This window comes from Cetorhinus maximus, chromosome 4, assembly GCF_964194155.1.
Source record: "Cetorhinus maximus chromosome 4, sCetMax3.hap1.1, whole genome shotgun sequence".
NCBI lineage: Eukaryota > Metazoa > Chordata > Chondrichthyes > Lamniformes > Cetorhinidae > Cetorhinus > Cetorhinus maximus.
This window is the reverse complement of record NC_135882.1, coordinates 17,242,059-17,314,147: the sequence shown is the minus strand read 5'-3', so window position 1 is coordinate 17,314,147 and position 72,089 is coordinate 17,242,059. Positions and strand designations below refer to the sequence as shown.

The following is a 72,089-nucleotide window of genomic DNA, read 5'->3' as shown; positions in this document are numbered from 1 at the left end:
CTACTTACAATGGCAATTAGGTTTCTATTTGCTTCCTTTGACACCAATTTCAATATTAAAGAGGGACAATTGCCCAGATCAGGTGGGTGTTTTGGACACTGGGCAGTAGGTCTCTTTTTAAAACAATTTAACTCTCAGGATATGGCCATTGTTAGCAAGGTCAACATTTCCTGCACATCCCTGGTTGCCTTGAGAAGGTGGTGAACTTTCTGCCTGCACCTTTGCAGCCCATGCAGTGAGGGTACTCCCAACAATGCGTTCACATGCAGAGTTCTAGGATTTTAACCCAGCAATGAAGGAACAGTGACATATATCTAAGTTGGGATGGCGTGTGTGTCTTGGAAGGGAGCGTGGATGTGTACTGTTCCCAAGCGTTTGCCGCCCTTGACTTTGAGGTGGGATGGCTGGAAGTTTGGTTGAAGAAGCCTTGGCAAGTTGATGCAGTGCATCCTGCAGATAGTACCCACGGTAGCCATGATGAACAGGTAGCGGAGAGAGTGGATGTTTAATGTGGCGGATAGGGTGTCGGTCAAGTGGGCTGCATTGACCTAGATAGTGCTGAGTTTCTTGAGTGTTGTTGCATCTAATCAAGTGGAAATTATCCCACCATGTCCTGACTTAGATCTTGTATGTGGTAAGGTAGCTTTGGGGAGCCTGGGGGGTGAGTCACTCACTGCAGAATGCCCAACTTCTAACCAATAGTAGTATCCATGGCATTTAGGTGGTTGGTCCAATTGAATCTCTGGCCAATGGCAGCCCCCAGGATATTGATGGTGGGGGATTTGGCAATGGTAATGCCATTGAATGTTCTGGAGCAGTGGTCTTTCTCTTGCTGGAGATTGTTATGCCCTGCCACTTGTGTAGAGAGAATGCAGAACCAAGGTCTGGAAGTTGTGCTGGCTTTACTGCATGCAGACAAGGATTGATCAGCTGATGAATCATGAATGGATCTGAACATTGTACAATAATCTTTTAAAATGAAGCCGGCCATATTGCCAGTTTTAGTAGACTGATAAGGCCCCTTAATAAGGCCATTGCCATAAATGCCATGTTTGGGCACAAAATCAACCCTATTGTGCAATAGATCTTTTTGAACTTGTTTTTAACATGCATTCTAGTTACTTTTACTTTCCCTCTCTACAATGTTGCGGTACCAGCAGTAGGTCAAACAGGGGTTCCTATATTTTTAATCAGGAAGGTCAGCACAGTCACAATTCTCAGAGGAACAGAAACTGTTAGCGATGAGGGATTGCACCAAGAAAGGAACAGAAAAGGAGTGTCACGAAACTGGAGACCAAAGGAGTTTGATGAAACGCTCAGATAGTGACAGAGAGAAAAGAGCAAGGCTTGTTAGGAGAAGAGTGAGGGAGATGCACAAAAGACATAACTCAGTTGGGGAAAAGCAGAGAATAATGGATTCAGTGAACAGTGAGAATCAATGCCAATTTCTGTTTCTCACTGAATCTTTTATATCCATAAGTTTCTATGAAATCAACAAAAGGAATATTGTAATATCAACGCAAATCAAAAAATAAGATTGGAATATTTAATTAAACTGATCTGCTAAAAGAGTCAATCTCATTGAATTTTTCACTGGATAAACTTTTATTGCAAAATAGGTAGTGAATATTTCTAGCCTTAACAATGTGTGGATAAGGTGAATAAAACCATCCGGTTGTGCTGAATTCCATCATTAAAATACATGTTAGACAGCGACAAGCTTGGGGCAGTGATGCGCTACCCTTTTCGATTCATGTAGACTCCCAGTTGCCCAAGTTACTACTAGAGGTAACATGTTATGTTTATGACATGTTGGGCTAAGCATTTTGGAATTCCCACTTCATTTCATTGGGAAAGGAAGGAGAATTTTAGCCAGTTTTCAGTTGAAAACAAATCCAATTTCCACGTGCTTTCCATGGTCTAAGCTCTTCAAAACTGAATCTTGCACGATTAGAGACACCTTCTTCAGTTTGGACTTGCAAAATCAAAGCCAAAGGTTTTGAGCACTCATCCCTAATGCCAGGAACAAAATCACGGAAATATTGCAGAGGACAAATATAGCATCATTTACTAGAAAATGTCATAAACTGGACCAATTCCTGTTTCCAGATTAGTAGAAACCTCAGTGACCAGTATTATGTGGAAGTGATTGCAGAGCAACCGGACTGATAACAACCGTTAGCCATTATCACTGAAAAAATGACAAGCAGGGCCTCTGATCTACGCAACCACCTCTACCACCAATCAATCAATTTTGACAGCATTCTAGGAGCCCCAACAGTTACTTTCTACTGAATGAAGTCAAAACTCTAAGTGGTTATGAAACATTTTGGCCAGCAACCCTTGATTGTCACTATCAAGAGCTTTTACTGCTGAAGTAATTTCCTCACTTGCACTAAGTAAAGCAGAGTGCAAGCAGATTGAGGACATCTTAAAGCCAAATTTGTTAAGCTTTTAGGAAGTTGTGAAATTGTGCAGCGGAAGATCAGCAAGGAACCTTTATTAGGAACACTGCACTGCAAAACAAAATAATAAACTGACACAAACGGTTTTCATCAAAATTTCATGCTTTAAGCTGGAATGAATAGAGCAAAATATTAACTGGAAACGCATCCAGCCTAGATAAGTTCATGATCGCTGAAGTGTTGAGCTCATCACAATATTAATAATTGTAATTAAAAGTTGAGTCGTTGATTACATTCAAGGCTGAGATAGACAGGTTTTTGAACCGTAGGCGAGTCAAGAGTGGGGAACAGGCAGGAAAATGGAACTGAGGCCAACTTCAGATCACCCATGACCTTATTGAATGGCAGAACAGGCTTGAGGGGCTGCATAACCTACACCTGCTCCTATTTCCTAAGTTCATAAGCTCTGTACAAGAGATGTGCCATTTACGAATACAACATACTTCATGGGTACATTAATGTGAGAGAAATTCTAGTTGGATTCACAAGTCGCTGACAAATGTTAACATGTGTAAAAGTGATTACTGTAAACATCTAAAAACCATTTGAAAAGACTGGTAGTCAATGGTCACCCAATTGACTAGATAATGCAACCTTATACGTAAGTTTCCTGAATCCCTTGCAAACTAGCTCCTGATGGCGGCAGAAAACATGGATTATAAAGAAACCTGTAGCCAATTTCAATAAAAAATTCCTCCCCGAGAAGTCAATCGAGCAAGTTCCTGGTGGCTATAGTTACCCCTGACACATCAGAGCTGAACTTTGTTAACTCCTACTCCCCTAATTCATTACTCTGTCTTCCTTCTTATGCAGCTTAGCAATTCCATTCGTGAAAGATGTAGTCTCACCTATATTTCCTACCTCCACCAGGGAGTGGTAATTCTCTTAGAAAATAAATCTTCTCTTTTAACATGACTCTTTGCCAATGTACATATGTTCTCTCTATTATCAGGTCAAGTGTTCATTATATCTAAATCGAACACACTCACTTCTTCATAATTTAAAAAATATTGATCACATCATCATGAGCCTGTTTTGTGTAGGTTGAATAGTCCCATCTCACTATGCCTATTCTCATGGCATGGGTTACATCCTTATAGTCCTTCAGTGCACCCCTCTCTAGATCCTTAACTTCCACCACCCTACACGGTGACAAAAACTGGACACAGTATTCAAAAGGCCAAATTTTCTCAACTTGTGCTGCTGGTGTAATTTTTGTCATTTAATGCTCCTACGGAGCAATTTGGGATGTTTTCCTATGTTACAGATGTTAAGAAAATACAGGTTGCTGTTATGAGTGAGGACCTTAACCCCTGGGAGCATAAATTGGTAAAGTGTGAGTGTGATCATCCTGATTACTTGGGTATCATGCCTGTGATTGCTAGCCGGCATGCTGGCAGTGTGCAAGGAACTTGTCAAGTTGGTCTTAAAACTTTGATTGCATCAACGGCTTATCTAATCTTGCTTAGTGCCCTTATTCTTTCTTTTTGGACTTAATACTTTTAAGAACATTATTTGTTTTTCCTACCTCACAGTGAGAGTGTCAACAAAATGGTCCACTGCTGCCCTGCGCTCTAACCATGATTGCCCCTACTCCCTGGACCTGATTGGCATAGATTAAGAACAAATCTAACAGCTCAAGCCTGGGCATCCATGAAGCGATCGGGCCATCACAGTATCAGAATTATATTCCACCGCAATCTGTTACATCATTGTCTGGCACATCCCTCACCCTGCCATGACTATCAAGCTAGATGAGCAACACTCGTTCAATCAGGAGTGTAGAAGGGCAAGTCGGCGCAGCACCAGGCATAGCTGAAAATGAGGTTCCAACCCGGTGAAGCTACAGCACAGGACTACATGCATGCTAAATGGTGGAAGCAGCATGCTATAGAGCTAAATGATCAGGTTAAAGCAGTTCTCTTCCATATCGAGTCACAAATGGTAGAGGACAATTCAGCCAATAATAGGAGGAGGAGGCTCCATGAATTAATAATGAGAAACAATGAAATGGCAGAAGCGTTGAACAGATATTCGTGTCTGTCTTCACTGTAGAAGACACAAATAACATCCCAGAATTACCTGTAAATCAAGAGGTGACAGGGAGGGAGGAACTTAAAACAATTACAATCACCAGAGAAAAGGTATTGGGAAAACTACTAGAACTAAAGGCTGACATGTCCCCAGGAATTGATGGCCTGCATCCTAGGGTCTTAAAAGAAGTGGCTGCTGAGATAGTAGATGTATTGGTAGTAATTTTCCAAAATTCCCTAAATCCTGGAAAGATCCCATCAGATTGGAAAATAGTGAATGTAACACCTGTAGATAGGAGGGAGACAGAAAAATGGAAACTACAGGCCAGTTAGCCTAACATTTATCATAAGGAAAATACTTGAAGCTATTATTATGGCGGTTATAGCAGGGCAATTAGAAAATCTTAATGCAGTCAGGCAGAATCAACATGGTTTTGTGAAAGGGAAATTGTGTTTATTTAATTTCACAGCATCACAGAATCACACAGTACAGAAGAGGCCCTTCAGCCCAACGAGTCTGCACCGATACATGAGAAACACCTAATCCCATTTACCAGCACTTGGCCCATAGCCCATAGCGTTCTTTGAGGAAATAAGAACCAATATGGGTAAAGGAGAAACTGTAGATGTGGTCTACTTGGATTTGCAAAAGGCATTTGATAAGGCATCACATTAAAGGTTACTATGCAAAATAAGAGCTTATGGTTTAAGGATATCATATCAGCATTGTTAGAGGATTGCTTGACTACCAGGAAGCAGAGAGTAGGGATAAATGGGTCACTTTCAGGTTGGCAGGATGTGACTAGTGGAGTCCACAGGGATCACTTCTGGGGTCTCAACTATTTACAATCCAGATCAATGACTTAGTTGAAGGGACTGAGTGCATGGTTGCTAAATTTGTTGCTGGCACAAAGATAGATAGGAGAGTAAGTTGTGAAGAGCACATAAATAGTCTGCAAAGGGTTATAGATAGATAGTCATCTGGTAGTATAGAATTTGAGTATTGCTGAAAAATGTGTGTACATGTTCTTTCTGTCTGCAAAGAACAGGGCCCTGTGTATTAATATATGTAGCTTCCAGTACACGCAAATGCGCCACACTGCAAGCCCAACTGACAATCTTAAATTGGTTTTCAATGTAATTCTTAGCACATTGAGAATTAGAGTTATTTGGCAAATGTTGTCCAGTCATGGAATCACATCTAATGTTGGACACTGTGTTTTGAGTTTTGCAAGCTCGGACTGGTTGGGTACGTTCTATACCCTGCCCATTGCAACAGTGGATGGGACATGCTGTTTGATACGATCTGCCAGTCTTTGGGACATACGGCCTACATACCTAGCATCACACTGGCATTGAAATTCATGTACCACATTACTCATTTGTGTGATAGGCAGAACATCTTTTTGGCTTGACAGCAGCATCCTGTTAATGGGGAATACCATTTGTTTTGCTACTGTATAGTAGCAGCGGGAAACAGCTAGCTTCACCTGTCGCTCAAATTTTTGAGATACCTTGCCCTTCCAGGGTAATCTGAGGTAAACTGGGCACTTTTCAGTATGCTAAGAATTACGCTGACAACCAATTTAAGATTGTCAGACGGGCTCAGTGTGGAGCATTTGCGTGTATGGGAAGCTACATATATTAATACACAGGGCCCTGGTCTTTGCAGGCAGAAAGAACATGTACACACATTGCGACTGTTTCAGCTAAACAAAATAAGTGACAGCCATTCGCTGACTTATTCCTCAGGACAATGCCTTGACTAATCAGGTTCAAGCTCCCTGGTTTAAATTTCAAACAATGCTTGACAGCGAACTGTCAGTCACCATCAGTGGTGCACTCTTCTTGGCAATGCCTCCTGCCAGCCAATCAGCACTCTCTTCACATACGGTATAAATTGTTGTCTTCTCCTTATATTGGTATTCTTGCGAAATGTCCTGATGAGTGCAAGATAAAAAGCTTGAATAGAAATGGGGAAAGTGAGTGAGCAAAAATGTGGAAGATGGGGCATAATGTCGGAAAATGTGAGGTTGTCCACTTTGGCAGGAAGAATAAAAAAGCAGTACCTTATTTAAAAGGAGAGAGATTGCAGAATTATGTGGTACAGAGGGATCTGAGTGCCGTGGTACATGAACCACATAAGGTTGTTATCCATGTACAACAAGTGATTAGGAGGGCAAATGAAATGTTGCCATTTATTATAAGAGGAATGGAAAATAAAAATAGGGCAGGATTGCTGCAGTTGGTGAGGCCACATCTGGAGGACTGTGCACAGTTTTTGTCTCCTTACTTAAGAAAGTATATAATTGAATTAGAAGCAGTTTAGAGAATGCTCACTCAATTGATTCCTGGGATAAAGGCATTATCTTATGAGGAAAGGTTGGACAGGTTGGGCCTATATCCTTTGGCGTTTAGAAGAATAAGAGGTAATCTTACCAAAAAATATTAGTTCCTGAGGGGAATTGACAGGGTGGATGCTGAGAGGACAACTACCTTTATGGGGGAGACTAGAATTAGAGGGGCACAGTTTAAAAAAAAAGGGGCCTTCTATTAAGACAGAGATAAGGGAGCGACATTTGTCTCTCGGAGGGTTGTTTGCCTGTGGAATGCTCTTTCCCAGAGATTAGTGGAGACTGGGTCATTGAATATCCTTAAGACTGAGTTGGATAGATTCTTGACTGACAATTGGCAGAAAAAGGGTATAGGATGTAGCCAGGGAAGTGGAGCTGAGGCCACAATCAGATTGGCCATGATCTTATCAAATGGCAGAGCAGGCTTGAGGGGCCGAATGGCCTACTCCCGCTCCTAATTCGTATGAACATCCCCAGAGCCTGGCACATTAGAGTGAAAGGCAAGGCTGAAGTGCCAACAACCACCTTCAATCATGGGGTCTTGTACTCAAGAGAGAAGGCAGGGTGATAGAGGTAATTGAGGTCTACAGCACAGAAAAAGGCCCTTCGGCCCACTGAGTCTGTGCCAGTCAAACAAGTACCTAACTATTCTAATCCCATTCTCCAGCACTAGGCCCATAGCTTTGTATGCCATGGCATCGCAAATGCGCATCCAAACGCTTCTTAGATGTTATGAGGGTATTTGCCTCTACCACCCTTTCAGGGTCTTGATTTGGCATGCATCTCCGACTCTCCAACAGTGCAGCACTTCCTCAGTACTGCAGTTAAGGGTCAGTCTAGATTATGTGTTCTGGAGTGCGACTTGAGCCACAACCTTCTGACTTAGAGACAAGTGTGCTATCTGCTGACCCAAGTCTAACACCATGCAGATATGGATTGTGTAAACTTCTGTGAAAACGGCTGGGGGGCCTAAACAACTTGTTGTCATGGCATAATGCGAAACTGGTGCGGCGGTTGAATTTGTTGTACAAAGGGACTGCAAATAGTGCAGGTCCTCAGCTGCCTGCAGGTGGAGAAAATGTTATGCGCTTTAAAAAAAAAGTAACTCATTGTGTGAAGCATGTTGGGGTGTTTTGACATGAAAGCTGCAATGTAAATGCAAGTATTGCTGAATAACAGTTAATGTGGCCTCTACTGCAAATTCATATTGGCTGGGAAAGCACGCATTGTCCAGTGAAGCCAAGTGGGTCTCTGAAAATGGAAACATCGTATGGGGAAGAAATATGTGCAACCATTGTCATTCATGTCTTGTGTTTGAAATGCTGCGGATGAATTAATATGTCTCATGCATGATTTAGCACAGGACTGCGACAAACAAGTTATTTTGTCCCTGGTTTCTTGTATTTTTCTTTTCTTGCTTCTTAGATTAAACTAGATTTATAAAATGTTTCACTCAAAGTGCGATATTAAAAATAATTTTAAAAGCCTTCAAATCAGCTGAAAATTTTAGCAACCCTTTCAAGGCATAACATGTCCTTAAACATGCTAATATTTTAATTTCAAAGCTTTAAGTGTCAATGTTCCACAATAACTTCTACCTGATAATTATTCAAATAATTAGTATGTGCAATTCAAATCACTCCATGTGATATCAAAAAATGGCTCAAGGCACTAGATACTGCAAAGGCCATGGGCCCTGACAATATTCCGACAGTAGTACTGAATGCTTGCGCTCCAGGACTAGCCACATCCCTAGCCAAGCTGTTTCAGTGCAGCTCCAACATTGGCATCCACCCGGCAATGTGGGAAATTGCCCAGGTCCACAAAAAGCAGGGCAAATCCAACCAGGTCAATTACCATCCCATTAGTCTACTCTCAATGATCGGCAAAGTGATGGAAGGTATTGTTGACAGTGCTATCAAGCGGCACTTACTCAGCCATAACCTGCTCACTGGTGCTCAGTTTGGGTTCTGCCAGGGCTTCTCAGCTCCTGACCTCATTACAGCCTTGAACCAAAGAGCTGAACTCAAAAGTTGAGGTGAGAGTGACTGCCCTTGTATCAAGGCAGCATTTGACTGAGTGTGGCATCAAGTAGCCCTAGCAAAGCTGGAGTCAATGGGGATCAAGGGAAAACTGTCCACTGGTTGGAGCCATGCCTAGCACAAAGGATGATGGTTGTGATTGTTGGAGGTCAATTCTCTCAGTCAAAAGTCATCGCCGCAGGAGTTCTGCAGGATAGTGTCCTAGGCCCATCCATCTTCAGCTAATTCATCAATGTTTGGCATCCCATCCACCACCTTCAACACCCACTCCCTCCACCACCAAAGCACAGTGGCAACAGTGTGTACCATCTACAATATGCACTGCAGCAATTCAAGCTTCCTTCAACAGCACCATCCAAACCCGCAACCTAAAAGGACAAGGGCAGCAAATGCATGGGAACAGTGCCACCTGAAAAGTTACCCTCCAAGCCACACACTATCCTGATTTGGAATTATATTGGTGTTTCTTCACTGTTGCTGGGTTAAAATCCTGGAAAGCCCTCCCTAACAGCACTGAGAGTATACTTACACCACATGGACTGCAGCAGTTCAAGAAGGCAGCTCACCAACACCTTTTCAAGGGCAATTAGGGTTGGGCAATAAAAATGCTGGCCTAGCCAATGATGACCACATCCTGTGAAAGAATAAAAAAAACTCATGGTTTATTATGTGGTTTTTTACACTGTTGTGTAATTCAAGTAATTGTTTTTTTACAAATTAATATGCCAAGGGCATAGCTTTGTATGATAGGAGCTTGTATCAGGATTCGGGTGCAGAGATGAGTGCCCACATACCAGTTCAGTTTCACCCTGCTCACAGCACACAGATTTACCCTACACAAAAGCACCTACGCCATCTTTTATGGCTGTGACTGAACCACCTGCTCCTGCCGAGACCTCTTTGAATTATTATGGTGTGCAATGTGGGTGCCCATTCCATTTTTCCTATGGTCCTTCTCAAAGGAAATGCCCTGGCCTAGTTCCAGTCCTATATATTAGCCTATTCCAACATCCCTTCCTGCCTTTGCGTAGGTCACCTCTTAAGGTGCCATCATTCCCTCCTTTTCCACTGTTACAGAATCAACTTCCACATGAATGCTGATGACATCCATGTCTTCCTCTCCACCACTGGCCTTGCCTCCACGACTGCCTGTATGCTGTGATTGTTTTGATTATGCTCTTGTGAAGCACATAATTGGGACATGTTACTCTGTTAAAGGCACTATATAAAAAATGAGTTGTCCTTGTTGACAGTCATTGGTTTTATCTACTTATTTCATTGGATGCATTTTCAATTTCTGTTAAGGAGCAAAAGCAATTATTTTAAAATGGTTAACGCTTTGATTGTCTGTCTATTAATAAATAATTTGCTCTCCAGATAAAAAGATGCGGATTACCACAATTCCTTTTTTCTTCTAAGAGTCATTTCACATGAAAATGTATCTGACCAACCAATTTTAGTCTGCATACACAGGATGGGAGGTCCTGTGGTGCAATAGTAGCATCTCTACCTTTGGGCTAGAAATTCTGGGCTCAAGTCCCACTTCAGGATTTGATGGTGTGTTCATAATGTGGCCGAGCAGGTTGATTATCAGTCTGTAAATCCTTCTGATATGCCATACTGCAGAAGGCAATGGCAAACCACTGCAGTACTTTGCCAAACATAATCATGGGCTGAGAGCCAATGTAGATTTGTGAGCACAGGTTGTGATAGGTGAATAGGACTCAGTGCATGTCAGGATATGGGCAGGTGTTCTACATAATCTTTATTTTGCAAAATTTGGAACTGGATGCATTACCCGCAGCAGCTCTTACTGTTTTCCAAGGAAGTGTGTGGTATTATCTCAAGCCAACTCAACACTAAAATGCTGGTCCTGATTTTGATAGGGGCAGGTTTTCCGACTGGAGTTTTGGTCGGGAAACCTGGAAGTCCCACTGAACAAGGTAAGCTTGGAGGGCTGGAGGAAAACATTTCCTGCTCGTTCTGCTCCACAAGCAATGCTGTAACTGTTCCCCGAGGCTGTCCTTGCCTCCCTTCAGCTGCCAGGTTTCGCATAGCCTGGAAAGCCCAGCCAGCCAGGGTGGGACCTGTAAAGCAGGTTAAAAGTGAGGCTCCCAGTCTCATTATCATATTCAAATGGCCAACCTTCCCCCTGGAAGTGGTTGACCGCCCAGCACGCCCAGCCTCATCTCTGCGAAATGAGGAATTGGTTTTGGAAGTGGGTTGAGGTGAGGTTCAAGGTTTAAACGTTTTAATATCTCACCTGCTTTTGGAGGTTAAAATTATCCTTGATAAATCTAAAATGAATTAAATATCTTACGTATAGCGCAGCAATTTTTATAAGCATCACTTTTATACCCGGTCACTCTATTGAATGTGCCCTGACTCACCAAGAGCAACACCAATAATAAATTTTATATCTACACACAGGCACACAAACTGTAGTTCATTGGACCCCTCACTTTCTCCTTTGTAGTCCCCACCCCTTCAACCAGTCATCTGGAAGGACAATCTATTGCCATTGCACTATCATAGTCTCTTCAAATGTCCTTCTGCCTAATAATGTCATAAGATTATAAGAAATAGGAGAAGGAGTAGGCCATTCGGCCCATTGAGCCTGCTCCGCCATTCAATACGATCATGACTGCTCTTATTGTGGCCTTAACTACACTCTCTTGCCTGTTCCCCATAACCCTTGACACCCTTGTCGATCAAAAATCTTGTCTAACTCAGCCTTGAGTATATTCAGTAACCTAGCCTCCATTGCTCTCTGTGGAAGAGAATTCCAAAGGTAACAACCCTCTGAGAGAAGAAATTCTTCCTCATCTCCATCTTGAATGCGAAACCACTTATTTTTAAATGGTGTCCCCTTAGTTCTAGATTTCCCCACGAGGGGAAACATCTCTCATCATCTATCCTGTCAAGCCCCCTCAGAATCTTACATGTTTCACTAATTCTTCTAATCTCCAATGGATATAGGCACAGCTTTTCCAGCTAAGACAAACTTTCATTCTAGGAATCAGCCTGGTGAACCTTCACTGAACTGCTTCCATTGAAAGTATATCCCTCCTTAAATAAGGAGACCAAAACTATACGAAGTATTCTAGGTCATTTTTGAATATCTCAATGAAGTGCCATACTAATAAATTCTGGTGTCAGCTGTGGCTCACTGTCATCTCTGAGTCAGAGCATATCGGGAAGTCCTCAGGTCATGATAGGTGTTATAAAAATACAATTCTTTTCCTTCTTTAAAATGTATCAGCCTAGAAGAATGGGTGCTGCTAAGGCTCCAAAAGATCAGGCACAAAGTACGCACACATTTTCAGCCAAAAGTGCACGGCTTGCTATATTGGGTAAGTGCAAACTAGAGGTGTCCTTTATCCATGTGCAAAGTCCCTAACATCTGCTTGAATGCCCCAACTGCCAGGCTGGTTTTCCCTGAAGCAGCCAGCGCCATCATCAACTGCATTTTGGGAAACTGGGCCTAGGGGTCGCCTGCCAACAAAGAATTGCAAGTAATTTGAAGACATTGTACACTGATGACTGTATTAGTGCCACTTCCAGCTCTCATCCTGAATTGGAAACCTTCATCAATTTTTCTTCCAATTTCCATCTTTCTCTCAGCTTTCCGTGGTCCATCTCCAACTCGTTCCTTCCCAAGTTCTCTGTCTCCAATTCTGGGGATCTGCAATCAACAAGTATTCATTATAAGCCCAGTGACTCCCACAGCTACCTTGACTACACTTCCTCATACACTGCACCCTGTAAGGATTCCATTCAATTCTCCCAGTTCCTGCATCTGTCACATCTGTTCGGATGATGCAAAGTTCCACAACAGCACTTCTGAAATGCCTTCCTTTTTCCTCAGCCAAGGATGCCCCCTCACTGTGGTTGACAGGGCCCTTGCCCGTGTCTGCCTCATTTCCCATACTTCTGCCCTCACTCCTTTCCATCCCTCCCAGGACCGCGATAGATTTTACTTTTCACCCCGCCAGCCTCCATACTCAACAGCTCATCCTCTGCCATTTCTGCCACCTCTATTCTGATGCTACCACCAAACACATCTTCCCCTCCTCTCCCCTTTCAGCATTCCAAAGGGACTGTTCCCTTTCTGGCACCCTAGTCCACTCCTCAATCACCCCCAACGCCCCATCCCCTTCCCTCAGCATCTTTCCATGCAAGAGCTGCAAGTGTAATACCTGCCCTTTTACCTCCTCTCTCCTCACCATCCAAACCTTCAAACCTCCTCTCAAGTGAAGCAGCAATTTATGTGTACTTCTTTCAATCTAATCTATTGTATTTGCTGCTCACAATGTGGTCTCCCCTGCACTGGGGGGAATCAAATGCAGATTGGACGACCGCTTTGCGGAACACCTCTGTTCGGTCTACAGGCATGTCCTTGAGCTTCTGGTGGCCTGTACTTCTTCACCTTGTCCTCATGCTGATATTTCTGTCCTCAACTGATTGCATTGTTCCAATGAAGCTCAATGCAAGCTCGAGGAACAGCACCTCCCTTTTCGATTAGGCACCCTACAGACTTTTGAGCTCACCGCTGAGTTCCACAATTTCAGACAGTAATATCGGCTCCCCCATTTTGCTGCATTTTCTTTGTATGTTTTGGTCTTAATCTTGTTTTTCGCATTGTTGCTTTTGCAGGACAGCTGTCTGCCATTTGCACCTCCTCTGGACACAGCTTTTATTTCTTTGCTTGTGCCATTACCACTCCCTTTGGCTCTGCCCACCAACTCTTGTCATTTAATGTCTCCTGTCTTTGTCCCATTATAGTCCTTCCCTTTGTGCTTTTTCCATTTTGCCCACATAAAAGCTACTACATTTCTAACTTTTCCCAGTTCTGATGAAGGGTCATGACCTGAAACATTGGCCAGGATTTTCCGGTCCCGCCTGCAGTGGGACTAGAAATTCCCAGCCGAAGTCCACTGGCCTTTGGCTGGTCCATCCAATTCTCTGTCCCACCCGCGATGATTCCCGCCATGGGCAGGATTGGAAAATCCCGGCCATTAACTTTGTTTCTCTCTCCACAGCTGCGGCCTGACCTGCTGAGCATGCCCAGCATTTTTTGTTTTTATTAACACAAGTAACTTACCTGAATGTGGAGCTGGGGGAAGCAGGAGTACTCCTGACCTCACATTAAAGAAACCAATTGCCTCCTGGTCACGGTCCCTGTTCCTAGCACTGACCCCCCAGTCTCCCCCTCCCCCTGTCCTTATGTCCAGCCTTCACTGCTCCCGGCCCTGGCTCCGACCTCCGATTGATCCCTGGCCTGGACCCCTGATACTCACTAATCCTGGCATTGACCATCCTCACCAACCCCAGCCTGATCTCTAACCTTGCACTTCCTTACACTGCACACTCCATCCTGCCCACTGAACCCCAGCCCCATGTCCCTCCCCGGCGTTTTACCTTAGCCCCTGGCCCAGCAACCCCTTCCCCCACTATTTGGGAAGCCTTTGGGCCACACCATGCAGGCGTTGGCAATGTTTCCCAGTTATCCAAAAATAGCTGCACCCAACTTTCTGGGCTATCATGTCCACCAAACATACAAACCTGTTTAACTTTCAGGAGCCCCATTATTTCAAAATAGACCATCACATTGTGACATTCTTTTACAAGTTGCAACATTAAACCTCCAACTTTCCATTTCCATTGACCTACCTGTCATCATTAAGTTAGTTTAATGAATTTAACTCCTTCCAACCAGTCATCTTGCATAATTATTCTGTCAATCTTGTTAATTCATTAGTGTAATAGCGGGGATATGATTAAGATGAAATGTGTAATTAGCGAAATGGAAATGGAATATACTTTTAAAAGAACTTTTCTCATAAATATTGATCCAGACCACATAGACCAATGAAAGGCCCAGGAAAGAGATATTAGGGCCTTTATGATAGAGGAGAAATTACTGTTGGTATTATTGTCTGAGTACTTAGTGTGCTTGCGTCAAGTTTCTCTCTCTGCTGGATAAAGCTGCCATTAATATAGTGGAAAGAGGGGTTTGGAATGAATGCATTCATGCATTGACCATAATTTCTTCCCCATGTGATCAATATTTAGCATTTACTTTACTAAGGCAGAGCCTTGTGCATTAGAGCACAGGTTTATAAAGCTGAATAGAGTTAGATGAGGAAAGATGGGAGGAGGCTTGAGTGGAGCATAAATGCCGGTGTGGACTCATTGGGCTGAAGGCCTGTTTCTAAGCTGTACATCCCATTGGGCATGGATGTCATGTTCCCTAATGGTCAAATAGTGGCAGTGTTGAAGATGAGTATTTCCCTCTAAATGTCTGGGATCACTACTAAGCAGCTCAAAAACTTCAGATACATCAGAAGGAAATGAATACTAGTGTGGCCTATTATCAGGTCAATATTGGCTTCCAATCTATTGTAATGGCATTTTGGACTTATCAACATGGGCACACACTATAAATGCTTACCACAGAATTGCCATAGGTATTGACCTGCTTAACACACGGCTACTAGTGCCACCAAAAACATCAAAGCATTCAGGAAGTGTCATCACACTTAACCAGACAATTAAATCACGGATCAAACAGCATTGTATCACCAGTGACAGCCTATCCCTTTTGTTACACGAGAAGTATTTTGCAAAAGTATGTGAAGCATTCTCAATTGTCAGCTACACATTGCCTGTCTGAATACATGGTGACTGACAGAGGAAAGTCTGGTCGGCACTTTGTGCACCCATTTTGCCCACCTGGACAATTTTTAGGCTGACCCTTGATCGGAAAAAGCAGCACTCCGGCCCACAAGCAGGTGGGAAGCTGTTTAATTTGCCATTCAGGGTCCCACAAGAGTTGTAAGATCCTGATTGCAATTTGCATGGAAAAATGGGCAGAGCATGTGTGCCACATGTCAGTCCAAATTTCTCCAAGGGCGGAATTTTTCCGTTGGCGTGCAGGGGTGGGCCTCGCACAAGGGGTGCAGGGCCAAGTGGTAGACCAAGGCGGAAGGGGCCGCAGAAGACGCCACTGTCCTGCTGCCAGGGTGTACAGGCGGCGAAGCAGCTACTTTAATATGTCTGAGGTGCAGTGCCGAAGGAGACTCCGTCTCTCAAGGAAGACAGTCAACTCTATCCGTCAGATGATTGGGCCTGAGATCTCCCCTAACTGTGTGGGTGGACACCCCATGCCAGTGGCCGTAAAGGTCACAGTTGCCCTCCATTTCTATGACTCTGGCTTCTTCCAGGGGTTGGTGGGTGATCTTTGTGGTGTCTCCCAAACAGCTGTCCACACTTGTGTCAAGCAGGTTACAGACACTCTGTTCAGACGTGCATTAACCTTCATCCACTTCCATTGGGACCAGGCAAGCCAGACACAGCGATCCAGAGGCTTCGCGGCCATTGCTGGCTTCCCCCGTGTCCAGGGTGCTATAGACTGTGCACATGTGGCCATCAAGGCGCCAGCAGGTGAGCCCGGTGCCTTCGTCAACAGGAAGGGCTTCCACTCCATGAACGTGCAGATAGTGTGTGACCACAGGATGCTGATTCTACAAGTCTGTGCAAGGTACCCAGGCAGCTCCCACAACGCCTACATCCTCAGACGCTCCCAGGTGCTGGGGCTCTTCAGTGCTCCGGCTCGGCTGGATGGATGGCTGCTGGGTGACAAGGGCTATCACCTCAGAAGGTGGCTCATGATGCCCCTCTGCCATCCAAGAACAGAAGCTGAGCAGTGGTACAATAGCAGCCACGGCTCCACAAGGGCTGTGGTGGAGAGAGCCATCGGTCTTCTCAAGATGCGCTTCTGATGCCTGGGCCGCTCGGGGGTGCACTCCAGTACCCCCCAAATCGTGTGTCGCTGATAGTGGTTGCATGCTGCGCTCTCCACGGTCTTGCGCTGGAAAGAGGGGACGCTGTGGACAATGAAGGTGTCGACGCAGTGGCTGCGGCTGCACACGATGAGTCCAGCAGTGGATCCGAGGATGAGCACGCACAGGGAAATGCTGAGGGGGTAGACCCTGACCCGGGCATATTACAGGGAGGCATGGATGCCCAGGAGGCTTTAATCCAATGAACCTTCAGCTAGCACACCACAGATGGAGCTCCAGGATAAGCCTGGGCTGCAGGCTCCATATTCAATACCTAAATGCAAAATCTGCCTGGATAGGACCATTAACTAATGGCTTTGTTAATAAAGCTGAATGTCCCACAAAGCCCTCATTACAGTTTTGGAAACCATACACATGCAGAAGAAAGGAGGCACCCTCAGCCATGGTCACATGTCTGAATTTAATATCACAAGCAAAGAAACTTAATGGGAAAAATTTTCCCCCTGTTGGCGGGGGAAGTGCAGGAGCGGGCGCAGGCGGGCACACCTCTGATCGGCGCCCCCGATTGGGGGCACACCGCCATTATACGTGGGCAGACCAATTAAGGCCCGCCCAGCATGACATCCGCCAGGAAGCTCTATGCACTGTCTGTGCGGGCGGGGGTGGGGGGGATTCGCTCAGTGTGAAAGGGCGGACAGATCTCCCTGAGGCTAAGTGTTGCCTATGGGAGAGCAGCTCCGATTTAAAACTTTTAATAAACATGTTTAAAAATTTTCCCTGCCATGTCCCCTCATGCGACACTGTCACATGAGCTGGGACATGTCCATAAGTTTTATTGAAATCTTTCTTAAAAATTTAAATACCCTCATGAAACCTCATCCCGCCCGTGGATGAAGTTTCACGTTTTTTCTGATGCCCGCCAGGGCTCCCGGCCTGCCCGCCAACCTTAAGGTTGGACGGGCAGGTCCATTAACAACCTTAATTACTTTTTCAATGGCTTGAATTGGCCATTGACAGGTTGGCGGGCGCACAACTGACTCCGCTGCGCTCCCGCTGACCTGAAAATTGAAATGACGTGGGGTGACATTGGGAGTTCTGCCCGACGTTATCTCGCGTCATTTTACACGTCGACGAGCGGGCTCTGCTCCCTCCTGCTTGCCAACCGGAGGATCCTGCCCAATGAAACAACATGACAAGTGTCAAAATCAAAGGAAATGTTAAAGACCTCATCTCGGGCCAACACAAAAGCACCAGTGATAAACCCGTGATGTGCCTAAGGTGCCTTATGTTTACGCTTCTGGGTGCTACGTCTTGGTGATCCCCCATTGCTTGGAGTGGCATCTGAGACAGCCTGCTGACTCTGCTGTCCTGTTGGCCTCGATAACCTGGGCAGTCGTCCTCTGGCCCGTGGAGCCTGTGCTGGCCCCGCCTGGGAGGGAGCTGCCAGTTCCACAGCTGGCATCTCCCCAATCGTCGCAGCCTCATCGGATACAACGGTCACTGGGAGAGGGGCAGAGGAGCTGCTGCCCTCATCCGGAGCGCCCTGAGAGGAGCTCGCAGAGACGCCAAGCAGCTGCTGCACTGACGTGAGGTCGCTTTGGACCTCCCTGCTCACTGTGGATTGATGGATACTGAGCTGGGAAACTTGATGCCCACAGCATCTCCCAAACTAGCGCTGACCAGCTGAGGTCAATGCCAATATGAGGGTTTGCTGGTCAGAGCACATCCCCAGGAAGCCCTGATGGGTCTCCCAGAGGATGCTCTCCAAGGGAGCCGCCACTCTCTCCATGGAGGACACATGGCGCTCGGACATGTGGCTCATTGCTTCGGCGAGCATCCGCATAGACTCCTCCACCACAGACACCAGCCAAGCATAGCCTCATGTATCTCCCCCAGATGCTCCCGCACACTCGGCCGCATTTCCTGCCCCTGCTGCATCGCGGACAACTCCAGAGGCACATCATCAGGCACCGACTGAGCATGTGCCTGGTCCCCTGCAGTCCTCCAACTGCTGGCGCCATGGCCACTCTCTGTCTCTACCAGCTCCTCCAGTGACTGTGAAGTACCCTCACCCCTGTGCCCCAGGACACAAGCTGATGTTCGAGTTCCCACCGAGGTGCTAGTATCTGCGCTGGTGCCTGCCTCATAGAAATGGTGTGATGCTGGTGAGACTTCAGGCCCCTCAGGTGTGAGAGGGGGCCCCTCTGCCTCCTCCTCCCGGCCCTGCTCCGATGATGCTGAAAGGAAGAACAGGGACAGTGGATCACTTAGCAGAGACAATGACAAAGTGTATCCCTGTCCCCCGGATCATTGTGCGCTCGTCCTCCTATAACCAATGGTCAAGCCATGTTGCAAAATTAAATCAATGAACATTCAGCATTGCCATGGCTGTTGGGAGAACAATGGTGACCTCACTGTTGGGCATAAATACCTGGCCGTGGCACCCCAGCCTCACCGACACCAGTGGACCTGGGCGCATGGCAGTTCTCCAGATCCAGGGCCTTCTGCTCGAAGCGGTTAAGATTGGTGATCTGCGCCTGGCCGCCGCCAGTCCTCGCACGCTCTGCCGCGTTATGAACATTCTTCTCCTGAAAATGAGAGAAGAGCATTGATTAGTGCAAATTGCACATGGACCCTCATCGCGCCCGGCCCACCCCAACCAGAGTGGGACATATCAGGGCTCCTGTGCCTTCTCACCCCGCTGCTGCCAAACCCTCACACAAAGATGCTGGGCCTGCTCCCCACCCCAGCACCCCCACCTTGGACACATGCTGCCTACATCACATTAGGCACCACACGGTATATCCTTCCATAGCAAGGAGGCACAAGCATGTGGAGCGCAGCAGATGGTTCATTGCCACGCCACCTTGAAGCTCCCCTCCCAGCATCTCATCACCCTGACTTGGACATGTCCTGCAGTTCAAAAACAGCGCCGAGGTGCAGCTCCTCCAGGTTGCCCCCAAACCAGACATGTGGGACTCAGCGTAACACATGCTGTGGGGGCAAAACATGTCATTTCATCACCCTCTCAGGCTGCCCTCAGCATGGGCAATACCTGCTGGCCCACCCAGCAAAGGACAAATGCAGTCAATGATTAAATGCAGTCACTGCACTCAGACTTGTTAGGGGGGAGCAGGGGGTTGGGGGTGGGGCAGCAGCAGGGGGCAAAGCCGACCTGCTGGGTTAAATGCCCAATGCCAACATGGTCCTCACTCAACAGGTTGATGAAGTGCTTGCGACACTGGATCCAGGTGCGTCACACCAGGTCGCGGGAGCTCACCACCTCCGCCACCTCCGCCACCTCCTCCCAGGCACGTTTCGTCATGTGGGGGGGCCTCCCCCTTCCATCCTGGGGAACCAGCACCTCCCGCCGTGTTGCCACCTCCTCGAGGAGGGCAGCAAGGCAGTCATCCGCAAAACAAGGGGCACACTGGCCCCTCCCGCCCTACCCTCCGGCCTGGCCTGCCCAGGTACCCTACCCTCCGGCCTGGCCTGCCCAGGTACCCTACCCTCCGGCCTGGCCTGCCCCGGTGCCCTACCCTCCGGCCTGGCCTGCCCAGGTACCCTACCCTCCGGCCTGGCCTGCCCCGGTGCCCTACCCTCCGGCCTGGCCTGCCCCGATGGCCTACCCCCCACATTCCGGACTTGCAGTAACTTCACTGCCCCTCTGCGCAGCCCTTCGCCCAGCCATTGCGAGCAGCCTTTCCGAGGCTACCAGGGCCTTCCCCTATACAGGCCGCCGGGTCGCCAATGGACCCGGCAGCCTGAACGCGCCCACCGCTACCCGCCCACTCCCACTGTGCACGGGAGTCGTGAAGTATGCTGGGCGGGCCTTAATTGGCCCGCCCGTGTAAAATGGTGGCGCGGACCCAATTGTGAATGGCGACCGGGTTTGCGCCCGCCTGCACCCGCTCCCGCTCCTGCTGGAGGATCTCCATATATTTGTTGCTTTATTTTGTTCAGATTTTACTGGGGCCATGAGCAGCTTCTCTATGTTCTACAAAAAATCTTCTGCAGCCGGTCTGCCATGTCCCTCCACTGGGTTTGCTCCTGCTCCCCGCTATATCGCCAATAGGAGGCCCTCCCCCTCAGAAGGCAGTGAAGATCCGCTGTTTCAGTTAAGAGAAAGGGAGCAACTTTCACATTAAAAAATGGCCGCAGCTGCTGGGCACCAAGATGGAAGGGGGACCTTTCCACAGGGCGGTCTGTGGCCACAGCTCTGGTCATGTAGGCCGGGAGGGCCTCAGCCTACCTGGAGCACTGGTGCCATGGCCTGCCTCCAGGAGGCTGCCTCTAGGCCACTAGCCTGTATCCAGTACTGCGGGGGGCCTGAAGGCGAACAGGAACGTTCCAGTCTTTTTTTGTTCTCACTTTTTATTAGTGTCTACCTAACACTTAGAGCGGTAGCAATCTTCGTTAGTGCTGTGCTGGTGAATTGGGATGGTAATCGGACTGCCCCTGTAGGGGACCATAAAGAAAGTCCAGCTAAGACTTTTAAAAGCTATTACTATTATTACTATTATCATTATTATTGTTATTTTAAAAGCTATTTATTAGCTAAAGGTTTATGGGAATGAGAACTGATAAAGAAGGTTCACACAACTGACTTGTATTGTTTTGTTAATGACTCCTGCCGGAACATCTGAATCCTTGAACCAATAAATTGGTCTTTCAATTCTAATTGTGGGTGGATCTGGAATGTGTCAGCTAGCAAGTGAAAATATTTATATTCACTATTGAAGGAGCTATTCAATGTTATTGCTGCTACAGCCCTTGATAAACAAAAATTTGGACTTATTTAGCACCTTTAAAACATGTGAGAGAGTAACATGAGGGGACTTGTTTCATTACGTCTATATTTTCTTTATTTTTTTTATATATAATGCTTCATCTCCCTGAGGCAGGTCCGTGGGCAAAACTCTTAGCTCGTCGGGCGGGCACACGCCTGACCCGACCGAGCGTAAAACGACGCATGATATGACGTCGGGCAAGCGTCCCGACATCATCGCGCACTCATGTGATATTTCGGCTGGCATGCGCGCCCCAGAGTCGGCAGCGCGCCCCCCAACAATTAAAAGGCCTGTTAAGGCCATTAATTTATCAATTAAGTTGAATTTTTCGCTGCCTCAAGCTTACGAATAGCGGGCAGGCGAAAAGGAAACCTCAACCACGGGCGGGATGAGGTTTCCCAAAGCAAGTAAAATGAAATAAAAATTTTTAAATGTAATTGGTGACACGCCCCTGCTCATGTGATAGAGTCATGACATGAGGGGACATGTTTTATAACATTCATAAAACCTTTATTATTTTTTTGAAATCTGTTCACCTCCCTGAAGCAGCTCCGTGCCTCAGGGAGACGCGCAAGCCCGCGCTCGCGAGCATGCACGCAGTTCGCGCTCGCCCTGCCCACACAGGCAGCGCTGAGCGCTGCCGCTCGCATTTCACGCTGGGCGCGCCTTAATTGGCCCCGCCAGTCTGACATCACCTTCCGGCCCCGATGGCGGGCAGTGGTCGGCTTCCCGCCCGCTCCTGCCGAGCTCGCCCGACACGGGCGAAATTCTGCCCCGTGCCTCAGGGAGATTATGAATTACTCGCGCACAGTTCACACTCGCCCCACTCGCACTCCCCTCCCCCGCCCGCACAAGCAGCGCTGAGCGCTGCCACTCACGTTTCACGTTGGGAGGGCCTTAATTGGCCCGCCAGAGTGAAATCGCGGTCTGGCCCCGACCCCGGGCGGCGGGCGGCTTCCCGACCTCTCCACCAGCCTCCGCCGAGCCCACCCGATGTGGGTGAAATTCTGCCCACGGACACAATTAAAGTTATTGATAATTGAATTTCAAACTTGTGCAGTAAATTTCAGAAGTTCATTTCTACAGTGGGATTGCGCTTGCATAATAATTCTATTTATTTTTAATACAAAAAAAAATGTATGTCTCGTGGTTGCTTACCCTTAGCCAGTCTACAGTTTAATATATATTGGCCGGACCATGTTATTGAAATGCTGCACTGGGTATAGAATAACAGTTGGGTTGAAGTTTACAAGGCGGACACACAATCAAAGGATATTGATTGAGGGCGTCAGAAGCCTCAAGAGCAAAGCCAGAGTGGTTTATGTGAGCAATCAGTGCATGAGATTGTGTTACTGTCCATAACTCACAACTTGCCCACCTATTATAGATAATACAGGTGCCTTGGGCTAGGTTAAGCGCCTATTCATAACCAATGGATAGAAAATCTCAGCCCATATAAATTATTGGTGACAGGTGTTTATAGAGTACTGTTCAATTTGCCAATGCTTGCGATATGAGTCAGCTGGGACATAATACAGGCTGAGAAGTGAAACAGTCACTGTGGTGAAAATCATCAGCTTTATGAAATTATGTAACAGGAAATAACAGCTTGTACTTGTATAGCACCTAATATCCCAAGGGATTTCACAGGAGCACAATACAAAGCAAAAGTTAGGACAGATGGTGGTGTACTGGTAATGTAAGTGTAATCCAGAGGCCCAGGCTAATGCTCTGGAACTTAAATTCAATTAATAAATCTGGAATGTAAAGCTATTCTCAGTAATGGTCACCATGACAACTATCATCAATTGCTATAAAAACCCATGTGGTTCACTAGTGCCCTTCAGGGAAGAAAATCTGCCATCTTCACCCGGTCTGTCCTACATGAGACTCCAGACCCACAGCAATGTGGCTGACTAGCAGGCATCCTGCATCATTGGAACTGCATCTAGGTGTGGATCAATGCATTCGGGAAAGACGAGGAGAAAATTTGGGGTGAGGCAAACAAATGTGGAAACAAACTTTGACACAATTTGAGAAGACAGCTTTAGCTTTAGAAATATCATTTGCGTTGAGATGTCAGTTACATGCTTTGAAATATGTTTGCATGGAGCTCACTTTTCTTCTGATTGCATAATGGCGCAAAGCTATCTGCATAATTCAAGGTTGCTGCACTGCTCTGAAATCAGGTACTACTCCCTGATGTTAACGAAGACCAGGATTTAATGGCCTCCCCCCCACCTGATGGGATATTACGGTCCCGCCGAACTGAGCGGAGATTTAAATGGCTCACTGCATCCGCCGGGGTGGGGGAACCATAAAATCCTTGCCCCAACAGTTTGGCTACAGCACAATATCATTGCTTGCTTCTTGCTAGTTAACTGTCCCCGCCAACCATTTTTGTCTCCGGGGCTGATATGGAACTCACTGTGGATGAGCCTTGTTTTCAGCAATGTACACTGACGTTTCACAAGTAATGGATTGTGTGCGGGGCACTAATCTTGGAGACTAACACCATTTTACAACTGACTCTTATACTAAAATCCCTTTGCAAAATATTTGTGGCTAAGGGCAATGCCTTCCCCCGTTAATAATATGCGTAAATAAATCTATCTGTCCTGGCGTCTTGAATGGACAATCAGGAACCAGGGTACTTTCTTTCACAGACGCTTTATTAATTCACAAGAAGTAGCGAACGGTAAAGGTTTTCTTTTCCTTACATGCAAAACCACATCACTTGTTTTCACAGTTGGTTTCACTGACTATTGTTTCACATACTGTCTCTCCTGTCTGGAGTAAACTGGTTGGGTTTGGAACATTTTCAACTGTTTAACAGCTGATAGAAACAAAATTGGCTATGACTAAGTTAAATCAAACTGAATCATCCTTTGGAACAATTTATTTTGGACTATTGTTATGCTGTCCTTGGCGATCAAAGGTTCGAGTAAGATGCATGTAAGAGAAACTGTGAATGCTGGCAAATGGAAAAGACTGGAAACACACAGCGGGTCAGTTACTGAAAAGAAAGGTCATGATGTTCTCCATTCATCAGAACATGACGGGTAAGCTTCTAAAACATTAATATGTCTTTCCTGATTACAAATGCTCCTTGGTCGACAGTGTGTTTCCAGCATCTTCTGCTTTTATTTCAGATCAGACGTTATTCAAGAAGAAGCAATAGAGATGTTCAAAGTGAATTATTCATGAGCTGCAGCAGAAGTTCAGTAGTGAAGTGGTAGGTGTACATTAACTTTGGTTTTGCATCCGTTTGTACAGAAACAGATGTATTAAAAGCTGAATGACATTGGCACCCACCTGTTTAATAACAAACTCCATGAACGCATTGTAAACATTCCTCCAGCACAGAAAACCTTTAAACCCAGGGTCAGAAAGGCTGCTGGAATAACATTATTGTCCTGGCAAAGGTTTCCTGGAACACGTTTTATGTTGTGAGCATAAAATGGGAAGAAAGGAAGAACTTGTATCAATAAGATGCAGGAGGCAGTAATGAAGTGTGACAATTAAGGCCACTGGTTTACGATTTTCATGGTAAAAGGATTGAACCATCGATTGAAACCCCCAAAATGCCAGTAAAAATCTCAGAATCCTAAGCAGTTAAAATGGAACTGAACCTATTCAATTACAATAGACGAAAGGAGTCACAGCCTTTTTACACATTATAGGCAAAGGAAAATTGGACTGATTTGTGGTAAAAGTTTCAGAGTTCCTTATAGTAAAAACAGAATTTGACTTTATTCAGTAACCATAAACTAAAGATCTTGACGGCAATGGCGATGAGAGAAAGGATTGTCTCTCACATCATTCCATTGATGCTTCCAATCTGATTAAGTTTCCTGATGTATTGCTATTCTTGATTTTCAGTTCTGAAGAAGGATAAGCACCCAATACTGATTATTTTTTGTGGTCTCCTTTCCAAACCTCTCTCTGTTCTTTTCCCTTCATCTTTCTTTCCATGTACCTCCCCCTGCATCTCTCCCTACCTAATACCTCTCCCTCTACCTCTCTTTCTCTCTCTGTTCCTCCTCCCTCTATCTCTGCCTCTCTCAACCTCTTTCTTCAGCTCTTTCCCTGTTCCTCTCTCCAACTCTCTATCTCCCTGTATCTCCCTCTGTTTCTCTTTCTTTGTACCTCCCCTTCCATCTCTGTCCCTCACCTTCTGCCTTTCTTTCCCCCTCTCTGCCCGTATTTGTCCCTGTTTCTCCCTGTCCCTCACTGTTTGTCTCCCTCCATCTCTCTCTCTCTCTCCCCCTTTTCCCCTCCCTCCATTACTCTATTTCCAGATATATCCATCACTATCTCTGTTCCTATCACTCTATGAATCTCAATATCCCTGTACCTCTCCCTGCATCTTTCTGTCATGATACTTGTTCCTCCATCCTTCTCTCTCTGCCTATTCTTCTGCCTCCATCCATACCTCTTCCTAAATCTACCTCCTCCTTGTTTCCCTCCCTTCACTCTCTCACCATGTATTCCTCTCTCTTTACCCCCATGCCCCTCACTCCATCTTTTGATCTTCATTCCCCTGCCTCCATCTCTCTCTCTCTCTCCCTGTGCCTCTCCCATCTCTTTCCCCTTTTACTGTTCTTTCAACTCCCTCTTTCCATATATCCCTCACTCCGCCTCTTTCTCCTCCTACTTTGGAACCTTTGGGATTCTCTACCCCAGAGGGCTGTGAGTGCTCATTATTGTGTATATTGATGACTGAAATAGACAAGTTTTTGATCTTTCAGGGAATCAGAGGATATGGGGAGCGGGTGGGAGCTGAGACAAAAGATCAGCCAAGATTGTATTGAATGGCAGAGCGGCTTTAAGGGGCCATCTGATGTACTCCTGTTTCTATTTCTTATGTTATGAGATGGAGCTGTCCTCCTGTCCTGCCTGTACCTACTCCTATCAGGAGGTCTGCCATCATGGGCCTGAATTTTTAGGATGGCGGGAGCTCAGCTTCTGCAATCCGAAGAGTCGGCAGGGAACACCTCCCCGCCAACTCCAGCAGCCCCGCTGCCATTTTAAGCTCTAATGAGCATTGATTGGCATAAGATGCAACTTCCGCCCCTCGCTCAGGACGAAGCTCCACCTTGGAGAGCTGCCAGCCAATCAGATTGGCTGACAGCTCTCCAGTCCCTCCAGCAACAGTGCTGCAGTGGCCAGAAGAGGCACTGCACGGAGCTGCCTGAACTTATGATCTGTATATGGAACTTTTAGCATGGGCAAAATTTTTACCTTGGTGGGCAGGTGTGTGCCCGGCCTGCTCGAGTGTAAAATGATGCGCGTTGACGTCGGGCGAGCGTCCCCATGTCGATGAGCAGCCGTGCGATATTTCGGTCGGCGGGTGTACGCCAGGCTCGGCAGCGCTTCCGCCGACAATTAAAAGTCTTACTAAGGCCATTAACAAGGCTATTGAAAGACATTTTTGGCTGCCTGTCCAACCTTATGGTCAGTGGGAAGGCGAAAAGGCCAAGCGGCCTTTGCACTTCTTAGGAAAACCTCGTCCATGGGCGGGATGAGGTTTCCGAAAGCAAATAAAAATAAAATGTAAAACTTAATTAATAACATGCCCCTGCTCATGTGACAGAGCCACATGAGGGGACGTGTTTTATAACATTTTTCATTTCTTTATTTTTTATTTTAAAACTCTTCATCTCCCTGAGGCAGCTCCGTGCCTCAGGGAGATTATCAAGCGCGCACTTGCGCACATGCATGAAGCTGGTGCTCGCCCTCCTCCCCCCCCCCCCGCCCGCACAGGCAGCGCTGAGCTGAGCGCTGCCGCTCACGTTTCATGCTGGGTGGACCTTAATTGACCTGCTAGCGTGAAATTGCCTTTCGGCCTTGACCGCGAGCGGCTGTCAGCTTCCTGCCCAACCCCCCCCACCACCCACCGAGCCCGTCCGACGAGGGCAAAAATCTGCCCCATTTGTCGCCGCATTCACGTTTCGAAGGCCTCTATTACGCTCCGCAGGTCTTTAATTTATTGTTCAGGTTTCTGAGGCATGTGGGAAAGTCGATAGAATGTAGCATCCTTTGTTACAAGCTTGAGTTTTCTTGTTGTTTGCACATCCTTCAACCTCTCAAAATTACTTCTGGCTAGCTCTATCCTTCTTCTAACTTCAGCATCACATCGTCTGTTATCATTTGTCCCCAGGACCAGCAGTTATTAAATTACATTTATATATATATAGAGAGAGAGAGAGAGATACATATGTTCACTCAGCATTCACTGGTGCAGCAGGAAATAGGAAAACATGTTTGCGCAGAGAAGCTTACCCCGCTTGAGTGCAGGAGCTGATTTCTTTTTCATTGATTGAAAGTATATAAGGCCAAATTCAGGTCTTTTTCAAACTAACTCGAAACAGTTCCTTTTTAATTTATAACCAACTGGAAATACTCCCATTTGGATTCATAATTCAGTTTTCTTGAAGCCAGTGAATTTTTGTGTCTCCTCTTATCCAGTCTAACGTTTATACAATATTGACCGAATGCTGGAGACTGAATGTCTGTGTGTATTTCATCAGCGTTAGATTAGATTGGAAAGAAAAATGTCATTGAAAGTAATGCTATGTGACTGGGCTACACGTCTGTCACTGAATGTCGGCTCATTCATGCGGGATGAAATAATTCATCAAGTATTTGGTCATCTGTGTGAACTTTTCATTTTTTTCTAATTTTAATATAACAAAAGAGAATAATGTAGTTAAGCCTAATTATATTTAACAAGTAATTATCATCCTTTGGTAGAAAGAAACATTCCTTCTGACACAAATTGCTCCCACACAACACTTCTCAGCAGATTCCAGGATTATTTGAGATGAAAACTGTTCATCGAAGGATTGGCCTGAAACGTTCACTTTGGCCTGAATCTTCCTGTCAGGGGCACTGCTATTGCCCGTGATTATTTTCCTGACCAGCGCCTTTCTTCCAGGATCTTCCAATCCCGGCTGAAGAAGAAATGTGCAACGCAGTGTCTCCCCCGGGGAACTCCATCGGATCGCAGTGGAGTCGGGGCGGGGGGGAAGAGAGGACACGCCCCCTTTTTATGGCACCAGCCGCCGAATTCTGGTAAGTTTAAAGGTCTATTCTTTTAATGAGTGGGTGTGGGTTAGTGAATGGATGGGTGAGTGGGCGAGTGAGCAGATGGGTAGGTGAGTGAGTGGGGGGGTGGGTGAGAGGGAAGGTGGGTAGGTGGGTGATTGCGTAGGTGAGTAGGTGGGTAGGTGGATGCTAGGATAGGTGGGTTATTGGGTAGGTGAGTAGGTGGGTAGGTGGATGAGTGGGTAATTGGTCCAGGGGGTAGTTGGCTGGTCTGGGGGTGGGGTAGTTGGGTGATCAGGGTGCTATTCCGGTGGCCGTGGTGGTAGTGGTCTTGTAGGGGGTTAGTCAGATGGTCAGGGAGTAATCAGGTGGTCAGGAGGGTGATTTGGGTGATTGGTTGTGGAGTTACTCAGCGTTAGACCAGGTTTTAAAATGTTCAACTTTTCCTGGGTAACTATCAAGGTAAGTAACGCAGATCTGGCCCAAGTCTCTGACTCTAGCTCAGAATCAGAGACCTTTGTGCGGGAGGGAAATGCCCATTGGAAGATTAAACTTCCCAGGCAATTCCAACGTGGGTCCGCACGTCAGGATTTCCACAAGGTCTTGATGCAAGTCTTCCATCATATGCCTGGTCTCCGACGATCGGAGGCTGAAAGATTTGGGCCTTTGTTTCTCTCTCTAAACAGACTACCTAACCAGCTGAGTATTTTCAAGCTTTTAGTTCCAATCTCTGTCACTGCAGTATGTTGCTTTTGTCCAGGAATATTTGAATTGCTACAGTTTTGAATATTAGGAATCAGCAAATTCTATTCCACTAAAGTATGTTGAAGGTCACCCTGCCTCTACCTACACTCATCTGACCTTCAGGAGGAAACAAACAAACTGTGAAGCAATTACAGTTATACTATCACAATTATGCCGACACAAAACAGATCTGGGCTGTGTGCAGGTAAAGTAACCTGGGGTGTCAGATACCAATATGATGTTCAAATGCACTAAACCCAAACAGTTTGAGACCCCCATCAGGGTACACACCAGCTTGTGGTTGCACTGACTGCTGAATAACTTCAGTCCAGCAAGAAGCCAAACTTTAAAGTGCTTTTAACTCTTTAAAGGGGATATATTTAACGTTAGTGGGACATGTCTAGGCCGTGGAGGAGAAAAATTCAGATATCTGCCACAGAGGACAACTTTGTACTCCTGGAGTTGACTTGATTTAACTCAAGTCAAAGTCATCAACCTCACCATTGGGAATATATTTGCCTACTTGAAACGCTGTAATTTACTAGTCACATGTTAAGTAGTTTTGACGGTTTCTCTTTCCTTTTTTGACTTTAGCAATTGCTTCCACATGTTGGCTGGGATTTTCCAGCCCCATCATGGCAGAGCCCGCTGCGGAGGATGCGGCGGCCTGGCCAAATGGTCCAGCGGCTATTGATGGGACTGGGCGACCCTGGTGGTGAGTGGGGCTGGAATATCCCACCCTTTGATATGAAACCAAATGAGTTGGATTGGAATGGCTGAACTGGTTGTGTTTGGAGACATTTTCAGCTTAAGTCCTGCCAAATCTATAACTGAGGTATTCAGCTAGTCGGAGTCAGCCTCTTATCTGTTACACCTTATGTGACAGCTAATTTGTCAGAGTCTTAACTTCTGAGCAACAAAATATATATAAAGAAATTCCAGTTAGGTCAATGCAAAATAAATTTACTGAGTACAGCACACCTCAACCCTGACTGACTATTCAAAACCTTATCAAACATAAGTTTTTGAACTGCATGCTCATTACAAATTCCTGATAATGAATTTTGCTGGGCTCCAGGTTGAAACCTTTGTAGATTTGTAGAGAAGTACAAACAATCCTGTTGTTAAGAGTAATTTTATCAAAGGTCTGCCCATTGCTAAAATACGGGAGCGAATCAAGTTCCATGTCATGTTGTCATGTTTTTAGTCTAGGCCTCCCCTTCGTTCTCTAGGTTTGCTAATGCTCAGTTCCTCTAAATCAGAAAATGAAGACTGTACTTCACACCCAGATGATATTAATAGAGGGAGATGGGCCTAATTGCATGTCAAGGCTATGTCATCTACAATAGAGCAGTATGAGACTGTGAGTGGCTTGGCCTTAGGAAGCAGAGCTTGAGTCAATCCTTTTTTCAATTTAGCTTCTACTGGCACACCGGTAAGGAAGGCGGATGGATATTGATCAGATGTGTGTGTGTAATAAGGACACTAAAGGCACAAGAAGAAATTGGACTATTGCTTATCCTGCACTGATTACCCAGAAAGAGATTCCCATTTAGAGCTTTCTAAACTACTTAACAGCTTGTTATTTTCATAAGGCTCTGTAGATAAATGATTCAATCTCATTGGGGTTGCTAGCAAACTAACATTAGGTCTCTGAGGGAAATCAGGCTTTGAGATGAAGAAACAATATTTAAAAAGAGAAATGGTAACAGTTGGAAAACAGACCAGGAAAAGCAAGATAGGACCAAATGCTGAGTTATACCCATCTGGCATTGAATATTTGCATTTAGAAATGTCATTATGGTACATACAAAATGACAATCTAGTAGGTGAATTAAAGAAGCCTGAAAAAACTATCAGGCTTCTAACAGCTTCACTTTTACCACCCAATATAAATGGGCTGCAACTGCATGATGCTCTCATTGGCCGCACATGGCCAGAATAGGTCTCTGATTGTGGAATTTAGACAATGTCCTTAATTTACAAGAACAGAAATGTCCATTTATTACATAACACCCTTAATGTAGTAAAATGATCAAAGACGCTTATTACACACAATGTTGTCAATAGATCCAGTGTAAAAATATGTGTCCTTGCAAAGTATGGTATGTGCAAATGGTGCCAACATATAACATACACCTCCCTAAAGACAATAAAAGGGCTAAAAAAACTCTCTAAAGGCTGAGTTGGCATCGGAGGACACTGCACAGTATGGATTGAGTCACTTTTATAGTCTGATCTGTGCTGAGTTCACTAATTTCCGATGAGTGGTAAAAAGCATGCTGCAATTGTACCTCAATGTGAGGTTATAAAACAGATTTCCACTCCCAACTACTACTCAGTGATGCACATCCACTTGTGTAGAACATCTGTTGGCTCTCATGTCTGAAGCAATCACCTTACAAATGTACATATATGGAGAGAGATAGGTGGTGGTTGAAGAGTTGGCTGTGTCATGTCCCAGTATATTATGAACTTCCAGACAATACTTTAAAAAACTGGACACAAATGGGCTATTAAAATGGCTGCCGAAAATCATGTGACCATTGACATTTGAGCTACAGACAGTACCACGTCTTGAATGCCTAATTAAACATGGACCTTCACAGCCATCTGGGGAATTCACACATCTCTTTGTTTAAAGATGGGCCAACACAAAAGAACCTTCCAGACTGAAGTGATTCAATATGTCCTTCCCTGAAACCAATCAAGAAGGGTATTATCAGTTGGATGGAACATTCAAGAGCAAAGACACCGACTGTCTCAAACCCTCAGAGGTATTAACCCACCACACAGTTTGTGGAATCAACATGAGCACCTTCCTCTTATTTGGGAAGGACTTTGAACTTGTGAAAAGTCACATGGTGAGACAGCCAAGACTCTTTTTGTCTGCTTTAAAAGATCAGCAAAAGCTGTTTGCAGACAATCCACCAGAAAGTCATAAAACGATCAGTTCAGTGGCCAGAAAGCCCGATCACAAACTAGCTGCAAGTCAACAAGCAGCCATGGTAAATAGTAGTGATACCTTGAAAGTGGGAGATCCCAACAGAGAAAAGGACTCCCTAATCTGTTCCAACCTCAAGTTCACCTGAGAACCAACCTCGTAGAGCTTCAACTACAAGAAACCTCAGAACACGATGAGATACCTTCGCTTTACATGACTCTTGCTTCAACATCAAAGCATCAAAACCATTCAAGAAACGACAGGCCTGCCTTATGGGTGACTAGAAACCATGGGAAGAATTTTCGGATCGGCGAGTGGGTGGCGGGGCCTGCTCGCCGATGCGTAAAATGACGTGCGGTGACATTGGGCGGGCGCCCCGACATCACCGCGCATCATTTAGATTTTTAGTTCGGCGGGCGCACAGCCCAGTCGGCTGCACACCCGCTGAACTGTCAAAGGCCTATTAAGGCCATTAAGAAAGTAATTAAAGTAGTTAAGAACGCTGCCCGCCCAACCTTAAGGTCGGCGGGGGGCAGGCGAAGAGCCCAGGCGGCCTTCGCAATTTTCATGAAACCTCAGCCACGGGTGGGATAAGGTTTCATGAAGGGTTTATTAATTAAATAAAGATTTTTCAAACATTTGATAAACATGTCCCAGCCCATGTGATGCTGTCACATGAGGGGGCATATCTCAATAATGTTTTTACTTGAATAAAAACTTTCCTTCCAAACTTAATCTCCCTGAGGCAGCCCCGTGCCTCAGGGGGATTTCTGTGCTCTTTCACACCCATGCCCGACTCAGGGAATCCCCCACCTGTCCCCGCGCAACCCCCCCGTCCGACCGGGGAAAATTTCTGCCCCATAAATCAGAAAGTAAGATAATTATAGGACTGTGTCTTCCGGTCGGCGAGTGGGGGTGGGGCCCGCTCGCCGGTGCGTAAAATGATTTTCGGCGATGTCGGGCGAGCATCCCAACATCACGGCGCATCATTCAGACTTTCAGTTTAGTGGGCGCGCACCCGAGTCGGCTGTGCGCCCGCTGACTTGTCAACGGCCTATTAAGGCCATCAACAAAGTAGTTGAAGTCATTACTGGACCTGCCCGTCCAACCTTAAGGTTGGTGGGCAGGCTGGGAGCCCTGGCAGGCCTCTGTAAAAGCATGAAACCTCATCCACAGGCGGGATGAGGTTTCATGAGGATTTTAAAATCTCACAATATTTTAAAATGAAAGTTATGGACATGTCCCAACTCATGTGACAGTGTCACATGAGGACACATGGCAGGGAAATGTTTTCCTCAGCTTTATTTAAAGTTTAAAATGTGAGCCGATCTCCCTGAGGCAGCACTTAGCCTCAGGGAGATCTGTGTGCTCTTCTGCGTGCATGTGTGAAAGAACGCACTCCCGGCTGAGGCAATCCCCCCCCCCAGCCCACGCAGGGAGCGCATAGCGCTTCCCGGTGGATGTCATGCTGGGTGGGCCTTAATTGGCCCGCCCACGTAAAATGGCCGCATGCCCCCGATGGGGGGCACTGATTGGAAGCCTGCTCGTGCCCAATCCCGCACCTCCCCCCCGACAGGGGGAAAATGTTGCCCATTAGCTGTAAAAATATACTACCTTTACTTGTATCTAATCTTTGTGTGTCAGAGAGTATGTGTGTGATGAATATGCAAAATGTTATGTTTAAATTTGGGTTAAGAGTGTGAGAATAAGTAACCTTAATTAGTTTAAAACTCACAAAAGCTTGTTGCTGAAGTTACTTAATTGACATGCACACTCTAAGGAGTAAGAAAACATACAACACCTTCATAAAAAAACATACTAATCAAGAAAAACATACTAACCACGGGCAATAATAGAATCATAGGCTGGGATTTTCTGGCCCTTCGAGGGTGGGACCTGCAGCGGGCGAGGCGGAGCCCCAGCCAGAGGTCCACTGACTTGCAGCGGGACAGGAAGATTGTGCCAGCAGGTGGGTGTGGAAAATCCCACCGATACATTCTGTCCGTGACAGCTGGTTTGGAGCAGGCATTCAGCATGCTGTAAGGACCAAACAGATTATGTAGGAATACAGGCCTGAGTGGAAGTTGGTACAGCCCAGGACTGAAGTGATGATTCACTTGCTTTCTTCCATATTGAAGAACTCCTGGTAGCACAGCCATCAACAGGCATATATGCTGTCAACTCCCATGTGACTAGGTCACTGAGCAATGTTATCTCCATGATCATGTGGTGTACCATTGAGAACAAGGTAACATTAGCAGCCTCTGCAGGTCAGTTATGCAGGTCGTAGGTACACTAGGAGCTCGGGGGTGTTGCTACTGAAACTTAGCCTAGACTTTCCCATTTTTGTGCTGTTTATCTCTGAAGGGTAAGAAATAGTGACGTGAGTGGAAGTGATATTATTTGCAACCAATGTTCTGAGGCCAGTTCATTATCAGGCTCTGTGCCATCATTTAGCTCCAGAAATATAGAATTTGCCTTTATCAAATCCACAGTCACCATTTTTAGCCAATCAAGTGGCTCACGTTGGTAATTTCCAGCCATTCTGGTGATTTTCTATCTTTGTCACTGTATTTTAATTGTCTCCTTTTATTAGTATTTGCTTGTCATTATCTTTGGTTAGTCTCTCACAATAATGACATAAAAAAAATTACACACAGTGCGTATTAAGATGTGGATTTCCCAGGGTGATAAGTGGTTTTGCTGCTTTAATACAAATTTGTTTTTAATAGTGATGACTTGCATTGTCTGGAATAAAGCCAGATGATTTTCACTGGAAGTAACAAATTTGAATCAGCTCATCATGGCCCATCCGAAAGGCTATTATTCACATTTGAAACTCATTAGTCAGCTCATTAAATACAATGGTTATTAGCTATAATAAGAAGGAGTTTCTTGGCATAAAAACAAACTGTATTAGCAATCAACACTTCAATAAATGGTCCAAGCGTGATGCCTCTGATTAGGGGCAGCGGGGGCACTGGAGGCAGTGGGTGTGCGTGGCTGTTTCGATAAAATGGCTGATGCTGCTACTGTTCCGTAAGGGTGGGACTGAGTGGATATTCACTAGTTTCACTGACTGATCTGCTCTGTGCTCAGAATAGGCATGGGATTATTTGAAGCAGTTTGAATGGACACTCTAGGCATGAAGCTGCTGCTTAGTAACAAATCTGCAAGTTTTTAAACGAGTCTCCTTGTGTTTAATGCCTATTATTTGCTTGAATTGCACAATTCTTTTCTACAGGGTAGCTTATTTGCTATTTAATCAGCAAGTTTGGGAAGCCTCGCCAAAATCCTGATAAGTCGTCTATAGATCAGTCGCCAAAACTGATTGATGCAAGTATTGCTGTTGTGTCTATGCCCCACTGAAAAATCACAGAAACTGCACATTAAATTAAACCTCACATCACAGATCTCTGCCCCTTTCTCCTTCTGCTTCGTGCCTCATTTTAAAAAAAGCATTCCGCGAGTCAACAAGAGGAAAACTGAGTTCAAAATATGACTGAACGGATGCAAGGTAAAAAATATTCCTCACCGTATGCCACTGATAGATACGGGACTTTTAAAGGAATGGTTATCATTTTTTTTTATTCTTTCATGTCACTGGCAAGGCCAGCATAGTTTGCCCGTCCCTAATTGCCACCGAGGGGTGGTTACTCGCCACCTTCTTTCAACTGCTGCAGTCCATGTGGTGTAGATACATCCACAGTGCTGCTAGGATGGGAGTTCTAGGTTTTTGACCCAGCGACAGTGAAGGTGCGGTGATATAGTTCCAAGTCAGGGTGATCTGTGACTTGGAGGGGAGCTTGCAGGTGATGGTGTTCCCATGATTTTAAGCACAGATATAGGTTCACAAATCACTACTATAGTAACTTCTAGCCCGCCTAACTCCCATTTACACTTCAATTAAGGCAACAGTAAAAACACATTTTTAAAAGATCCAGGCAAAGTAACACTATACCCTGAACAGTTGAATTCAAAATGAGTTTTCTTAACTTCAGTTTCTTTATACAGCAGCTTGAGGCTTAGATGCTGGAGGCTTTTCACACTTGTTAGGTCTTAGAATTCCTTCTTTTCTACACACAAGTTTCTCTCCTTTATGCATATTTTCCCCTTTGAATGCAAATTCCCATTGTTTCATTGTGTCTTTGGACTTTACCTCTCTAATAACAAAATCTAGCATAGTGCCAATTTTACCAGTAATCTTTGGGAAAAATAAACACACTGGGCTGGATTTTGCCCTTGACGGGCGGGCGGGCCCGACCGACTCGGTGGCGGGCAGGCAACTGATCGCCGCTGCCGAAACGGGCCCCACCACCATTTTACGTGGGCGGGCCAATTAAGGCCCGCCCAGCATGACAGCACTTCCTGTGCGGACAGGGTGGGGGAATTCCCCAAAAGAGTGCACATCTCCCTGAGGCTAAGTGGTGCCTCAGGGAGATTGCTGAAAGACTGTGAAAGATTAAAAATAGAACAATAAAAAAATCATTAACATGTCCCCCTCATGTGAAAATATCACACGAGATGGGAAATGTTAATAAAGTACACAAAAACTTTCTTACACTTTTTAAAATCCGAAATCAAACCTCATCCCACCAGTGGATGAGGTTTGTCAAAAAATCACTTACCCGCCTGCCCGTTGGGCCCATGCGCCGAGCCGAAGTTCGCACGGGCTCCTCAAAATCTTCGTCAATTGGTGACTTAATGGCCTTAACAAGGCCTTTAATTAATGGCGGGTGCGCGTCGTGCTTCATAGCGCCCACCGACCTAAACACCGCGATGTCGCGCGCTGACGTTGGGACGCTCGCGCGACATTTTAAGCGCTGACGTGTGGGCTCCGCCACCCGCATGTCAGCCAGAAAATTCAGCCCACTGTTTCTTAATGTCTCCTGGCTAGGTGAAACATTTCATCCCCTCTTTTGAATTCAAGCTAGTCTGGTTTATTTAAAAATGCTAATGTTCCCTTCACACCTCACATTCTAATACTTCACCCATGTTTACCTACTTAACAGCTATCTTCTAGGCTAGCTGCCTTTAATTCAATTAAGTCACTCACACACACACACACACACACACACACATAGACAATATTACTCTACAATAAATTCCAATAACGTTATGAAAATTACTATATCTTCCTGACAATTTCTTCAGTTATTGCAGGTATGGTGTTTCCCTCTAATGACAGGTTCTTTCAAATTGCCTAGGTCTCAGATTTTTGTTCTAAATGCTTTTCCCGCAGCTTTCGCTCTCAGCTTTCCCGATTCCAAAGCCAAGTTATGGTCAGAGTGACACATGGTCACAAAGGATCTGCACAACAGAACACTGGATCTGCATCTTCTAGTTACAGCTACAGAAACAATCCTGTTTCTTGTTTGCTCGTCAGCTTCACTTTGCTTGTGGCTTACATTAGCAGAAAACTGATTGTCACCATCAGGTCATCAGTTAGGCAGAAGGGTAACTATTCTCCTCATCCATTTCCATTACCAACAACATGCCTTATCTTAGAGCTTTCTCTGTCTCTGTTTAGTGATCTCGGTGAAGGTCATCTATTTCCTAATCAGCTGTCATTGTTCTTTGTGCACACACCTACATGATTGTGACTGCTCCGAATTTAATCCTGAATTTAGCTTTCAACAGACGGTGGGTTGTGGGGTTGCTTGACTTGCAATGGGTCATAACACTGTGCTCTTCCCTCCTGATGCATTCCACCTTCCTTTCCAATAAAGCTTGTACCCATCATAGTGAAACTCATTGTTATTAGTCCATCTCATCTCACATAAAACCAGCCACTCACCATTGGTATCGCTTTGGTTCATTGATCGTTATTAACGAGGCTCCAGTTTGAGGTGAATCTGAACATTCCATGTTGCTATAGATGTCTTAGCATGAAATTTATTGATGTTCCAACATATTCTATGGGCATAAAATGGGTGCTTAAACAGCCAACATGGCAGGTGGCATGTGCAGCGCACAATTAATTGTAGGCACACCATCTGCCATTTTGATAAAGGCTGAAGTGTAGTCAACCAGTACAGGCGCCTGAAACAAGCATTGGATACTTTGCATATGCAAATAGTGGGCCTAACACCTCCTTTAGGGCCCCTTCCCAAATGGACTCTCCCGATTGCAGCCAGGACTGAGCCTGCTGTGTCTAGGATAATTGACTCTTCATTTAAGTGGCCACTACCAAAAAGGTAAGTGTAAAAGAAAACCCACCTGAATGTTCCTACCGGCTACACCACACTTCCAAAGACCATCGATGGGCCGTGCTCAACTGCATATGATCACCTGACCCCAACACAAACCTCCCTGTCATTGCCTCCCCACCTCCTGATTGCCACCCACATTCTCCAGATATTGTGGGTCTAATTTAAATGAGGCCAAGGATCAATGTTACATGTGACTCAGGCCTAACCGTTCCAGTACAGGGATTGTTCCCCGCACCCAGATCACACTAGCAACCTGGCACGATACCAATTTCAACCACTTCATGTTTGATACCGATTTAAAAACTTTTTTGACTGATAGAAAACATCGAGGTTGTATCCCTGATTGCTGTTAAAGTGGATTGGAGAGTGTTCAGATTAACAGTGGGGTTAGACACTCATTCAGAGAAGGCATGCTGCCTGATTTGTTTAATCTAGAACTAGAACCATTGTTCTACCACTGTTGCACTATTGGTGGAATTTCCTAGTTGGGGAAATTTTTACACAATCTAAGATTTATTGATGACATTCATGTCATAACAAAATCTAAAACAGATTTGCAGAGACTAATGGTGGAATTGTCCCAGATTTGCACTAAGTGGGTAGCAGGCGTGAAAAAAGATGTTTTACCCGCTGGCCGCAATGCGGGGTTTCACCATATTGTACCCTTCCCGGCATGTCCCGTCTCATTAATAATGCATTCATGGGAAACACGGTGTCTCGCTGGCGGGCAGCCTCTGATTTATGTGCCACGCCGTTACCTCACTGCTTCCTCACACTGGGCATCATATTTATACCGCAGCTACGTACACACTTCTCAATGTTTGCAGCCCAGGACTGCTCCGGTGAAGACATGGCCCCAAAAGCCAAGAAGACTGCAGCTACCCGATTCAGTGACGCGTCCCTGGGACGCCTTCTGGATGCTGTGGAGACCCGCCATGATGTCCTCTACCCCCACCCTGTCCTCAGGAGGCCCATCAGTCTCACTACCCAGCTTGGGAGGCGGTGGCAGAGGTGGTCAGTGTCAATGCTGCACACAAGAGGTTCACCATCCAGTGCAGAAAGAGGATGAATGATCTCACCTGTGCAGTCAGGGTAAGTCAACCATCTCATCAATCTCAGCTCAGCCACTCACAAGCCCATTCGCTGGCATCTCACTCACTGCCAGCTCAAGAGACATCACCATTCACTCTCTCACATACAATCTCCATCTGGTCTTATCTCCTCTGGAGACTGCCTCCTCATTCCGTCCATGGCTCCACTCAGCACACACGCACACCTGCCATCCTTCTCATTTGGCCCGTCATGTGCCTTGTTCACACTCTCTCCATCTGTCCTTATGCAGGACAAGGTCATGCACAATCAAGGGGAGAGGGCCCAGATCGGGGGTGGAGTGCAGGAAATCAAGGTCCTCACTCCGTTCAAGAGTTGCGCGTAGGAGCTGGCCGGAGAGGACGTGGACGGTTGGCGGTGAACGCCCACATGAGGATCTCACACCAGATCATCCCTCTGTCACTGCTACTCTAAGTCCACTGTTCTGTGTTCAATGCGGCTGCCAAGCACCAATAATCTGCACTGTCTCTCCTAGGCACCTCTGCCACGTTGCCCTCAGACAACCTTGACCCCGATACCAGCTCTGAGAGCACCTCGGATGAGGACCCATCAACAGCACCGTTGAAGACCCATTGCAGCACTCACCCACACCCTCCACCAGTGCAGCGACACACACCTCAGTGGGACCTAAATCTAGAGCAGGCTTGGGATCACAATCTGGTGGTCACCACATGTCTGCAGCAGGAGGAGGCAGGTTCAGGCAAGCCACCCGGCACTCGGACTGCTGGGGAAGAGGCATCTGTGAGGTCGAGTCAGATGACGAGCCTATAGATTTGGCCTTCCAACTCATCCTGGAGAGTCAGCAGAAGGCAGGGGAACATCATGCAGAGCTGTTGGAAGCCCTCAACTGAGTGGCACGCGAGTCGGAGGAGCGCATCCACCTGCTCTCTGATGAAGTGGTGCACACATGTGCATGTATGGAGGCCTCCATGGGAAGGATGGTGGACACCATGGAGACCCTGGTCCAGCAGAATACGGAGATACACGCATACCTGCTCTCCATCGCGGTAGCCACGGGTGAGTTCCTGCATTGGCAACGCGAGAGGGAAACGGGGCACCTCGATGTCCCCCCAGATGCTCCTTCCCCTCAAAGATTCAGACCAAGGCCCTCGGGCACCTAAAGGGAGGAGGAGCAACAGCAAGACACCCCTGGGTCATCTACGCAAGAATCTCAGAGGCTACATGTGTGCCAGGGCCTTTCGGAATCTCATGCAAACACTCTCCCACCCACACGTAGCCTTCGTCCTTCACCCTCATCTCACTGTCCTGAGCATTTCCAATGCTGCCTGCTGGGGTTCCACTTCAGTTGTCCATCTGAGCTGACCTGTACCTCTGCCCAATCACTCATCGCACTCCCATGCAGCACCTGTGCCCGTCCAACACGAGGCTCCGCTCACTTTCAATTTGCAAATCATTGTTGGAGTCAAGTTTCTCGTAAGCACCGTCCACTGTCCTTTCCCCTCCCACAATCACACATGTCCTTTCCCCCATCACTATCGACCTCACTGGCACATCTTCCACCTCCACACCTACCAACCCGAAACCTTGTCATTTCAGGGTGTCCAGGTGCATGTTCACATTCCCTACCTCCCAGAGAATTCCACCCCCTGTCCACACTGACCTCCCTGACCCCCCTCCTTCGTGTCTGTCTCTGTGTCTCCACCTACCACCCTTGCTGTCCCTTCTACCATTACTGATGCACCCTCACCCTCCCACCCTACCAGCTTCCTCTGCACTCACCCACCCTCTAATCACTCCCCAGGAGGCAGTCATTGACTCAACAGACTCCTCCCTTGCATGTTCACCTAGACATCACCCCCATTACTCCCTCTTCCACCCATACACCATCCCCCATCCAGACACTTCCCCTCTCCAAATCCCTCCTTCCTTGGGCCACCATTCCCCCTCTGAACTCCCTCCTCCCCCCGTCACCTCCCCCCCACCTCCGAACTCCCTCCCTTATATCTTCCTCCCCCCTTACGCATACCTCCCCACTTGCAGCTTTCTCCCCCATACTCCTTCCTCCCCCAGGACACCCTCTGTCCCCCTTCCAATCTCACTCCCCCCGGCACTTTCGTTCCCCCCGTCAACCTCATCCCCCCGCCCTATACACTTCCCTGTCCCACTTACACATAGACCTTCCTCTCCCCTGCTTCATCGATCATCCGTAGCAGCCCATGGCCAAGACCGTGATGTTCCAAAGCAGGCCCGAAGCATCAACAGAGAGCCCCCACTGTCCGTGAGCAGCTTCGCGGCAGAACCATGTGCATGAGGAACTACCCAGAATGCGATGCACGTGATCCCCCAGTGTCCAGTAGCTGAAGGCCTCCAGCACCTTCATCTCCTTGGATATCTGCGATCTGAGCAAGGCCCTAAAGGTAAGCCCCGCCTTCCGCACGTCACCCTTGTCCAAACGTATTCTGGGCCGGCGTGCTTTTCCACCATCGTAATGGCAAATGTGGCACTGGGGGGAATGATTCCGGCCGGGCCTTACTTTGCATCCCACTAGCGGTTCACAAATCATGCCCAGGTTGGCTCCATCAGGATTCGCGTTCCACCATGGCGACACCATTGGATGATCCCGCTGAGATTTCATGCCGGCATGAAACAGAATTCCCTCTCACCGAGTTCTCCCCCCACTGCCCACCATAACGCCTGCTACCAATGGGACCGGATGATTCCGCCCCAGGGCAAAATATGAATGTGGTATGTAGGAATTTTTGATTTGATATGAGTCTTAAAATAAAGTCTTAAAATGTGCAATCTTGTTCTGTGCTTTCCATTTGTCACTGGGAAATTCATATCTCTTTTTATAAGTTATTGGTCTCTACATATATTGTAACCATGGCAGTAATCCATTCAACCTCGAGGAAGAAATACCAGCCGTTAATTATATTTCAAACTGTTGTTAACCTCGGATGAGATGAATCCAGTTTCTGAATCAGAAGCGGTAACTGTGTAAAGAGAGGAATCTTCACTAAACGTGAAGATTGAGCAATCTGAGTTTAAAGGTAATGGGTGGGGTTTCTGGCCCCGCCAGTGGTGGGCATCCTCGTGGGAGGGACGGGAAAATTCGAAGAGCAGCCAAAAATCAATTGACTTTCGGTCGGTCTCCAAATTTTCTTATCCCGCCCAGGAAGATGCCTGCCGCTGATGGGCCGGAAAATCCCAGCCAACAAGTGGAACATTGGGTAAAATTTTTAGCTCGGTGGGCGGGTATGCGCCTTACCCGACCGAGCACAAAATGACGCGCGATGATGTCGGGGCGTGCGTCCCGACCTCATCGCGCGCTCCCGCAGTATTTTGGTCGGCGGACGTGCGCTGGAGTCGGTGGCGCGCCCGCCGACAATTAAAAGGCCTATTGAGGCCATTAAAAAGTTAATTACAAGAAATGTTTCGCTGCCCGTCCGTCCAAACTTACAGTTGGCGGGTGGGCGAAAAGGCCAAGCGGCCTTTGCACATTTTTGGAAACCTCATCCACAGGCGGAATAAGGTTTCCAAAAGCAAATAAAAATCAGACATGAACTTTATTTTTTCATTAATAACATGTCCCTGCTCATGCGACATGAATCGCAATGAGGGGACATGTGTCATTACATTTTTATTTTTTAAATTATATTTTTTCAAATATCTTCACGTGGAGTGCACTTGTGCGCATGCGCAAAGGTCACGCTCGCCCCGCTTGCACTCCTCCCCCCTCCTGAATTGGCCCGCCAGCATGAAATTGCCCCCTGGGCCCGATTGCGGGCAGCGGTAGGCTTCCCAACTGCCCCTGCCGAGCCAGCCCGCCAAGGGCAAAATTCTGCCCATTGTCTTGTTGTCAAAATTGAGTAAAAGAAAACGTCATCACTTTGTCAGGACAACCTCCCTGCAAATCTTACTGCATCACTTTGGTCCATTTTGTGAATATTTTGCCAAACCAGTTTGTCTCGCCGTGCTCAGTATGAAAGTAGCCACTTGATAAAAGGCAGGTTATTTTTTTTCACTGTTCCAGCTAAAGCTTGGCCATCAATCTCACCCTTTAAAAAGAGCAAAAATATTCGGCTGTCAAAGCAAGCTGCGGAGTCAGAACTGGCACAGAACTCTTCAGGCAAACCTTCTTCTTCTCAAAAGCGAAGTCCAACAGGTGCTGTTGATTTGATAAATGTGCACCATTCTGGAACAAGGGGTGATTTAACAAGCTTTTACATTCTTATTTCTCCGCAGGAAATTTCCAACTCTAGTTGCCCCACCGGGGCAAGCTTTAAATAGGGGCAACAGAGGATGGGAGGCCAACTATGAAGACGTAACACCTGTGACCCCCTCATGCAAGTCCAGGCAGCTAGTTAATAATGGGCATAGCAACACTGTCTATCTGTCAGAACATGTCAGAAAGAATGTAAAAGAGGAGGAAACATGCCGAACGATTCGGAAAAGTTTTGCATTTTGCTTAAAAATGTGGGCCAATCCACTAGTTTTGGCGATAAAGTATAAATCTGTAAAACTACTCAACGTGTCGTTTTTCAAAGGTGATACTCAGCTTCAAGTGCTTGGCTGGTAACTGACTTGAACTGAGTGTGCCTTATTGTAAGGAATCGACACCGCGTTTATGTTATTACCAGAACCTGGCACTACATCAATCATTTCAAAGCAAAAAGAAAAAGGAGTACAAGTGCTATCAAATGTATTGGCACATACAACTCAATTTATCTATCCTTCAGCTATTACAAAATCGTTTCAAAGTCTCCGAGAGTGACGACATTGAGCAACAGTATAAAGGGATTCTGAGTGGACACCCACACATTTTTTCTCACACTCAGTTTGTAACTGTCCTATTGAATTGGCAAAAGTTTTATGTTTGTCTGATTTTGTTTTTTTTGCCTGGAGCTGCCCACATGCGTAGCTTCCACATTTTAAAAACAATTCTTGTGTAAGTCTTCTTCCATGTCATTGCACAGAAAAATCAATCAGCAAATGGCAAGCCAAAATTGACAGACTGAAAGAAGGCGTTTCATATTGAGACCAGAATAGGGGCATAACGCTGGGCTTTTTAAAGCTACCCCCTCATTGAATTTTCCTTCCTAACTGCATGGCAAAGGTTTGACCCAAGGTAGTGCATAGAGTGGCTTATTTGAAAGTCTCTGAACTGTTTCTCAGGAAAGGGCCCATACTTTGAATTACCCTCAGTGACGATACTGATTTCTGATGGTGGAAGATACATTTTGCCGATAGAAAATTAAGGAATCCAATTATACAATGGCAGCAATAATCACAGCTAAATTTCACAAACATAATGCACCTCTACTTAGTTCTATTGAGACATTGTGCAGATATTGGGACAAATCTTCCTCGTATGGTGTTTTGTGTTTTGTCTGGGCACAGTGCTTACAGGAAAATTGGGCAGAGAGGAACATGTGCCCTTAATGAAGCCCACCTAGTTTTCTATTCATTAATTTAAGATGATGGAAAATCAAACAAGCTTCATTATGGATGTGCATTCCCCAACATATTAATTTTCCTCTCTTTGCTGTGCCTAGGTCATCCTTTATGCACGAGCAGAATCATTGAGAAATCTGCCCTGTTCGATTTTTTGCATTTGGTTAAGAAATTGGGTGCAGACTGCTTAAATCACTGCAGAAAACCAACCTTCATTTATGGGGAGCTGAATGGTTTTGTAGATTAGCTAGTGATTAAGAAATCAACAATTTTTCGGACCATAATCTGTGGTTCAGTTGGTAGCACTGTTGCTCCTGATTTAGAAGATTGTGGGTTCGAATCCTGCTTGAGACATGAGTTGACACTCCAGTGTAGTACTGAGGGACTTCTACATTGTAGGAGGTGCTGTCTTTTGGATGAGGCATTAAACCGAGGTCTTGTCTCTCAGGTGGACATTAAGAAACCCAAGCCACAATTCTGAAAGCGGGAAGGGGAGCTATCTCTCCGTGTCCTGGCCAATTAACCTCAAATTAGCATCACTAAAGCAGATTATCTGGCCATGATCATAATGCTGTGTGTGGGTGGGAGCTTGCTGTCCACAAGTTGGCTGCCTCGTTTCTTACATTACAACAATGATGACACTTCAAGAGTATCTCATTACTGCAGAGCACTTTGGAACATCCTGAGGTCATAAAGGTTGCTATAGAAATGCAAGATTTTTCTTCTTTCTTTCAAAAGCCAAAGCATGGAGTAGGCAATCAGAAGAGAATAATTCAAGTATTATATCCATTAAATATGTACCGGTAATCTGGCCTCCCATGCAGATCATTTCAATATTTCTTCCATTAATGCCTGGCAATTGCATTGTCCATTATCCACGTTTACCCAATGAAGTGAATCCTTCTACAACTGAAATAGAACCTTACATGTTACAGCAGAAAAAACAGACTGATCAGCTCATCATGTCTGTGTTTGAGTTTTTCTCCACACCAGCTTGCTAGATGAATCCCGCTCTCGTGGGGCAATATTTTCCCCCCGTCGGAGGGGGGATGGGCACGGGCGGGCAGGTTCTTGATCGGCGCCCCCAAGTGGGGGCGCGCCGCCACTTTATGTGGGTGGGCCAATTAAGGCTCGCCCAGTGTAACACTGAGCGCTCCCTGTGCGGGGGTTGGGGGTTGGGGGGGTGGGGAGGGATTCCCTCAGCCGGTAGCGCGCTCTTTTGCGAGCTGACAATCTAAATGATGTGCAGTGATGGCGGGATGTCCGCCCGGCGTCACCCAGCATCATTTTACACGTCGGTGAGTGGGCCCCGCTCCTGCTCGCCAACTGGAAGATCCTGCTGCTGGTCACCACCCATGCCCATTCCCCTCCCACTCCCAACATGGTCCACGATATATGAATTGCAGCAAAGTCACAATTTTCTGCTAGAGCACACTTGATGAAAAACTTAGTTCTCACAGATGTCAAGGGAAACCTTCACATTACAATAATGGGGTACACACTTCATAAAGAAATTGGTACTTAGTTTATCTTATCTTTTTCCAGTCCTTAAACCTCAAAATCTGCAAAATTATATGTATAGTGAAAGATTTATAAAGATTACTTGTTTTATTCAGCTTATTTGTATTTTTCATTCTCGTTCATGTACTTGTAACATATTAAAACTATTCCATACAACTCCAATAAAACATGTTTGCAAATTTATTTCCAAGCATGATTGAGCAATGTCATGTAGCAGCAATCACAGTGTAAAGGCAGCATTTATTATTGTTACCAAGTAAAGAACTTCTTATGTGCAAGGGTTTTCAATCACTTAGTTGCACAACTCTAGGAAAATTGCCTGAAGCAGACTGTCAAATCTCCTCTTCCTTACTTCTCAGTTCACAAAGATTCTCTTTGTAATTCTGAATTTGGCAATGCAGGGATTTTTCAGACCTGTTCATACAGTGAGGTTAATCCCAAACACACCCATCTCAACCTCAATATCCGTCAGTACATACCGAACTGCTGATCTTGTGACATTAATTCACAGGCTATAACTACAATAATATAACTTGCACCAATTTAATAATCCCCGATTTCAAACATTGCCCTTATTCACCCAAGAGCCATCCTTACAGATAGTTAGCATGCCTAAGTGCTGTAGATAATTAATAGTGAAAGCATCGTAGCTTGATCAAGCATGAATGAGCATCATAATATTTTGCGGTGTCCTGCCTTAACTCATTTTTTCTCAGGACATCAAAGATGATGGGCTGCTTACCTCTCTTAGTCCTTCCTTCTTGTGACAATCTACAGGCATTCAAAATTCCAGCTTGGTATCATCCAATGACTCTCCTGAAGGATGTAATATCCTTTACTTTTTTTCAATCTTGGGTCTTGGCCCTTCATAATATTTTGTTCATAAAATAATTGACCTTAAAGATGATATAGAGAAACGTTGAAAGGTTGCCCATCTATGAATGAATGTACAGTCAAGGACGTTCCGAATTTACGGAGCACCCTCTATTCTTAAAATTCCTGCTGCATTGACCATTGTTGTTCCCATTTGGTGAACAAAGCATGAGAAGTGTATCATGAAAGCATCCATCAGTTCAGTTTGATATTGAGCCCAAAGCAATGGCAGCATCATTTTACCAGGTGTTGGCGAGCATCTTGCGGTAAAAGAAGAAATCAAGGATGCTGTAATTTGTACAGTCATGGTTAGAACAGCAGGATCACAGGGACGGTATATGCATCTGAGGCAACCAATTCACATAACCTGAGAAAATCAACCGCATATCTCTGTGATACTCTCCCATCTCATCATTCGACCTTAAGGTATACTAAAGTATTAATCTTGGCTTTTAAACCCTTCTACTCAAGGGAAATGAATCTTCAGACTTTCTTCCTCCCATTCCTGGACTCATGTGTGTCCATACTCTAAGAGGGCTGAGATGTGTAATTTATGATATTTCACTTTCCCTGATTCAAATTCCTCACTTGGTGATTGAGAAATCTTGTGAAACTGAGCTATGTAAGCAGGTTCACTCTCAGGATTCTTTTGTTTGCTCATTTGAAATTAAGGGGTCAGTGAGTGATCTTTCCACTTGAAAGAAAAATGACCACCTGACGGAAATCTCACATAATCTCAAGCTTTGTCTTAACTCATTTTTGCTGCTTGATAGTAGCACAGAAAACCACTGTTTTATGTTGTTACTGACAAAATGCAGACTTCCTGTGTGCTTAAAGATATATATAAACTATGCTTCACAAAGGTGCTCTTGTACTTAGCACACAATAATTACAACTATTGACTTTATTGACGAAGACAACAATATTATTTAACTGAGTATCAAATGCACTTTTCCCACGTGAAATGTGAGAACTGTCCCAGCTTTGAGGAAACAATTAATCTTGTTCAGGTTCGGTTGTTTGAGGCAGAAGTAACCTAAATGGCCCTATTCATTCAGGGATGAATGCCATGCTATATTTAAGACACCCCACAGAGCATAGCGGATTTTGATGATCATCTGGAGGATGAGGACAATGAATTAGGTGCGATTTCTTCTAAAGGTCAAGAGACCTGCCCCCAAGCACACATGGACTCGCTTTTATTCAGCGATGGGCAACCTAGGCTAGTGAGTGGTCTGCGTGAGTGGCCCTCCTTCATCTCAGTGGGCCGCAAGATTGAAATCGGGCATGTCCACTAACCATGACTCCATGAATAAGATTAAATACATTTAACACACGCTGGATATTTCATAACGAATTATAGAAAATGTTTTCACGGCTTCCTTCAGATTTGGAAGCTGTCGAGCACGTTGGGCAGCGCTTATCGGAAATTTTGCTGTGTGTGAGGAATGGTGTGTTTCATATTGTCTCTTAACGTTGCATTTTTTTTTTGGAATTGATTTCACCTCGTTGCAAATTAAGCAAAATGGACTCCCTTTCTGTTCAATAAGAAAACTCCCTCCTACCATTCTGCCCTCGTCACCAATTTTCCTCTTTTTGGCTTCTACTTGTTCCACTGTACTTATTGATTTTGCACTTGATTCTCCTTCTTTATCACGTCACTTCAGCACAAAGCGATCCATTACGGAATTAGGGGCAAAATAAATTACGGCGAAAGTAACGTAAAAAAGTGCAACTTCCCACACCCACCAGTGTCGTAACCGAGACGGTCTCCCGGGATAGGCTACTTTTGCTAACTGCGCTTGCGTGCCTAGAATTTGCTGGGCGTGCCGATTGAACCGTAGCAGCGCTTTGATTGGACGCAGAGGGAGTGCATGGCTCTCATAGTCAACGTTGTGTGTAATCAGAACACACATCACTCACGTGCCCTGGCTTTGTGTGCATATCGCTTAAGTAATACCGGTAGGAAAAAAACAACGCGGATGGAAACCAACGGAATCTGGCAACCCTGCGCAGGGGCAACGGTCAACAAAATGTCTCGTGGGCCACACTCAGGACCCTGATGGGCCACATGCAACCCGCTGCATGTTGCCCACCACTGTTTTTATTTGTTGGTGGTACTGCTAGTGAGCTGTCATAAAAATGACCAAAGCAATCTATCCTAGCAACGAGCTGTGCAACAGGTTCTCAGTACATTAAAAACCGATCGAATAAAAGGAGCAGGCAATCCGTCCTGAAAATTGGGAGACCTCTGAATAAATTTCCAAAGATTGGGGAGCATGTGTCGCTCACTTAAACCTCGCTGTAATACTTGGGATCAACAGCAGCCACAGAATTGACTGTCACTACATTGTTTCAATTAATCAACTTGGAAGAGCGTTATACCTGTGTGAAACAGAATGCATTGTTTTCCAGTAAAAGCCTCTAGCAGAAATATTATTCTCAGTGCATCTGACAACAGCAGATGTTATTGCAAAATGGATGGGAAAATGGGCAGATGTTATTGGGTGGGTGCTGTTAGATTGAAATATTGAAAGGAAAGTTACTTTTATAGTGAGTTTGGTGAGGTGCTGGATCTGCCTGCTCCTAACACATGGGTCGTCCATAACTGAAGGCAACCACAAGATAAAATTGCTGGATCTTCTAAGATTGATAGATAGACTTACTTACTGTGGCGGGGCCGTAAAATGTGGCGAGACATTCTAAACTCCATTTACTTTGGCGGGAACGTAAAATCCCACTGCCGTAAAATTCCACCCCGTGAGTCAGCTGTCCGAACACCCCACCAAACCCAATACAAAACCATAGAATGACTCAGCGGCTTTTAGGCCAGAGATGCAAAAAGACGATGTGAAGTTTAGCTGAATGGATCAATTAAATCAGTTGCAAGAAGGAATTTTTGATGGTTTTGACCCCTGCCCTCGGTCAATGCTATTTAAAGGTATTAGTTTATTTTACAAGGATGTGCTTTTTAAAAAAAAAACTATACAATTTCTAATTCTTCTTTTTATGGCTGGATTTGAAAGGAAATAAACTGTAAACCTATTAAGAAAATGGCGGACTCCCAGCCAGCCACAATATACAAACTTGCATTCCATTAAGTAGGATGAAAAGGAACAGCACTCGAATACCCTGGGGAGCAAGAAAAGCCCCATATTCTGTGGTTTTATACTGTCCTGAAACTTTTCTAAAGTTTCAGAGATGAGACATCAAATGCAATTACCTTTTCTAAAACCAATGGCTGCAGCAGACAGATTAATTGAATTCCTCTGGAATATACAGCCAGCAGGATACTTTAAGGACTGCTTACCAAGCCAGAGAGATCAGAGATCAACAGAACGCTGGTTGCCCTCTCTGTCTCTCTCTCTCTTTCTCTAGCTCAAAAGTATTGTGTCTGGAAGAGAAACCCACAGCAAACAGATCTTTTGGAAATAAAACATGATAAATCTGTTCCGTGCAACTACACCCAGCAAGACAACTGAACAAAAGTGTAGTTACGAAGTTAAAGTTAGAGTTTCACCCAAAAGCAGGGAAACCTGAACTGTTAAAATCCGTGGCCAGATTGGATCATGAACCTGGAAAAATTGCAACAGACAGCCTAGCTTTAGCAAAATTACAGCTAGAACAGAAATGTCTGGAGCTAGAATTCCAAGCCAGGGGAAAAGAGAGAGGGATGAAAGAGTAAAGGAAAGAGAGAGAGAAAGAGGAAAGGGAGAAAGAACAGGCTTTCCAAAGGAAGATGAGAATGCTTGAACTGCATAGGGACAGGTCTCCAGTGCCCTAGCTCAGTTCTGAGTACTGAGTTATTCAAGCTTGCCCATTTAACCCCTAAGTTTGACAAGGAAAAAGGTGGAAGCTTTCTTTATCTCCTTTGAGAGAGTAGCCCAGCAAGTATGGTGGCCAATAGAAAGCTGGACACTGCTGCTGCAAAGCAAGCTCACAGGCGCTGCTCAACAAGTTTACTCCCTGTTGCCCAGTAAGAGTTTGGCAAACTATGAGGTGGCAAAGAAGGCTATTTTAAGTGCATATGAAATGATGCTGGAGGCAAACCATCAGAAATTCCATTCCCTCACACCAAAGGAAACCTTCCCTAATCACCCCCAACAACCTTAAAAGGTTAGGAGGTGGGAGAGTGTTAGGAAGCTGATCATCCATGGGAAAGAAGGAACTGCTGGAAACACAGTGACCCCTCCTCAGACCAGAAAGGGTGATGCTGAGAAAAGGAGTGGGGCTCTGAAGCCTGTGTGTTTCAATTACCATAGGGCTGGACATCTTTGTGCTGATTGTTGGAGGGTCCAGGGAAAGCCTGTAGGATTTATTGAGGCACACAGGCCCTGTTGCATAAAAAGGGAGTCAGGCAGAGAACATAGAGGACCAGATTGTGGCTCTGACCACAGCAGCATGTCCCTGTAAGTGCTCCCCTGTAAGCGCAGGTGAGACTAGCAAAGTCCCTGAGAGTTACAAGAATTTTGTATCAGGACAAAAGATGTTTCCATTTCCGCAGAGCAAGGCAAGTAAGCCCATGGTCATAATGAGGAATACTGGGGCCAGCCCATCTCTACTGCTGGGAAGTGACATGACCTTTCCCCAAGAGAGTGCAGTACCGGCCAAAGTGCTGGTAAAGGGTATCAAGGGAGAGTACATGCCCATTCTTTTAGACAGGGTGCACCTGGAGTGCAACCTTATTTCAGGACTGGTGACCGTGGGAGTCATCCTTAGTTTACCTGTGGACAGTGTTGACCTGCTCCTCGGCAATGACCTGGCGGGATCAAAGGTGGTAGCACCCCCCAGTGGTTTTAGAGAAGCCACCCGAGGCCAGGGAGACTGAGTAGCTTCAGGAGAAAGGCCCTGACATTTTCCCTGACTACGTAGTAACTCGGTCTATGGCCATCAAGCCCCATCAGGGGAGGTCAAAGTGGCCCTGCAGATGGATGAATCCGCCGCTGCCTGGTTACCCAAAACCTTTTTCAGGAGTTCAGAGGACCCTAAGGGTATAACGAGCAGGTCTTCCTTGGTTGCGCCTCAATAAACTGACACAGCCAAAATAAAGGCAGCGCAGGCTGCCCGAACTGAAGCTGAAACAGAAGGAGTTGCGGAGTGCTATCATTTTGAAAATGAAGATATGGAGACCTACTCACAGACCTGCAGACAAGGAGTGGACAGTGATCCACCAGGTCCACCGTGGTGCCGCCGAGGTACTGAGGGGAAATACTGAGGTCAGATCAAACATTCACATGTCAGAGGTGCTTTTTAAGTGTAGGCACTACCATAATGTAAGAAATGCAGTAATCAATTTGTGCGCAAAAAACTCCCGTAAACAATAACTTGATAATGGGCAGATAATCTGGTTTTTTTGTGATGTTGATTAGGGGATAAATATTTACCAGGATGCCAGGAATAACTCCCTGGCTCTTCTTTGAAATGTCGTAGGATCTTCTACGTCTGCCTTAGAAAGCAGACAGGGCAGCTGCAACAGCCCAGCACTCCCTCAGCACTGCACTGGAGTGTCAGCCTATATTTTCCACTCAAGTCTCTGGGTTGGGAACTGAACGCACAAACTACTGACCTAGAGGCAAGAGTGCAACCAACTAAGCTACAGCAAATATTTCTCTCTTCCTTTTTTCCCTCCTAGCCCATGGGGTGCCCAATCACAAGGCTGTGGGGCAAGTGTACATTTTAACTTGTATTAGGGCTCTTGTCAGATTGGAAACTAGAATCAAGCTGAAGGAAAGCACCGCAAGCAGATTTTCACTGTCCATGACCAGTTCTTTGGCCTGGGGCTCTCTAGCTGCTGTTTTCCAGTAGTGGCCAAGGCTGCAAATGCAGCTCTGTCAGGCCTGCAGATGTGCTCCTGCCTCCATCTTGGCACAATAAAGATCTTCCAGAAGGCAGACTTGCAGGTACACCTAGGGCCTAGGCCATGCTAGTACCCTGAGGTGGCAAAATCAGGCAGAGGGAGGCATTGATGGTCTCAGTATACTCCTGGCACACTGCCACTCTCTAGCACCTGGTAAGGTGAAAGAAAGTTGACCCTCATATCTGTACAATTATAATCAGTACCTAAAACATGTCTGTTATGTCATAGTTTTCAATCTGGCCTATCAGATTTCACACCTCTCAGCATCACACATCTATCAACAGTAAATTGTAATTGGTTGACTTTTAAAAAATTCATTCCAGGGACATGGGCTTCGCTGGCTGGGCTAGCATTTATTGCCCATCCCTAGTTGCCCTTGAGAAGGTGGTGGTGAGCTGCCTTCTTGAACCGCTGCAGTCCATGTGGTGTAGGTACACTCACAGTGCTGTTAGGAAGGGAGTCCCAGGATTTTGACCCAATGACAGTGAAGGAACGGTGATATATTTCCAAGTCAGGATGGTGAGTGACTTGGTGGGGGGAACTTCTAGGTGGTGGTGTTCCCATCTCTCTGTTGCCCTTGTCATTTAGGGATTCTGGAGAAGTACGTTCTAAATGTGAAAAACATCAGAAACATCTTAACAATCAAATACCTGACTGGCAGAATGGAACAAAAGATAAAGGAGAGACAAGCTAGTAACAAGGAGATGCAAGTAACCAACAACAAAAGCCAAGCAGCCAGTCCTTCCAATTAATTTTTCAAAGCTACCTTAAAGTAGTAAACAAGCACCACAAAACCAACCTCATTTTTCAAGTAACTTCTTTTAGTGTTTCAAACATGCCATTTGCGTTCTGAACTCATGTCAGTGTGTGCAGTTAGGAATAGTATTTCTAAGATATGACATGGTTATAGTTAAGATATTATGGCCCTTTAAATATGATGGGACATGGTAAACTAGTAGTTATGTTACTATGGCTCTTTAATGCGCAGGCGGAGGATATTGTAAGGTAAGATGGTGAGAAGATGTTGCAGGAACAAACAAAGCCATTTAAGCCATAGTTTTTTGCCTTCTAGGGTGAGGAGGAACAGAATAACTGCTCGAGGCCTCACATGGCAAGTTTAGGCCTCTCCTACCCCTGGGGTTTGACAGCAATTATCTTCTTGTTGCTTTCTGACCATTTTGAGTGGGCAGCTGACTGGCAGTGTGTGGATGAGGCCCAGGTGTTAAAAGTTGCCTGGATCCCATGTTTCTGATGTTTAGAACCCCCTTGCCAGAATCCCTATCGGATTCATTTTAACTCACCCTGATTTATGGCAACAGGATGGGGGAGGGATTTTAAAATTGAGTGTTCAAAATCCCTGCCCCATTTTAGCGGAACTTCATTAATCAAGGAGCCTCATAAATTAATGCAAATAAGAGTCCCATTCTACCAATGGGGCCTGATTGCAATTTACCCTGATATTTGGACCTGACCAATGAAGTCTCCATGGCTTTCCTGTCAAGAGAAGGTAGGTTGGCAGTCAACAGGAAGTGGTTCCCCATGATTTGTGAGGAACTTTCCTTCATGGGACACAAGGGAGCCCCACCCAGCCCGCCACTTAATTCTCACAAGACCATCCCGAAACCCATGACTTGCCTGTTTGAAGGTGAGTCTTCCTTTGGTGTCAGCCCCTGGCCTTCTTTGACCTTTGCTTGACCATTCATCCATGCATTTCCCTGCTGCTACGTCTCAGCCTTTTCAGGTGCCAAGTATTAAAGTGTGATATGATTTCAGGACTATATCGTTTGGTTCATAAGATTATCATGATTTGGAATGTTATCTTTCGATGTAGGTTAAATGAAAGGAGTCATGTGACCTATGCTGGAGTCTGTCTGACAGAAAACCTGGGTGCTTTGGTTGTTAGATCAAAAGGAGAGTCACACTGTGTTACTGAAAAGAAGGTGTCAAAAGTGTTAACATCTAGGGATAATGGCAGCTGTTTCTAAGTCTACAATGAGAAGACCCTAAGTCTCCTAAAACCAGGAAAGGTGTTATAGGTATTAAGTTATAGAAGTTGTGCTGGGACTTGTCCTTTTGTTTCTAAAATGAAAATCAGTGTTAATTAGAGATAGCTGATTACCATTGCTACTTGGATACAGGGCTATAGCGGGATTTCCATTGCCACGGAGAGGAGGGTAGAGGAAGCCATTGTTGAGATCAGATTGCAGGTTTATCTATCAACCCAGAGATGTCACAGACAGAAGAGTAGCTGCATTTTTGATCTTGGTTGATATGCAGCCAGCTCGGAGGGAGAGGACAAAAGATAAAGGATGGCTAGGCCTGCGTCTTAAGCAGAGAAAATGCTGGCCTGCATTTCATGCTTGGCGTGTGCACCAAGTCGGCGGGAGCGGAAGCGGATGTGGAATCCGCTCCGGGATGTGGTCGTGTTGGCAAACGTGACTTCACGCTGGATAGCCAGTTAAGGTCCACTCAGCGTGAAATGCGTCCTCTCAATGTCCGGGAAGGGCCGGGCAGGAAAGGGAGCCTGTCAGGTGCCAGGTTGAATGGCAAGCCATTGGGCGCTTTACAACTGACAGAGGCAGCTCCCTGAAAGATGCCAGGGGAGAACCTTGGAGCCTGTCCAGGGTGCCTTTTCACTCAAACGATGGCTTCACCAATGGCTGGAGACGTCAGGCGGGAGGTCACGTCAGGTGTGCACTCGGCACTCCTGTCCCTCGGATGAGTGCCTCATGGTCCTTGTGGAGGAGGTTGGTGTCAGTCGGGACACTCTAGCACCCAAGGGTGGCAGGAGGAGGCCACCGTACTGGACCAAAAAAGTCTGGGAGGAGGTGGCAGCTGAGGTCAGTGGCCCCGACGTTGTATGGAGCACATGGGTGCAGTGCCGCGAAAGGGGTGTTAGAGTCTGAGTACCAACTGTCACTGACACCAGAGCTGGCCAAGGGGGTGACCCCTAAACTTCTTGGCCTCAGTGCCTTGTGGGCTGAGGTCCATGACTCGGATGTGCCCTGCAAGTTGTCCTAGAGGGGGGGGTTTGCCAGGCTGCAATGGCGCTGCAGGCATAGAGTGGACAAATCAGTGTTCCTCTGCCATTCCAGGAGAAGAGGAGCCATAACACCAATGAAAGAACTAAGACAGGAGGAGGCCCCCCAAAGCTCCTCATTCTGACAGGTTATGAGATGGATGCCTTGAAGCTGGATTGCCATCACCCACCTCGGTTGGCCGCTTGTGGAGAGGCAGGGGTCTCTGATGAAGGTAAGAGTGCAGTGCACAGAGGTGAGAGTGTCAGATGGTGCAAACATTCTTGTGTAGTCTCATCATTAATGGGAGCCTCAAACCTGGGGCAGAATTTTGCCCTTGTCGGGCAGGCTCGGCGGGGAAGCTGACCGTTGCCCGCGATTGGCACCGCACCGTGATTTCATGCTGGTGGGCCAATTAAGGCCCACCCAGTGTGAAACACGAGCTGCAGTGCTGAGTGCCGCCTGTGCCGAGGTTGGTGGGGGGCGGTGGGAGGGCGAATGAGCCAAGCGCGAACCTCGCACATGCGCGCGAGTGGGCGCGGCATAGTCTCCCGAGGCACAGAGCTGCTTCAGGGAGATGAAGCGTTGTTAAAAAAAGAAAATGGAGAAAATAAAAATGTCATAATGTAATAAAACATATTCCTGAGCAGGGACATGTTATTAATGAAAAATTAAAGTTTTAAAACATTTTTTATTTGGTTTTGGAAACCTCATCCTGCCCGTGGACAGGAAGCGAAAAATTTACGTTAATAGATTATTTAATGGCCTCAACAGGCCCTTTAACTGTCGACGCGTGCCCGCTGGCTGAACTATCGCGCGACTGCGCATTGACATCAGCACACTCAGGCGACGCCAACGTGCGTCATTTCACGCTCGAGTGGATCAGGCGTGCACCCGCCCACTGAGTGAATATTTCTGCTCCTGGAGTCCCCATTGATCATTGAAAGATGATGGCACCATGATGCAGATCTCCATTGTCTCACCAGGGCGCCAGGCACGCGCAGTGACAGCGTGATGACTTTAACTAATGACATGTCCTTGTTCTACCCTAGAATCACCAGCTCGACCTCGAACGCAGGACCCTGAAGAGCCACCCTTGATGCCAGAGGGCTTTAGCTGCACCTGTGTCACATCCCCTCCCTGAACCAGGCACCAGAGCAGATACCAGCACCTCGGTGGGCATTAGATCATTGGCTACAATGTCAGTGCACAGCGGTGAGGACACTTCACTCTTGCTTGAGGAGGCAGGCGGAGGCAGAGAGTGCCCAGGGTGCTGGCAGTCAGAGGACTGCTGGAGACCAGGGTGATGCTGAGTTGAAGACTGATGACGAGCCTCTGGAGTCATCCATTAAGCGACAGATCCTGGATGTCCAGCGGGATGTGCAGGACGATCTGGCAGAGATCCAAGAGGGTATGCGTGACATAATCTCTGTTGTGGAGGGGTCCATGTGGAGCATGAGCACTGCATTGACCCTCATCGCCAAGCGCACTGCTTCCTCCATTGGGAGAGAGGCAACTCTCATGAAGAGGCAGCTCCAGGAGCTGAATCGGGGGTTCCTAGGGTTGCGCTCGGACCTGCACGCCCTCACACAGGTGATGAGCTCAGATGGTCAGTGCCAGTGTGGGAGATGGATGAGGCACCCAGTATCCCAGCTAGGTGCCCGTCCATCATCAGTGAGCAGGGAGGTCCAGAGTGACCTCATGTTGGCGCATAAACTGCTTGTCATTTTTGTGGGCTCCTCCGCCCCTCTGCCAGTGACTGTGGCACCTGATGAGGTTGCGGCAACTGGGGAGATGCCAGCCGTGGCACTGGCCACCCCCTCCCAGGCGGGGCCAGCAGAGGCTCCACTGGCCAGAGGACGATCACCAAGGTCACCAAGGCCAACAAGACAGCAGAGTCAGCAGGCTATCTCCAATGCCGGTGCCAGCGAGGGTGGGAGGGGGTGGAGGCGGGGGGGCGGAGGGGGGGGGGGGGGGTGTGTGTGTGGAGGGGAGGGGCGCAACAAGGCGCAGCATTCGTAAATGTAAGTTAAAGGCACCGTGAGAACAAGAGGGACTGTTCACAAGTGATCTTCTGTTCTACCATATTTTGTTAATGTGTTTACTGATGTGCCAATTAACACCATATATTGTCATGTTCATTTGATATCAGTGCCAACATCATATAAATTTTGCTTTTGATTTAATGGCCTTAGTATGCTTCACTTGTTTTGTAGGTGCAGGGTACACCAGTGTGTAATGCTGGACATGAGTGGCTCTAAACTGTATTGCACAGACATTGAGTGGACTTTGGGTTCAAATAAAAAGGTCATTTCAGACATCTGGGATGGAGGCGGCAGCCCTGGCATGAGGTGGAAGCAGATCTTTGGCAGCCTAGCTGAAGGAGCGTTGGATCAAGGTGTCGCTGGTGTCCCTGCCTCCCTGGAGGTTATTGAGGTCTGCCTCCACGCCCTCAGCACTCTTCTCACTGGACTCCTCTGATTCACCGCTGGACTCATGATCTGTGGCCTGTGGAGCTGCCTCAAGATCCTCTTCCTCCAGTGGATCCCCCTTTGCCAGTGCCAGATTGTGGAGAGCGGAGCATGCTAACCACTATCAGTGACACTCGCTCTGGGGGGCATTGTAGTGCTCCCCCTGAATACATTGGAAGCACATCTTGAGAACACCTATGGTCCTCTCTATCATCGCTCTTGTGGAGGCATGATTACTATTGTAACACTGCTCTGCCTCTGTTCTTGGATGGCAGAGAGGCATCATGAGCCACCTTTTCAATGGATAGCCCTTGTCACCCAGCAGCCATCCATCCAGTCAGGCTGGAGCACTGAAGAGCCTCGGCACCTGGGAGTGTCTGAGGATGTAAGTGTCATGGGAGCTACCTGGGTACCTTGCACAGACTTGTAGAATCAGCATCCTGTGGTCACACACTATCTGCACGTTCATGGAGTGGAAGCCCTTCCTGTTGACAAAGGCACCCGGCTCACCCACTGACACCTTGATGGCCATATGTGTACAGTCGATTGTACCCTGGAAGCGGGGGAAGCCAGCAATCGCTGCAAAGCCTCTGGCTTGCTCAGCCTGGCTAACCTCGTCTGTACGGAAATGAACATATGCCAGTACCCGCCTGAACAGAGCTTCTGACATCAGCTTGAAGCAACTGTGGATAGCTGATTGGGAGACTCCACACAGGCCCCCCACTGGCCCCTGGAAAGAGCCGGAAGCATAAAAGTTGAGGGCAGCTGGCAGAGCCACTGGCATGTGGTGTCCACCCACCAAGAAGGTAAAACCAGTTCGGACCAGTATTCTTATTTCCCAGTTTTTACTGTTTTTTCCTTCTGGGCACACAGTTGGAGGTGATCTCAGGCCTAATCATCTGATAAATGGAGGTCACAGTCTCCCTGAGAGGTGGAGCCTCCTTCGGCATTGCACCTTGGACATATTGAGGTAACTGCATCTCTGCCTGTAAACTCTGGCAGCAGGATAGTGTCTTCTGTGGCCCCTTTCGCCTTGGACTACCTGCTGGCCCTGCGCTCCTTGTGCCTGTGCCTCTCCTCCCACAGGTTGCTCCCCTCGAAGCTGCATAGGGACACCTGGCCTCCTCTCCCATCTGCCCCTCTCTCCCTCCTGAGAGGAGGTGCCTCCAGCGGAGATCACAATCCCTATTACCAGGGTAACGGAAGGCTGTCTGATGCCTGGAATCAAAATCCTCTGGGAGCATTGAAGACACCAATGAGCCCTGAAATGAAGCCTAGAAATGCTAAGAATGATGCTCAGAACAGAGATGAAGCTGTCAAGTTCAAATAAGCAACCAGCAGCAACCTATCTCCGAAGCTCCTCACTACTCACAATTGCAATGCTCCTGAACCTGTCTATCCCACCGTTGGATGAGGTTTTGTTGAAACTGCCTGCCCGTTTTTCCTGTGCGTCGAGTGCGAAATCGCGCGGGCAATGTAAAATCGGGATCAATTGCCTTTTTAATGGCCTTAAGTGGCCCTTTTATTGTTGGCAGGCGAGGCTCTGACACCCGCCGGCCTGAAGATCGCTCGTGTGCGAGGTGATGTCGGGACGCCCGCCCGACATCATCTCGCGCCATTTCGCATCCGTTCGGGTCGGGCACGTGGCCACCCGCAAGACATAAAATTCTGGCCACTGACTCTATCATTCACCACACGGGATTCAGGTGAGAGCTCACGCTTAGTTTGAAAACCTAGTTTGCGAGGAGTTAAAGCAAGGCTGGAGGGCTTGCCTCGCTGAAGCTAGAGAGAATCCTCAGAGCAAACTCTCGCTGTGGGGGATTTGGGAAAAGAAAGAGGAGAGAAGTAAAACCCTTGGGAGCTGCGAAACACTGGATTGACTCCAGGAGAAGCGAATGTCTACTTTTTGTCTTTAGTCACAGATACAGTATAAGTTCTTTTAAACCATGAAGTCTTGTCATGTCATCCTTTCAGCTCGTAACTGGAAGTTCAATTTTCTCTTTAAATCATTACCGGTCTCTACAGAGATTGTAACAGAAGCTAACCGATGGTGTACAAATATGGCCATGGGAGTTAAAATAGTCCGAGCCTCGAATGTCGGCCTGTGATTGTGCTTTACACTGGCCTCCACCTCTCTGAACCACCTGGTCCTGCCAGCCTGAAACTCACTGAGAGTTAAAATGAACTCTATCCTAGTTCAGCTGATGGCATATTGATGAATTAAATTTGTTCCACTGTTTTGCGTGGGCCAATCATTTATTTTCTATTCTGGCTGTGAGTTGGAAATCCTACAAAATATTTCATTTGAAGCTTCAGGTGACATTTTTAAAATTACAGTGAGCTGTGATTATGATGCCATGGATTCTGTGAAGAGGCGAATGAAAGAAGAAACATGAAAGAAGATGAAACAATGAAAGAAGAAAGAAGCTATTTCTACTTAGTTCCGATGAAGAGTCATTCAGACTCGAAACGTTAACTGTGTTCCTCTCCGCAGATGCTGTCAGACCTGCTGAGTTTTTCCAGGTACTTTTGTTTTTGTGAAAGAAGGAACATGTTTGGTTCTGCATTAACCTTTTTAGCTGCACAATTATTTATAACCATGTCCAAGATTCTTGCTGGAGTGAAAAAAAATGGTGCCATAGATACCAGGTCTGTTCAGTACATGATGTCTCACAGGGGTTCCAACCTTAGACATCTTTGGCAATGAATATCGAACTTTAATGAGCTTTTGTGTCAAACATAGAGTAGAAAATTATTTCTCTTGCTGTGTGTTATTGGTGTTTGGGAGGTTAAATCAAATTGTTCTGGAAGGATTAATACTTCACAAATACACAGAACACAGAATTGAAAGTGAAGATCTAAAACTATTTCTGTTTGCAGCAACTGCATTCATTTCCATTACTCTACATAGAATTACAGGCCATTCAGTCCAAAAGGTTGACACCTGTGTTTATGCTCCACATACATTCTTCCCACCCTCCCTCATTCTACCCTATCAAAATATCCTTCCACTCCTTGCCCCATCATGTACTTATCAATAATTCCCCCTTCCATGCATCTATACCATTCACCTCAACCACTCGTTAGTGAGGTCAAATTCACACCAGTCTCTGAGTAAAGAAGTTTACTCTGAATTCCTTAATGGAATTATTAAGGATGACCTTATGCTTGTGTCCTCCGAATTTAGAGTTCCTCACAAGTGGAAGCTGTATAATGTAAATCCCTTTTAAACAGGGGAATTTTGTTCAGTTTACAAGCTTTGACATATTTCAGCGGCCCAATCACCTTCATCTTCCCTCTGAGGTCTCTACTGTTTCCACAGCCTATCAGGGGTGGCCAAACTTACTGAACCTAAGAGCCGCATACAATAATCTTCAGATGATTGAGAGCCGCAAGGCATGAACAAACTTTCCACAGGCTAATTACTGCTAGTAGAGGTCTTGTGGGTCTCCATCCTGGCCGTAGGTCTTTGAATGTGCTACTGATATGTTGTCCAGGCTGTGTGAAGGAGCTCCGTCGGGTGTTCATTTGTAGGGGCTGCACGATATTTCTATTTTACAAACTTCATTACTCAGTACGTCGATTCAAGCAGTATGTTGTGCTGAAAACTGAAATGAGACGTACACTCGGGGCAGAATTTTGACCCTGTCAGTTGGGCTTGGTGGGGGCGGGGGTTGGGGCCGGTCGGGAAGCGGACCGCTGCCTGCGATTGGAGCCAGTTAAGGCCCTCCCAGCGTGAAGTGTGAGTGGCAGCGCTCACTGCCTGTGCGGGCGTGGGAGGAAGGCGAGAGGGGTGAGCTTGAACTTGGCGCACGCGCGCATGTGTGCGCTTGAAAATCTCCCGGAGACAGAGAGCTGCCCCAGGGAGATGAAGAGTTTTCAAAAAGAAACAAAAGATTTTAAAAATGTTAGAAAACATGTCCCCTCATGTGACTCTGTCACGTTATAAATGAAATTTTTAAAATTTTATTTCATTTTTATTTGATGTTGGAAATCTCATCTCACCCGTGGATTCCCGTGCATACTCGCCGACCGAAATCTCGCGCGGCTGCGCTTTGACAATGGGACGCTCAGCCGATGTCAACGCGCGTCATTTTACACTCGAACGGGTCAGGTGCGCGCCCGCCGAGGTAAAAATTCTGCCCCGGTTTTCTTGAGTTGATTATATTTTGTTTCTGGCACTTGCTTCTGGAACTTGTTTGTAGATTGCGATTTACGCACCATCTTTAGACCCTGGTCCGCCCGGAAGTCCAATAGTCCCATTTCTACAGCAGATGTTTGCGTGTGGAGAGGTTTGAGAATCGGACAGCCATCGCTGACCACACCAACCATGAATGGGTTTACAAGAAAGGTGAAGCAGGATCTCAGCTTCTGCAAGTCGTCAAACCTGGCCTGAAAATTAGACAGCAGTCCTTGTAATTTATCCCTGTATTCTTCGAGCTTGTGATCTTTTACTTCAACATCAAGGAATGTGTTTACCCTCCTTTTGAGATGGGGAAAGTGGTTCAAGTTTCTTGACAGTAGGTCTCTTTGCAAAAGCCTTGCTTTATTCCTGAAGCTGAATACTATCTGAGTAAGGTCAGGAATAATCTTATCCTTCCCCTGGAGTGGCAAGTAGAGAGTTTGCAGATGCGGCATAATATCAGTGAAGAAACATCAGATCCTGTATCCATTCGTCATCTTCCAGCTGTGGATAGGATCATTTCTCTTCTTCAAGAAAAGCCAACAGTTCCACAAACCTATTCAAGACATTGCTGGTTGACAACCACCTCACAATGCAGCAGGAAGAGCCGTCGTCAGGCTTGTCTTCAAGATCCAGTTCTTCAGTAACATTTTTGAACCGTCGATAATTCTTCCCATTTGAGCAGATTCAAGGACTGTCTTCATAACATCTTCGTATGCGAAGTACCTGGCTGCTAGATGTTCATGATGAATGGGGAGAAATTCAGGAAATTTGGGATCAGTTTTCAAGAGGGCAATTAGGCCTACTTTTTTTCTCCACAATTGCAGATGCTCCATCCGCTGCAACATTGACGAGTATATCCAGTTGTACATTGGCATTTGTCAATGTTCCGTCAAGTATGTTTTATTATGTCAACATCATGACTTGTCTTTTTTGGCACCACTAAGTCCAACATTTCTTCTTTCACAATTATATCCGAGGAAACATAATGAACAAATATCGACAGTTTTGGGTTGTCTTGTATGTCTGTGGATTCATCAAGAGCTCAGCTGAATGCTAGAGAATTCTTCAGATCATTTTGTACCTGGCTTGCAACACCAGCACTGATCTGGCTGCTGTGCCTCTCCGTAGTGTGGCATGAAATTGGAATTTGCGTCATTAGTCACTGAAGTGTTGTGTAATTTGGATCTAAAAGTGCAACAACTTCAGCAATATTCTTCTTAACAAATGCTCCATCGGAGTCTGGACGTTTAGCACGAGCAATAATCCATGACATAACAGAACTAGCTTCCATCGTTATGTCAGCTTCATTAATAAACATTGAAAATACTGTCCACTCAGTTTTTAGGGATGATTTTAACACAGTTAACTTGTTATTCCATAATTCTGATTTAGGAGGATACTCAGACGTTTTTTTTATGAGTGGTTTTCTAATGGTGTTTCAAATTACTGGCTTTGTAGTGAGTGAGCGATGCGTTAGAGATAAGGCACAGATCCCACCTTTAATGGTGAATGCAAAACCTTTCTCCCATTTGGGCTTAAAATTTCTGTTTTCACCTTCATACTTTCTTACAATTTGATTTTCATTCGCAAAGTTTACATAGGATTAAGACTTAAATCTAAAGCTGTTTAAATGTAACTTATGTTTATGGACTGTAAACACAACTTGTATTCTGAGCATATCAACAGGGTTTTCAATCTTCACCTTCGAAGGTCCAGCCTTGAAAATTTCTCCAAATGTCACTCCAAGTTGGATGGCTTCAACAATGGTCCCCCTCACAGGGTTTCAACTTCATCTTCTGAAATTCCTTTCCCTGGATCCCCAAGTGCACTCAAGTATCAAATTACAAGCATAATTTCAGCTCTTTGGCCGTGCCAAGCAGAACACCACTGCTCCAAAGGGGTACCTTTGACTCAATGGCCCAAAGCACAGTCACCAACCTTTGGCTCCCTTCTTGGATCTTCAGTACTTCCCCTTAGCCCTCTTCGATTCCCAGGGCTTCTCCTGAGCCCAGTTCACTAAAAGTCTGTCACCACAGGCCTTTCTTTAATTGTAGACCGTTTCTCTTTTTCTTAACTCAGCTGGGACCTGTTCCTGCCCCTTGTCTCTCATCCCTTCCTCTGGGACACTTATCGAGACCTTTTCCCTGCCCCCCTCTCGTGTCCCTCTCCCCAGGACAATTCCTGACAATGCCGCTCCACCATCCATTCACTTGACCTGGAATTTCGCGCCCTTCATTTTTCCTTAGGAGTAGGCGCACAGGACCTGTCCAGGGCCTGAAGAATGACAAGTGCCCAGCCTGTGCATGGGCGGGATGTCCAAAGGCTGTCGGGACTTGGAATTCCCAACCTCTGGTTGGGACAAACAGGTAAGTTAGTGTTTTGTAACACAGTTTATGTTAAACTGAGATGCACAAATGTGTTCAGCCAATATTTTCAGGCGAGCCGCACTTTAATTGTCAAAGAGCCTCATGCAGCTTGCAAGCCAGGCTTTGGCCACAACTGACCTATCATATACCGAAAAATGCAAGTAATGATAGGATATTGTTGTTATAACCCACCAGTGATTGGCACCATGTAACTGTGGGGCACAGGAATTGTTCCCCATTTTGCGAAGCTGCTGATCTCAGACTGACTGCTGTGTGGTGGAATTGAGCCGGGCCTATTAGCATTAGCAGAGATCATATAACATTGGACAGTAGAGGCTGGCCGAGAAATAGCTGGAATCAGTAGGATGGGACAAGCTGGGAGAGAGGATTGGGGCAAGAGAAGCTCTGTGTTCTCACAGGGAGATAACAGACCCCAAATAAGCTTTTAAAGGACAACAACATGAAACCACGTAAGCTTCTTGGAAAATATCCTGTTGCAAAAAATGCAAGTCTTACTAAAAGTTTACTGATTTCAGAGAAGTACATTGTGTAGCAAATATGTGACTCACTTAAAAGGAATTGGCCACAGTGATCTGCAGTTTCAATGTAACATTATTAAAGAACGCCACCAGGTAAGTGAAGGAGAAAAAGCAAATTCAAGTTCCAAGTATTTTTCAGTGACAATGAATGGCTTTTGTACGTGTGTGCGTTTTGTGTGTGTGTGTGGGTGGGTGTGTGTTTTGGGTGTGTGTGTGCATGCATTTTGTATGTCTGTGTGTGTTTTGGATGTACCTGTACGTGTGTGTCTATTTGTATTTGTATGTGTGTGTGTGTGTGTTTTGTGTGTGTGTGTGTGTCTGTCTGTATGTGTGTGTGTTTTGAGGATGGAGAAGAATGCCAGTCCCTTATTAGGGGTTGGATTTCTGTGTTGTGTGTAGTGAATACATCTTTGTGAGCTCATGTACAATTTTACTATATATTTTTCATTTTACTGTGCCTCAATAAAGATTGTAATTTGCCTCATTCTTATATCCATCGTCAAAACATAGCTACAAAATGTGAAATATGAAAGAGCATGAAAATAAACAACTGTTTCACTGACTAGTCTTTTTAGGATGAGGTGTGGGTCAGGAAACAACAGATTTGTGAGTGTAAAAAGCTACTCATAGATTGTCTGGTGTCTATAATCTAATATCAGTAACACACGAACAATATTAGTGGAGAGTTGGTAAATTTAATAAATTAAATAAATCATCAAACTCCTATGGGTTTCTTTAATGCAGAAGAATTTTATTAGTGTTGAAATCTGAATATTATAAATCCTACTTATTTCTTGCAATCTCCACCGCTGACAGATGCCCGTGCTATTAATCACTTGCCATCTGTCATTGGGCAGCGATCAATGAAGTGATACATCATCCTTGTACAGAGAGCCATACGTAATCTCAGTTTACAAAATACACTGAAATGGAATATGCGGAAAGATAACCATCAGCAGGAAGGTCTCCAGACAAATTAGCCAGTGGAAAAAAAAATGAGCCCACACAACTTCAGATCAAGTTCAGTTAAAGCTTCCTGGACAGGTCAGCAGGGCATCAGTGGATGGCATTACATTTAGAAAAGCATTTTGAAAAAAATAACATGATCATATAACAAAAAGCCAAGTTTCCAACAAATGAAAGTTTTTGATCTAAAAATTGAAAAGCAAAATATGAGTGCAGTCACATAAAATAATTACAGGATGAATTTATCTTTTGTTTTAATCTTATCCTGAATAAGTGTAATCAGGTAACACTAATTGAATTAGTATGAAACTATAAATGGCCTATCCTGTAGACTAATCCTTTTTGTGTTAGGTGCAGTGTTAATGCTATTTAAACACCAATCTTTTCATGTGAGCATTGCAGGCAAGGCCAGTATTTGTTGCCCATTCCTAATTGCCCTTGAACTAAGTGGCTTGCCAGCCATTTCAGAGGGCAGTTAAGAGTCAGCCACATTGCTGTGAGTCTGGAGTAAACCAGGTTGAAGTGGCAGATTGCCTTCTCTAAAGAGCATTAGCGACTGCAGTAATTACTCTGGCCGCCATTTTAATTGTTTTCTGCCTTGAGGTGGCTGAGGCACTCAGGTGGGTGGGTGCTTCATGAACACAAGAAAATCGATGCCCTATGATGTGACTAGGACCCAACATGATTTTAATTGAGCAGGATGGAAGTACCGCGCATTGTCCAACCCATTCACCAAAACCTCACATGATGCACTAGAGAGAGAGAGTGCAGAGGAGATTTACCAGGACGTTGCCAGGGCTGGAGAGTTTTAGTTATGAGGAGAGATTGGATAGACTGGGGTTATTTTCCCTTGAGCAGAGGAGATTGAGGGAGGCATGATTGAGGTGTATAAAATTGAGGGGCATAGATAGGGTATACAGGAAGGAACTTTTCCCCTTGGTGGAGGGATCAATAACCAGGGGGCATAGATTTAAGGTAAGGAGCAGGATGTTTAGAGGGGATGTGAGGAAGAATTTTTTCACCCAGAAGGTGGTGGGAATCTGGAACTCACTGCCTGAAAGCGTGGTAGAGGCAGAAACCCTCATTTAAGAAGTATTTGGATATGCCATGGCATACAAGGCTATGGGCCTAGTGCTGAAAAATGAGATTAGAATAGTTAGGCACTTGTTTGACTGGTGCAGACTCAATGGGCTGAAGGGCCTTTTTCTGTGCTGTAGACCTTTATGACTCTATGACTGTATTGGTGTCTGGCACTGAATAACTCACTGTTATTAAGGGCATGATCTAAAGGGACTACAGGCTCTCAAATCAAAAGGCTCTATGAGATTTTGTGCAGAGTGGACTTTCAGCGGCAGTGGAGTTTCCTGGCTCTGTCACTTTGTGCCTTACTCACTCTGATTAGGCTCATGCAGGTGACAGTTTTTGCTTCATTACTTTGGTTGGATGGATGGAGGAATAGGAGCAGCATCAGATTCAGCAACAAGACAAGTAGCAGGTGGACCTGTTAGAAGACAAGAGGTGATGGTAGGGGGTGTGGGTGGGTAGTGTGGTCGGGTGAGGCGGGGAGGGGAGGCAGGAGGCTGGCTGCTCCCAGAACACCTTACCCAGCTGAAAGTGTCTATAGACTAAGTCCCTTTCCTGCACATGATTGATCAGCAGTGTGTCTGCAGGGTGTGATGGGTTGTCCCTGATCTATGCAATTTCCTGCTACATGATCTGCTACCTGTGGCCCAGGTGGACAGGCTTTGTCAGTGGCGGTCAAAGTCACCACTGCCTTTAACTCTTTTGTGCCTCAGGCGCCCCCCAAGGCCGTTACAGGGACATCACCTCCATCTTCCGGTCTATGCACATCAGCGCATAGGTGTATCAAGCAGGTCACCAATGACTTATTTGCCAGGGTCAACTGTTACAACACCTTCCCCGTGGATGTTAACACTTAAAGCGGGGGTGCTCTGGGATTTTCAGCTGTGGGTGGCTTACCTCATGTCTAGGGAGTTGTAGGCTGCGCTCCTGTAGCCATCAAGGCATCAAATGACAGGAGGACCAACACTCAATGAATGTCTAGCTGGTGTGTGAGCACCACAGGAAACCATGCAAATCTCTGCCAATTTTGTAGGCAGTTGCCATGGAGCATTTATTCTGCAGCATGGATCCATTCCCTCGCTATTCCACCCTTCCAGGAACCAAAGAGAGTGGCAAAGGGCTACTCCCAACATACATGATGAATGGCATCGCTCCGCAAGCCCACCAGAGCTGAACAGCTGAACAATCGCTGCATGGTTCCACCAGGGGCATCCTTGTTATAAGTATTGTGCTTTTGTCTTTATTACCAACTCCCTTTGCCACTCCCGAAAAGCTGCAATAAAGAACATATAAACCAGTCAACTTTGATATCAATGGCATACTGATAATGAAAGCTGCTATGAAAAGCTACTGTAGATCAAAGCGGCAAATGCAGCATCATTGATCATTTTAACGTAATACATAATCAATCTCTCACCCAAGTGTCAATCCGTGGAGTCTCTCTCTTAAAAATAGGTTTAACAACCCTACCACCCACAAGGTACCCCGAGTGACCTCAGATTAGCTAGTGGAAGGCAGCTCTTGCCCATGTTGGGACTTTTGAGATACCAAGGGCTGGTGCCTTTTGGTTCCTTGAATTGTCCATGTCTGGTTGCAGACTGCTGGATCGAATCCACTGCCAGGGTAGTCTGGCTGCAGACTAATCACCGAATCCACTGCCAGGGTAGTCTGGCTGCAGACTAATCACCGAATCCACTGCCAGGGTAGTCTGGCTGCAGACTAATCACTGAATCCACTGCCAGGGTAGTCTGGCTGCAGACTAATCACTGAATCCACTGCCAGGGTAGTCTGGCTGCAGACTAATCACCGAATCCACTGCCAGGGTAGTCTGGCTGCAGACTGCTGGGCTGAATCCACTGCCAGTGTAGTCTGGCTGCAGACTGCTGGGCCGAATCCACTGCCAGTGTAGTCTGGCTGCAGACTGCTGGGCCGAATCCACTGCCAGTGTAGTCTGGCTGCGGACTGCTGGGCCGAATCCACTGCCAGTGTAGTCTGGCTGCAGACTGCTGGGCTGAATCCACTGCCAGTGTAGTCTGGCTGCGGACTGCTGGGCCGAATCCACTGCCAGTGTAGTCTGGCTGCGGACTGCTGGGCCGAATCCACTGCCAGTGTAGTCTGGCTGCGGACTGCTGGGCCAAATCCACTGCCAGTGTAGTCTGGCTGCGGCCTGCTGGGCTGAATCCACTGCCAGTGTAGTCTGGCTGCGGACTGCTGGGCCAAATCCACTGCCAGTGTAGTCTGGCTGCAGACTGCTGGGCTGAATCCACTGCCAGTGTAGTCTGGCTGCGGACTGCTGGGCCGAATCCACTGCCAGTGTAGTCTGGCTGCGGACTGCTGGGCCGAATCCACTGCCAGTGTAGTCTGGCTGCGGACTGCTGGGCCAAATCCACTGCCAGTGTAGTCTGGCTGCGGCCTGCTGGGCCGAATCCACTGCCAGTGTAGTCTGGCTGCAGAATGCTGGGCCGAATCCACTGCTAGTGTAGTCTGGCTGCAGACGGCTGCACCAAATCCACTGCCAGTGTAGTCTGGCTGCAGGCTGCTGGGCCGAATCCACTACCAGGGGAGTCTGGCCCAGCTGGTTTTCTTACACTGTGGAGGGCATTGGTTGAGGGTCTCGTGAGGGAGCAGATATGCTGGCATCTTGAAAGATGGGTCATCAGTCCCACTGTCGTGCAGGCCAACAAGTCTCTGAAGATGAGCGACACCTTCAAAACCCCTTTCTCTTTGGTTACCAGTCTCTTCAAAGTGGAGCCTGAAGTCTGCATGGAAACCATTTGAGTTTCCACCAAAACCGTAAATGCTGGCGAAGGCAATCTTTGTTCTGAAGGCCCAGATGAAATGTTGCTGAGCACACACTTAAAGATAGACTTGCAAAGTGCTCATGCCATGCGAGATGATACTACACGAGCTGGAAGTTGACTCCTCCACACTTTTAGCCTTCATGCTACAATGGTTTGGCCGGCTTTCCAATACCTTAGCTGGTTCGTCCTCAGCAAAACTGTGAGAGGATCCATCACCTAAGCCATCCCTGCCATAACTCCCTACTGACATCATTATTCCTATCTCTTCTGAACTACATTGGCTCCTAAGCCCCACCACATCTCCAGATTAGCTTCACCTCTCCTTACCACTGTAAACTCCTCTAGCCTTACAAAAGCCCCTCCCAGTCATTGCAATTAGCAATTTGGACACAAATTTTGCGTAAGATTACGCTAGTCCTCAGAAGTGCTTTTTATTCTCAAGTGTCCGTGCAAACCTATCTGCATGTCTCTGACTGTAAAATCTACCATGAACCAGTACAATCGGTAACTTGAAAAATTAAAAAATTGCATTCCTTGGTGTTCTTAAGAGCTGTTAACCTGGTCCAGTTTCATTAATGCAGCTGAAAATGGGTTTATTACAAAAAGTAATCATTTTTAATCAGAGTCTCGTTCACCATCTGTGAGTAACCTGATTTGGAATGGAAGGGTGGGGTTTTCTGGTCCCTCCCACGGTGGGCACAATGGCGGTCAGGAGGGGAAAATATTGCGGTAAACAAAAAGTCATTTTCCTGTCGGCATGGTAACAGATTAGGAACGTGTGCTCTCGCCGTCAATGGCGATGTGCTTACCTTGCCACACCATGTTGGGAGCACTGAATACATTAGGATATCATGGAAGTTCATTATCAAGGCAGCTGACCAGAATCACACCCCCAAACTGGAGCAAAAGGCCACGCTGGTGTCTAATTAGAGCAGCATGATTCACAACCTCACATAAGCAACAAGTACCCGGCGACCTGCACTTCACTCGTGACTTCGAGGCCTGTTCGCCTACCTTGCATTGCACAGCGTTTGGAGTGCCTTCCACTCTACACCGGCTTCACAGGCAGCACTACATCGCTGTCAAGGGGGGGTGGTGTTTACAGAGGCAAGGCTCTAAGCACCAGACCAGCGGTAAGGCTTAAGTGGTTTGTAATGTACTGCAGGGCAAGGGCTCGAATCGGAGGCCAAGGTGTGGGGAAGACAAGACAGGGGCAAGGGAGGGGGTTGGACCGCAAGTGTTTGACTGGGTGGAGGGGGAAGACTGGGGATAGGTGCAACTCAGACACATGAGGGGGAGACTGGGGAAGAGTGCACTCATCACTTGAGGGGGACCTGAGGAAGAGTGCACTCAGACACATGAGGAGGAGACTGGGGAAGAGTGCACTCATCACTTGAGGAGGACCTTGGGAAGGGTGCACTCATTACTTGGGGGTGAGAATGGGG

At 46.3% G+C, this 72,089-nt stretch overlaps 1 long non-coding RNA gene across 1 annotated transcript; it reads left to right on the top strand.

Moving 5' to 3' along the window:
• Window positions 1-24,320: 24,320 nt before the first annotated feature.
• Window positions 24,321-43,994, top strand: LOC144679303 (uncharacterized). Its single transcript, XR_013576311.1, has 3 exons — window positions 24,321-24,551; window positions 24,642-24,724; window positions 43,756-43,994. It is a non-coding gene; the product is annotated as an uncharacterized LOC144679303 (long non-coding RNA).
• Window positions 43,995-72,089: the final 28,095 nt, after the last annotated feature.